Source organism: Lolium perenne, chromosome 4 (assembly GCF_019359855.2).
Source record: "Lolium perenne isolate Kyuss_39 chromosome 4, Kyuss_2.0, whole genome shotgun sequence".
NCBI lineage: Eukaryota > Viridiplantae > Streptophyta > Magnoliopsida > Poales > Poaceae > Lolium > Lolium perenne.
Genome location: NC_067247.2, coordinates 52,238,503 through 52,310,369, shown reverse-complemented (window position 1 = coordinate 52,310,369; position 71,867 = coordinate 52,238,503). Strand labels below are relative to the sequence as shown.

General features: G+C 45.5%; 3 protein-coding genes and 1 pseudogene across 18 annotated transcripts; 1 reads left to right on the top strand and 3 right to left on the bottom strand.

Moving 5' to 3' along the window:
- Nucleotides 1–5,657: 5,657 nt before the first annotated feature.
- LOC127346781 (F-box/FBD/LRR-repeat protein At3g52680-like) lies at nt 5,658–28,967 on the top strand. The gene is made up of 4 exons (XM_071828957.1): nt 5,658–6,019; nt 27,448–27,889; nt 28,073–28,237; nt 28,446–28,967. The coding sequence occupies exons 1-4, from the start codon at nt 5,658–5,660 to the stop codon at nt 28,965–28,967; spliced, it is 1,491 nt and encodes a 496-aa protein (XP_071685058.1).
- A 5,580-nt stretch (nt 28,968–34,547) lies between these two features.
- LOC127292522 (probable glutathione S-transferase GSTU1) lies at nt 34,548–35,480 on the bottom strand. Its single transcript, XM_051321940.2, has one exon. The coding sequence runs from the start codon at nt 35,424–35,426 to the stop codon at nt 34,749–34,751; it is 678 nt and encodes a 225-aa protein (XP_051177900.1). The 5' UTR covers nt 35,427–35,480; the 3' UTR covers nt 34,548–34,748.
- Nucleotides 35,481–57,501: 22,021 nt separating this feature from the next.
- LOC127292518 (uncharacterized) lies at nt 57,502–63,198 on the bottom strand. Of its 16 annotated transcripts, none has more exons than XM_071818608.1 (8): nt 62,750–63,198; nt 61,908–61,974; nt 61,632–61,699; nt 61,416–61,540; nt 61,256–61,317; nt 60,933–60,998; nt 60,601–60,860; nt 57,502–58,102 (listed from the first exon to the last, which is right to left on the bottom strand). In XM_071818608.1, the coding sequence occupies exons 1-4, from the start codon at nt 62,864–62,866 to the stop codon at nt 61,472–61,474; spliced, it is 321 nt and encodes a 106-aa protein (XP_071674709.1). In that variant the 5' UTR covers nt 62,867–63,198; the 3' UTR covers nt 57,502–58,102; nt 60,601–60,860; nt 60,933–60,998; nt 61,256–61,317; nt 61,416–61,471. The 16 variants fall into 16 exon arrangements, with proteins under 16 accessions (XP_071674709.1, XP_071674705.1, XP_071674701.1 ...); XM_071818604.1 differs by having other exon boundaries at nt 61,425–61,540; nt 62,750–63,197; XM_071818600.1 differs by adding an exon at nt 58,359–58,400 and having other exon boundaries at nt 60,933–61,540.
- A 142-nt stretch (nt 63,199–63,340) lies between these two features.
- On the bottom strand, nt 63,341–68,839 carry LOC127292517 (uncharacterized; annotated as a pseudogene).
- Nucleotides 68,840–71,867: the final 3,028 nt, after the last annotated feature.

The window sequence follows — 71,867 nt, the reverse complement described above, 5'->3', positions numbered from 1 at the left end:
TCTAGACAAGCTTCCTTTTGCATCACTATAGTCATGAAACTTTTTGCTCGTCTCCAACACCAATAAACTTATTTGAAATAACTCTCAGAGATGAAATACATTATGGACAAGAAAGCTAATCATACATAAATAAAAAATACTAACGATCTTTGAACAACATTCAAGTGAAAGAACAAGAGCTAAACATAGTACTAGAAAACTAGAGTGTTCTATGCAATTAAAACGGAGCGGGTCATTCTCCAAAATAAATGTGTCGGGATCCAACATATGCTACAACAAACAAAAAAATAAAGACACTCGAAAAACAACACATAGCGTATGAAGCAATAAAAATATAGCGCATAGAGAGATGATCTGTTGCTTTGTTGATGAAGAGGGGATGCCCAAGATTTGACGCTTGTACCTCTTGAATGTTTCTTGGGGTGCAGGGACATCCACAAGCTTGAGATTTTGTCCATTCTTCATCCCATCACATCATTCTTCTCTCCCTACATTTGAAAACTTCCTTCGTACAAAACTTCACACAATTCTCTATTAGCAGCATTAGTAAAATCAAAATAAAAAAATCCACTTGGATTCAGTGATAACATATATAAAAAACATATTAAAGCATTAGCTACTGTAGCAACATTTCAAAAAGCTCTTTTGTCAAAAGAACTCAAAAAGAAAGAGATTTAAGAAGCAAATGCAAATAGTGCAGAAATCTGTCAAAACAGAACAAGAGGTAAAGATCGATTTTTTTAGAAAATCTCATATCTAAAAGTGGTCAACTAACGAAAGTTAGATAATAACCTGGAGCATATTCATAAAAAATAACAGCTCAAAATTACGCTCTGGCTGTTTATACGAATTTTTATGGTAACAGGATAGAATCTGTTTTCAGGACAGGAACTTCCCCAAATCTTACATTCTTTCTATTAGAGGCTATTCTTAGAAAAAAAAGAAATAAAAATGATAAGAAGATATCATTACAGAGGTAATAACTTCTAAGACTTAAGAAAAAGAAAGACGGAAAATAAACATGGGTTATCTTCCAAGAGTGCTTTTCTTTAACGCTTTTCAGCTAGGCGCAGAAAAAGTGGTAGCATCAAGTATTATCAAGTGAAGAAGAATCAAGTAGCAAATTCAAAATACATTTAAGTATGACCCACTTCCCATGCATAGGAATCTTGTACACAATTAAATTCACAAAGAACAAAGTAACAAGCATAAGAAGATAAAACAAGAGTAACTTCAAAACTTTCAGCATATAGAGAGGTGTTTTACTACCATGAAAACTTCTACAACCATATTTTACTCTCTCATAATAACTTTCAGTAGCATCATGAATAAAATGAACAATATAACTATCACATAAAACATTCTTATCATGAGCCACATGAATAAAATAATTACTACTCTCCACATAAGCATAGTCATTCTTATTAATTGTAGTGGGAGTAAATTCAACAAAATAGCTATCATTATTATTCTCATCATCATAATCATCAGATATACGAGACATATTGTAATCATAATTAATTTTCTCCTCAATATTAGGTGGACTGAAAATATCATATTCATCATTGTAATCATCATAGCAAATTTTCTTCTCTAAAGCGGGGGAAGTAAAAAGATCATTTTCATGAAAACTATCTTCCCCAAACTTAGATTTTCCATAGCATTAGCGATAATGGTGTTCAAAGAATTCGTACTCATAAAATTTCTATTAGCATGCAAATAAAGTTCCATAGGTTTTTAAATTTTCTCGTCAAACACTTCATGTCCTAACTCAAGATAAATACTATAAAACTTTCTAATTTTTTGTTGTTTTCCATTAAGCCTAACTAGTGAAAATAAAAACAAGAAACATCAACATGGAAAGTTAGCATGGAATAAACTAAGCAAAAAAATCAAAGTAAAAATATTAGAGATGAGAGACTCCCTTTGCAGAAAATCCCCTTTCTCCCTGGCAACAACGCCAGGAAATCTTGATGGTACTCCGGTGATGGTGCCAGACAATCTTGGTGGCGGTTGTTGTGGAAGCGGTTAGTAAACCCCAATAGGAAGGTAGCACAACAACAAGTTTTCCCTTAGTACGAAACCAAGGTTTAATCGGCCAGTAGGAGAAAGGCGTGATTTCTGAATGTGTTGCTAGCTGAATAGTGGCAGGGCGCACTACCGGCGTCAGCAACAACGTGAAACCTGCACACAACACAACCAAAGTACTTTGCCCCAACTTACAGTGAGGTTGTCAATCTCACCGGTTTGCTGAACACAAAGAATTAGACATATCGAGTGGAAAGAGATATTTGCAGAAATTAAAGAGAACATGAATTGCAGTAAGTAAACAGAACAAGATTGTAGTGGTTGAATTTATGAGTGTAAAGGAAAGGACCGGGGTCCACAGTTCACTAGAGGTGTCTCTCCATAAAGATAAATAGCATGTTGGGTGAACAAATTACAGCTGGACAATTGACAAAATATCGACCACACATGACAAGATGATTACTATGAGATTTGTTTGGGCATTACAACATAATACATAGACCGTAATCCAACTGCATCTATGACTAATAATTTACCTTCCGGTTATCGTCCGAACCCCTTTGAGTATTAAGTTGCAAGCAACATATTATTGCATTAAGCAATGTGTGTAAATTAAATAATAGAATTATTCTCGGATAAAACATTGTTGTTCTCTCCCTAGTAGCAACAACACATCTACAATGTTAGAAGTTATTGTCACGCTTCCAGAAAAATAGAGGCACGAACCTACTACCGAGCATAAATACCCCCTCTTGAAGTCACAAGCATCTACTTGGTCAGATTATCTACTAACAACAGAGAGCATGCAAGATCACAAATAACATATGACATGAATATATAATCGACCTTAACATAGTATACAATATTCATCGGATCCCAACAAATACAACTTGGAGGATTACATAAGGATGATCTTGATCAACTAGGGCAACCCACAAGATCTATACATGAAGCACAAATTGGAGAAGACAACCATCTAGCTACTGCTATGGACCCGTAGTCCAGGGATAAACTACTCACGCATCACTTCAGAGGCGGGCATGACGATGTAGATGCCTCCGGCGATGATTTACCCCTCCGGTAAGGTGTCGGGAAGAGCTTCAGAACCCCCGAAATGGGTTCTGCGATGGCGGCCGCGACGGAACTTTTCATGGATGGAGGCTCAGGTATCCAGGGTTTTTTCGAGAAGATGTATAAATAGGTGGAGGATTTAGGTTGGTGGGGTACCTGGGGGGCCCACACCATGCCTTGGTGTGGGCCCAGGCCTTGACGCGCCAAGGGCAGGTGTGGCCGGCCTGTGGCGCCTCTTCGACCCCCCCCCTCCGGACTTCGCCTTCGCTTCGGTAAAATATTGACTTTGGTTTTTGTTTCGTCCAATTCCGAGAATATTTTCTATACAACTTTTCTGAAATACAAAAAACAACAGAAAACAGGGAATTGACACTTTGATATCTTGTTAATAGGTTAGTGCCGAAAATCATATAAAACTGCATCGAAGTGTAAACAAAACATATATAAATTGGTGTAAAACAAGCATGGATCATCAAAAATTGTAGATACGTTTGATACGTATCAGCCGTTAGCGAGAAAGCCCATGGTTAAAATATTATGTGTGTTCTAGAAATGGGCCATCGACTGGCCAACCACGTTAACAACGTTTATTTGAAATGTCATGTTGTAGAAATGTGTAGCATCCTCCTAACGGGACCTACAAGTCTACTAGAATCCTACGTGGACATAAGTCAAATAAAGTCAAGCCAAGACTAGTTAACAAGGACGCCCGGTCATGACATGGTCTACAAGTCAATGATCAAGACAAGATCAAAGATGAAGCACATGAAGCAAAAATCCCGTTAGGTGGAGACCTAATTGGGCTAGTCCACCATGGAGCATGGACCATATGACCTATCTCCTCTGGCCAGCGGACATAGGTCGTTAGGACTGAAATGCATGTGCTTGTAGGTTAGATTCTCGAGTTAGTACATGTGGATTCTAGATTTCCCAATTTAGGGAGTGCAAATGCCGGTATGTCAAATGATTGCACTACCAAAATTGGGGATTGGGAAATCATTGAAGTGCCATGAATTAGCAAGACAAATGCATAATCAAGATTGGTTCAAAACCATGCCATTGTCTTTTCACTGTATTGCCACTGCCAATGGCATGATCATGCCACTGTGTTGCCATTGGCAATGGCAATGGCATGATCATGCCACTGTGTTGCCAATGGCTATGCCATCTTCATTGCTCTAACACCCAGTTGCTTTTCTTCCCTCCACCCGGCTACCAGGACCACATCGTCTTGAACTGATGGACGAGGGCGCTGAAGCCGGACGTATCTGGGAGGGTGGAGGCTGTGCTGATGCCACCTCCCACCGTGGGTCGCCAGCCTAAGCTGGGGCACCTCACCAGGGCGATGATACCGCAAAGGTTCTATGTGCAGCTAAGCACTGACGACCTCCACATACTCGTCGTGCCACCATGGTTCCAGCACGCGCCGCGGGAGTGGATCTAGGTCCCACTACCACACAGTGTGGCCTTCTCTGCCTGCCACTTTTGTGATGAGTGGGCGCAAGTCACCAACTATGGTGGCCAGATGGTCTTTGGCAGAACTGGCCGCAATGGAGTACAAGTATGATCTACATCACGGCGACGTCGTGGAGTTCAAGCTCTAGGCCTTCGTCATGAAGATGATCATCTACAAGACCGACTCCTCCACCGCGAGGCTCTACACCTGCCCCGATCACGGCTAGGCGGCGGCCCTACTTAATTTCTATGCCTGTTAATGATATCCATATGTAGTTTTAGTGGAAATTGATCGTTCTGAACCTTTGGTGTTAAGATAGTGCTCGTGGCTTTTGATCAAGGGGTTCTACGGGCTTCTATGCCCCTGGAACGACCTTGCTTTTGAGTTTTGATCAAGGCGTTATAGCTTGCCCTGTTAATGCTGAATATGTGATGCAGTTAGCTTATGTCTGTTGTCACGTGTCCTTACTCTGTTATGTTGCGGCTATTTAGGGGTGAGACACCATTTAAAGGGGCGGGCGGGGGGGGGGGGGGGGGGGGGTGTAACTACATCGCTGGTTACCACAAAACCAAACAGCCCGATCCTTCCATCGTTAGCCATCATATCGGTGATTGTTGCCTACCAATTGATGGACCGAAACTGCACCATGAAACTTTGTCGGAATTCAAAGGTAGGGGATAAACAGGGCCAAGCTTCATTTCTCCTCGTGCAGCATAGAGCGAGTCAAAACCATAAATAGCAAAATTTCGCTAGCAACCAATCAGGCTTAAAGTTGGGAGAATTGAACGTGCCACAATCCATTGGTCACATCTCGTATGCCTGATGATCGCCTCTCTTTCGCGCGCCGATGTGTGGCCCGGCTCCTGCCACGCACCATCGTAATAATTAAGTAGACCAGGAGATTTACGACTTGTACATCAGTTTGTATTGGACTCGGAAGCCAGTCTTGGGACAAGACTCGGAGCTTGCTATAAATAAGCCCAGTTCAGGCGTCCACCATTGTGAGCTTGTGTTTTTGTTGGCCTGTCTGAGACCGGATCAACATGAAGGGCCGCTGCTGCCGTGATGTAAGTCGTCGCTGCTCTGCGTTTCCTTCTGGTTCATGTATCCCTCATCCACCACTTATCCCCGCCCCTCCGCGTCCTACCCGCAGTCACGGCAAGCAGCAACATGCAGCGGGGACGACAGACTAAGCCAGCTGCCCGACGACGCGCTGCTCAACATCCTAGAGCGGCTGGGCACGCTCGATGCCATCAGAACCTGCATACTCTCCAAGAAGATGCTCCAGCTACCCGACATGCTCTCGCAGATCTTCATTGACTTCTACTCCGCTTTGCATTCCGACGATATCGATATAACCCGTACGACTACAGGAGACGTGGCCCGGATCAACGGCGCGGTGGCCGACGTGACGGCCAGGTTCCTGAGCACGAGACCGTCACGAATCCCCGTTCGCAAACTGAAGCTCACACTGGTAGAAAAATGGCCTTCCGTCCAGCCCCATTAGTCGCCAAAATATAGGAACCGCGACTAATGGGGTCTTTTGTCGCGGTTCGGGTGGCGAACCGCGACTAAAGACCTGAGCCCAGCGCGCTCGCTGGCCAGCTGGTGGACGGTCCTCAGGCCTGGCCCGAAGGCCTTTAGTCGCGGTTGGCCAGGCCAACCGGGACTAAAGGCCCATCCCTATAAAAGGGCCTCAGCTCACAGCACTTAGCCATTTGGTGCCACTTCTCTTCACAAGCTTCACAAGGGGGTGTAGGTTTGCTTTTGGTTCCTCTTATGCACATAAGGTGTTTGATGAAATGCCCCAAGAGCATGAAACAAACATGATATGAAGTGTCGGAGCCACACTTGAGCTTCCTCATTTATTTTGTCCTCCTCGATCGCGGTTAGCAACTTGAACCTTTCATATGTGTCATTATTGATAAAATATGCATGTGTGTAGTTCATTGTTTAATTTCTATTGTTTATAGCTAGTTAGTTTAAAAAATGCATGATGGTTAATTATATATTTTATATTATAATAATGCATATGAATCGGCAATGGATGTACGGTAACCGACTCTCCGGCGAGTTCACTATGGGTTTGAAAGATTTCCTCGTAGTTGCTAATGCGAACAAGCAGAAGGGTTTTGTTATCTGTCCATGTGTTGACTGTAAGAATCAGAAGGGTTACTCTTCCTCAAGAGAAGTTCACCTGCACCTGCTTCGGCACGGTTTCATGCCAAGCTATAATAGTTGGACCAAGCATGGAGAAAGAGGGGTTATAATGGAAGAAGATGAAGAAGGGGATGATTTCATCGATGAAAACTATCTTGATCATTTCGGTGATACTTTCATGGAGGATGCTGAAGGTGAAGGGGAAGGTGAAGGGGAAGGTGAAGAAGAGACACGTGATGAGCCCGTTGATGATCTTGGTCGGACCATTGCTGATGCACGGAGACGCTGCGAAACTGAAAAGGAGAGGGAGAATTTGGATCGCATGTTAGAGGATCACAGAAAGTTGCTGTACCCCGGATGCGATAATGGTCTGAAAAAGCTGGGCTGCACACTGGATTTGCTGAAATGGAAGGCACAGGCAGGTGTAGCTGACTCGGCATTTGAAAACTTGCTGAAAATGTTGAAGAATATGTTTCCAAAGAATAACGAGTTGCCCGCCAGTACGTACGAAGCAAAGAAGGTTGTCTGCCCTCTAGGTTTAGAGGTTCTGAAGATACATGCATGCATCAACGACTGCATCCTCTACCGCGGTGAATACGAGAATTTGAATGAATGTCCGGTATGCACTGCATTGCGTTATAAGATCAGAGGCGATGACCCTGGTGACGATGTTGAGGGAGAGAAACCCAGGAAGAGGGTTCCCGCCAAGGTGATGTGGTATGCTCCTATAATACCACGGTTGAAACGTCTGTTCAGGAACAAAGAGCATGCCAAGTTGTTGCGATGGCACAAAGAGGACCGTAAGTCGGACGGGGAGTTGAGACACCCCGCAGATGGAACGCAATGGAGAAAGATCGACAGAGAGTTCAAAGATTTTGCAGCTGACGCAAGGAACATAAGATTTGGTCTAAGTACAGATGGCATGAATCCTTTTGGCGAGCAGAGCTCCAGCCATAGCACCTGGCCAGTGACTCTATGCATCTACAACCTTCCTCCTTGGTTGTGCATGAAGCGGAAGTTCATTATGACGCCAGTGCTCATCCAAGGTCCGAAGCAGCCCGGCAACGACATCGATGTGTACCTAAGGTCATTAGTTGATGAACTTTTACAGCTGTGGGGCAGACCTGGTGTCCGTGTGTGGGATGAGCACAAAGAAGAGGAATTTGACCTACGAGCGTTGCTTTTCGTAACCATCAACGATTGGCCTGCTCTTAGTAACCTTTCGGGACTGTCAAATAAGGGATACAATGCATGCACGCACTACTTACATGAGAGTGAAAGTGTACATTTGCCAAATTGTAAGAAGAACGTGTACCTTGGGCATCGTCAATTTCTTCTGAAATTCATCCAGTAAGAAAGAAAGGCAAGCATTACAACGGCAAGGCATATCACCGGCCGAAGCCTGCGGAATGCACTGGTGCTGAGGTATTTGATATGGTCAAGGATTTGAAAGTCATCTTTGGAAAGGGTCCTGGCGGACAATCAGCTCCGAAGGGAGCTGACGGGCACGCAGCCATGTGGAAGAAGAAATCTATATTCTGGGAGCTAGAATATTGGAAAGTCCTAGATGTCCGTTCTGCAATCGACGTGATGCATGTTACGAAGAATATTTGCGTGAACCTCCTAAGCTTCTTGGGCGTGTATGGGAAGACAAATGATACAAAGGAAGCACGGCAGGACCAGCAACGTTTGAAAGACCCTGATGACCGGCATCCGGAATGGTTTCAAGGTCGTGTCAGCTACGCTCTGACCAAAGAAGAGAAGGTCATCTTTTTTGAATGCCTGAGCAGTATGAAGGTCCCGTCTGGATTCTCGTCCAATATAAAGGGAATAATAAACATGGCGGATAAAAAGTTCCAAAACCTGAAGTCTCACGACTGCCACGTGATTATGACGCAACTGCTTCCGATTGCTTTGAGGGGGCTCCTGCCGGAAAATGTTCGAGTAGCCATTGTGAAGCTATGTGCATTCCTCAATGCAATCTCTCAGAAGGTAATCAATCCAGAAGTTCTACCACGGTTACAGAATGATGTGGTCCAATGTCTTGTCAGTTTCGAGTTGGTGTTCCCGCCATCCTTCTTCAATATTATGACGCACCTCCTGGTTCACCTAGTCGAAGAGATTTCCATTCTCGGCCCTATATTTCTACACAATATGTTCCCCTTCGAGAGGTTCATGGGAGTATTAAAGAAATATGTTCGTAACCGTGCTAGGCCAGAAGGAAGCATCGCCAAGGGCTATGGAAATGAGGAGGTAATTGAGTTTTGTGTTGACTTTGTTCCTGACATTAAGCCGATTGGTCTTCCTCGATCGCGGCACGAGGGGAGACTAAGTGGAAAAGGCACGATCGGAAGGAAATCAACGATATGTTTGGACGGCCATTCTATGACTGAAGCACACCACACAGTTCTGACCAATTCCAGCTTGGTGGCTCCGTACTTTGAGAAACACAAGAATATTTTACGCTTGGACAACCCGGGGAAGCCTGAATCTTGGATTAGGAAGGCCCACATGGAGACTTTTGGCAGTTGGTTGAGAAAACATTTAATGAATGACAATGATGTTGTAGATCAGCTGTACATGTTGGCCAAGACACCATTTTCGACTATAACGACTTTCCAAGGGTACGAGATAAATGGGAATACATTTTACACGATCGCCCAAGATAAAAAGAGCACCAACCAAAACAGTGGTGTCCGCTTTGATGCAGCAACCGAGAATGGGCAAAAGGTCACATATTATGGTTACATAGAGGAGATAAGGGAACTTGACTATGGACCCTCCTTTAAGATCCCTTTGTTACGGTGCAAATGGTTCAAGCTAACAGGAGGTGGGGTAAAGGTGGACCAGCAATACGGAATGACAATGGTGGATTTCAACAATCTTGGTTACCTTGACGAACCATTCATCCTAGCGAAAGATGTCGCTCAGGTTTTCTATGTGAAGGACATGAGTAGCAAACCGAGGAAACGGAAAGATAAGAAAACGATCAGTACATCATGCGATGATCCAAAGCGCCACATTGTTCTTTCAAGGAAAAGAAACATCGTGGGAGTGGAGGACAAGACAGACATGTCAGAAAATTATAATATGTTTGCTGAAATTCCGCCCTTCAAAGTGAACACCGACCCAAGCATTAAGTTAAATGATGAGGATGCTCCATGGATACGGCACAATCGTAAGCAAGCAGGGACACAAGGGAAGAAATGATGTGTAATAATTTATTGTACCAAACTTTGTTGAATGGATCATGTGAATTATATTACCCGTGATGTGTTTGGTGTCCATTTTCGAATGATTCGAGATACCACTGATGATACATGAAATTTGGATTGATTTAGTCATACTCCTGCCTAGGCGTATAATATGCATACTCGTAGTCTTCATAGCCGCCACCGTTGTACTGGTAGTCGTCGCCTTCTAAGTTGCCGCCGTCGTCGTCGCTGCTGTCGTCGCTGTCGTCGGGCGGCGCTCGTGGCTCGAACTGAGGGTAGCACAGGCGGGGGATATCGCCGGCCGTGATGTAGTCCATGACGATCTGCAGAGTCCGGCCGTACCACCATAGCCGACGGCCGGCCTCGTGGAAGTTCCCAGGAGGCAGACCGTCCTCCTCATACCTCGCGAGCGCCCTCTCGCGCCGATTGATGAAGAAGGCATCCCAAGTATGCTGGTTATCGGGATGCCAGCGGGGATTCATCCGCTGCTCCGGCGTGAGGTCGAGGTAGTAGTGGTTCGTGATGGCCGCCCGGCGTGCAGTACCCTGAGGGACGGGAGGGACCGACACGCCGCCGGTGCTTAGGCTCCAGCCGGCGGGGACGCGGTAGCCCGGTGGGCAAGGGTAGTTCGAGGCGCAAAGCTCCTCCACCTGCTGGTAGGTTAGAGTGGGTGCGGTGGAAGCCATGAGAGAGTGATGAGAGATTGTAGAGATGTGACAATGCTGGCCAAGCCGGGCTACATATATGTAGTGACAAATGGCGGGAAAAATGGGAGCGGGAAGACAGGAGGCGGGAAGAAAGAGGCGGGAAGAAAGTGGCGGGAAGAAAGTGGCGGGAAGAAAGAGGCGGGAAGAAAGAGGCGGGAAGACAGGGAAGAAATGGCGGGAAGAAGAGGAATCCAGAGCTGGTCATCTAATCTTTAGTCCCGGCTGGTGGGTGCAACCGGGACTAAAGGTGGTTTTTGTGTCATCTATGAAAACTGTCGGTGGGATAAGGATGTTTGGGTAAGCTTTAGTCCCGGCTGGAGGGTGCAACCATGACTAAAGCTGTCGGCAGGATAAGAACGCGTGGGTGGACGCACTGCTCGATGAGATAAAGCATGTAGCGCACGACACCCTGTCGGAGGAACAAGCCAAAGCCGAAGCGGCGCCGTGCCTATAAAAGGAGCATCGATACGCCTTGGCAAGCAGACCAACAAGCCAACCTAGCAGGTAGGGAGGGTTTCATCCCCATGGATGAAGTAAAGGGTTGGAAAATCTCCCGTGGCGCAGCTTCTCGAAGATGTCGTCGGTGCACACGCCCTACGACATCTTCGGAAGTTGCTCCTCGGGAAAATTTTCCTGCAAGCCCATGAAAGACTTCATCTCCTCTAACATTGTTGGGTAAAGGGTTGGAAAATCTCCCGTGGCGCAACTTCTCGAAGATGTCGTTGGTTTACACGCCCTACGACATCTTCGGAAGTGATACGTCCAATTTGCATCACTATTTTGTATCATAATTTGCTGTTATTCATTGATATATTTCATATTTGGTCATAATACTTATGTTATTTCATCTATTTTGCATGTTTCATCATTATTGGAGGATCGAGCACCGGAGCCAGGATTCTGCTGGAAAAAGCACCGTCAGAACGCAATATTTTGGAAGATCAACTGTGGAAGGAAATTATACCAAAAATCCTATTTTTCCAGATGACGAAGGAAGCCAGAAGGGGGAGCCAGCTGGACCCAAGGTGGGCCCAGACCATAGGGCGGCGCGGCCCATGGCCTGGCCGCGCCACCTGGTGGTGAGGGGGCCCCACAGCCCCTTTCGCCTCCTTTTCTTCGCGAAATCCTTCGTCCCGAAGACCTAAGCCACAGAGGGTACCTCACGAAGAGTTACAGCCGCCTCTGCGGGGCGGAGAACACCAGAGAGAAAAGAGCTCTCCGGCGGCTGAAATCCGCCGGGGAAATTCCCTCCCGGAGGGGGAAATCGACGCCATCGCCACCATCATCGAGCTGGACATCATCTCCATCACCATCATCATCATCTCCACCATCATCACCGCCGTCTCCACCGCTGGACATCGTCACCGCCGTAGCAATTTGGGTTTGATCTTGATTGTTTGATAGGGGAAACTCTCCCGGTATTGATTTCTACTTGTTATTGATGCTATTGAATGAAACCATTGGACCAAGGTTTATGTTCAGATTGTTATTCATCATCATATCACCTCTGATCATGCTCCATATGATGTCTCGTGAGTAGTTCGTTTAGTTCTTGAGGACATGGGTGAAGTCTAAATGCTAGTAGTGAACTATGGTTGAATAATATTCAATGTTATGATATTTAAGTTGTGGTGTTATTCTTCTAGTGGTGTCATGTGAACGTCGACTACATGACACTTCACCTTTATGGGCCTAGGGGAATGCATCTTGTACTCGTTTGCCGATTGCGGGGTTGCCGGAGTGAAAGAAACCTAAACCCCCGTTGGTATATCGATGCAGGAGGGATAGCAGGATCTCAGAGTTTAAGGCTGTGGTTAGATTTATCTTAATTACTTTCTTGTAGTTGCGGATGCTTGCAAGGGGTATAATCACAAGTATGTATTAGTCCTAGGAAGGGCGGTACATTAGCATAGGTTCACCCACACAACACTTATCAAAACAATGAAGATTAATTAGCCGTATGTAGCGAAAGCACTAGACTAAAATCCCGTGTGTCCTTGAGAACGTTTGGTCATTATAAGTAAACAACCCGGCTTGTCCTTTGTGCTAAAAAGGATTGGGCCACTCGCTGCAATTGTTACTCTCGCACTTTACTTACTCGTACTTTATTCATCTGTTACATCAAAACCCCCTGAATACTTGTCTGTGAGCATTTACAGTGAATCCTTCAGCGAAACTGCTTGTCAACACCTTCTGCTCCTCGTTGGGATCGACATTCTTACTTATCGAAAATACTACGATACACCCCCTATACTTGTGGGTCATCAAGACTATTTTCTGGCGCCGTTGCCGGGGAGTGAAGCGCTATTGGTAAGTGGAATTGGTAAGGAAAATATCTACTGTTTGTGCTGATTTTATTTCTGCCTGCTGCCATAATTCATTATGGAGAGATCTCCTTTAGAATGCTTATTTGGGAAATCCACTACTACTGCAAAGGTAGTGGATGAGGCGCCAGGTGAGGAAGAAATACCATACAAAATACCTATGAAAATTATTGAACGCGTAGTGAATAACCGTTATACAGGGGATGGAACTGTCCACCCTGGAGATCATTTATTGTTCTTGCATGAATTATGCGGTTTATTCAAGTGTGCAGGTATTGCTATGGATGAAGTGAGGAAGAAATTATTCTCTACATCGCTGTCTGGTAAAGCGGCGCATTGGTATAAATTACTGGATAATGGGGATTCTCTTGCATGGAACGATATTGTGCCCCGGTTTTATTCTAAGTTCTATCCTCCAAGTGAAATTCACAAGGATCGGAACCGCATATATAATTTTTGGCCTCATGATGGAGAGAGTATTGCCCAAGCTTGGGGGAGATTGAAGTCTTTAATGCTCAAATGCCCCATTCATGAGCTTCCTGGTAATGTTATTATTGATAATTTCTATGCAAGACTTTCTTTTGAAGACAAGACCTTGCTGGATACTTCTTGTTCTGGATCATTCACGCGCAATAAGGAAGAGTTTAAAAGGGACCTTCTTAATCGGATCCAGGAAAATACTGAAGGATGGGAGATCGACAAAGATAGAGAATCAGGTATAAATTATGATTACAAATGCATTGAAGCTTTTATGGATACTGATAAATTTCGTAATATGAGTGCTACATATGGTCTTGATTCTCAAGTTGCTGCAAATCTTTATAAAGCTTTTGCCTCTCATTATGAATTGCCTAAGAAGAATTTTGATAAGTATCATGAACCGTATAAAGATAAAATTGATCCATCTATTAATAAATGCGTTGTAGTTGAAACTGTTGATCATGTTATTCCTGAAGCTTATATTGAAAAAACTCCTTTCCATGCTAAAATCAAGGAGTACTCTGTTATAAATAGTGCGGTTCATAAAAGTGAAAAGAAACCTATAGAACCTGAAGAACAAATAAAAGTTGAACCTGCTGTTGCAATAGTTAAAGATCTTGTGACTGAAAATTTGGAGGAAGGTCATATTATTTTCTGTGAAGATGCTTCTAATATTGTTTCACATCCTAATAAACCCAAACAAGTTAGTGTTCCTATGCTATCTGTTAGAATTGGTGATCATTGCTGTTATGGTTTATGTGATATTGGTGCAAGTGTTAGTGCTATTCCTTATGAGCTTTACACGGAGATTATGCACGAAATTGATTCTTGTGAACTTGAAGATATTGATGTGGTTATTCAGCTGGCTAATAGAGAAACTATTTCTCCAATTGGTATTGTTCGAGATGTGGAAGTTCTATGTGGTAAGATTAAATATCCTGCTGACTTTTTGGTACTTGGTTCTGCTGCTAGTGATTATTGTCCTATCATTTTTGGTAGACCTTTTCTAAATACTTGTGGAGCTATTATAGATTGCAAGAAAGAGAAAATTTTGACTAAATTTGCTGGTGAATCTTATGAGTTTAACTTCTCTAAATTTACCAAAACTCCTTATAAAGCTGATTTCCCTAATGAAGATTTTAAAATGGAACAGTGTGCATCTATTGTTCTTGTTCCTAATAATCCTTTGCAGCAACATTTGGAGAATAGCGAGAGTGAAGTTTTTAGGAAAGAAAGAGATGAGCTTGAGGAAATTTTTCTTCGCCAACCTATTCTCAAGCATGATTTACCGGTGGAAGATCTGGGTACAACACCGCCACCAAAGGAAGATCCTGTCTTTGATTTAAAACCTTTGCCTGATAATCTTAAATATGCTCATATTGATGATAAGAAAATATATCCTGTTATTATTAGTTCTAAGCTTTCAGAGTTTGAAGAAGAAAGGCTATTGCAAATATTGAAGAAACACCGAGGTGCTATTGGCTACACTCTTGCTGACTTGAAGGGGATTTCTCCCTCTATTTGCCAACACGCCATTAATATGGAAGATGATGCGAAGCCTGTTGTTGAACCTCAACGTCGTCTAATTCCTAAGATGAAGGATGTGGTAAGAAATGAGGTATTACGACTTCTTGAAGCTGGTATTATATATCCTATTGCTGATAGTAGATGGGTTAGTCCTGTGCATTGTGTTCCTAAGAAAGGAGGAATGACTGTTGTGCCTAATGATAATGATGAGCTCATACCTCAAAGAGTAGTTGTAGGTTATAGAATGTGCATTGATTATCGAAAAGTTAATAAGGTTACTAAGAAAGATCATTACCCTTTGCCTTTTATTGATCAAATGTTAGAAAGGTTATCTAAAAATACTCATTTTTGTTTTCTTGATGGTTATTCTGGGTTTTCACAAATTGCTGTTAAAGCTAAGGATCAAGAGAAAACCACTTTCACTTGTCCCTATGGAACTTATGCTTATAGACGTATGCCTTTTGGTTTATGTAATGCTCCTGCTACTTTTCAAAGATGCATGTCTGCTATTTTTCATGGTTTTTCCGAGAGTATTGTAGAGGTATCCATGGATGATTTTTCTGTCTATGGGAATTCTTTTGATAATTGCTTGCGGAACCTTGATAAAGTTTTGCAGAGATGTGAAGAAACTAACCTTGTTCTTAATTGGGAGAAATGCCACTTTATGGTTAATGAAGGAATTGTATTGGGACATAAAATTTCCGAGAGAGGTATCGAAGTTGATAGAGCTAAAGTTGAAGCAATTGAGAAGATGCCCTATCCTAGGGATGTTAAAGGTATTCGTAGTGTTCTTGGTCATGCTGGGTTTTATAGGAGGTTTATTAAAGATTTCTCCAAGATTTTAAAGCCTCTTACTAATCTTCTTCAAAAAGATGTACCATTTGTTTTTGATGATGATTGTAAGGAAGCTTTTGAAACTCTAGAGAAAGCCTTAACAACTGCTCCTATAGTTGAACCTCCTGATTGGAATTTACCATTTGAATTTATGTGTGATGCTAGTGATTTTGCTGTGGGCGCTGTTCTTGGACAGCGAGTAGATAAAAAATTGAATGTTATTCATTATGCTAGTAAAACTCTTGATGCTGCTCAAAGAAATTATGCTACTACTGAAAAGGAATTGTTAGCTGTAGTCTTTGCTTGTGATAAGTTTAGATCTTATATTGTTGATTCAAAAGTTACTATACATACTGATCATGCTGCAATCAGATACCTTATGCAAAAGAAAGATGCTAAGCCAAGGCTTATTAGATGGGTACTTCTGTTGCAAGAATTTGATTTACATATTGTAGACAGGAAAGGTGCTGATAATCCTGTTGCTGATAATTTGTCTAGATTGGAAAATATTGCTTATGATCCTGTACCTGTTAATGATAGTTTTCCAAATGAACAATTGGCTGCAATAAAGGTGAGTTCGCGAGACAGTCCTTGGTATGCTGATTATGCTAACTTTATTGTTTCCAAGTACTTGCCTCCAACCTTTTCAGCTCAGCAAAGGAGGAAATTCTTTTATGACTTGAGGCATTATTTTTGGGATGACCCACACTTATATAAAGAAGGAGTTGATGGTATTATGCGAAGATGTGTTCCCGAATATGAACAACAAGAGATATTGAGTAAATGTCATGGTAGTGCTTATGGAGGACATCACGCCGGAGAAAGAACCGCACAAAAAGTTCTACAATCAGGTTTTTATTGGCCAACTCTCTTCAAAGATGCAAGAAAGTTTATTTTATCTTGTGATGAATGTCAAAGGGTTGGTAATATCTCCAGACGCAATGAAATGCCTATGAATTATACTCTTGTTATTGAACCGTTCGATTGTTGGGGATTTGACTTCATGGGACCTTTTCCCTCTTCAGAAGGTAACACTCATATACTTGTTGCTGTTGATTATGTTACTAAATGGGTGGAAGCCATACCTACAAAAAGTGCCGATGGTGAGACCTCTTTAAGAATGCTTTTAGATATTATTTTTCCTAGATTTGGAGTTCCTAGATATATTATAACTGATGGAGGTTCTCATTTTATTCATGGTGGTTTTAGAAAAACTCTTGCTAGATATGGTATTAATCATAGAATTGCTTCCGCATATCATCCTCAAACTAGTGGGCAAGTAGAATTATCAAATAGAGAGATTAAATCTATCTTGCAAAAGACTGTTAATAAAACTAGAAAGAATTGGGCTAGTAAATTGAAGGATGCACTATGGGCTTATAGAACTGCTTATAAAAATCCCATGGGAATGTCACCTTATAAAATGGTTTATGGGAAAGCTTGTCATTTACCTTTAGAGCTAGAGCACAAGGCTTATTGGGCAGTTAGAGAATTAAATAAAGATCCTAAACTTGCCGATAATAAGAGGTTGTTGCAACTGAGTTCTCTAGATGAATGGAGAAGTGAAGCTTATGAAAATGCTAAACTCTTTAAAGAGAAAGTTAAAAAATGGCATGATAGAAGGATTATCAAAAGATAATTTAATATTGGGGATAAAGTCCTATTGTATCGGTCTCGTCTCAGATTCTTTGCAGGGAAATTACTCTCGAAATGGGAAGGACCGTATGTTGTTGAGGAGGTGTATCGTTCAGGAGCAATTAAAATTAGCTCTCTCCAAGGCAATGCCACACAAGTGGTGAATGGACAAAGATTCAAGCATTATATCTCAGGTGATTCCTATAATGTTGATGTTGATATTATTCGAGTGGAAACACCGGAGGCTTTCATCAAAGAGCAAATTGACAGTCCGCCAGAACTCGACTTTGAATAGGTAACAGTACTGGTAATGAAAAGTTCGCAATTTACTTTCCGAACAATATTTTTGCTGTTTTTGGAAAATATGAGAAATTACGAGATCGAAACGGAGTGGAAAAGACGCACGAGGGCGTGCCACCATAGGTCGGCGCGGCCTGGCCTGGGCCCGCGCCGCCCTATGAGCTGGCCGCCTCATCGCCCCTTTCCGACTCTGGTTCGACCTGGTACTTTCCTCTTGTCGTGAATTTTTTTGCTATATAATCCCCCGGACCCCTGGAGGTCCGTATATCGTTTTCTCGACGTGTTTTGTTTCGAGCTGTTTCTGCCAGGATTTGCTTCGGATCTAGAGCCATCATGTCTTGGTCGGGAACTCCGAAGGACAGCTCTTGCAAGGATGTTGGCAACTTGTACATGGAGGAGCTGAGGATGTACCCAAAGGAGTTGATGCTCGTCGAGGGAGAACTGTAGATCAAGGATGTTTAGGGTCCTAAAGGAGAGGGAAGCTTGGAAGACAGGATGGAGAAGCTAGAACAAGAGGTCTTCAAATACAAGAAGATGGCTGAGCGTGAAGTGGACATCTTCCACAAGATTGTGTCTGAACTCATTGCTGAACACGAGAAGGAAACTGCAAAGCTATGGGGCGACATCCTCTCACTTCACGACACCACCAATAAACTCCAAGCACAACTCTATGACGTTCAGAATCAGAACTGTGAGTATGAAAACAGGTTTAAATACATAAGCCGCGTGCTGCTAGTTTCAGGATCCCCGAGACCAAGATGTCGTTTCTTGATGGAGAGCCTCTTCCTTGGAAGTTTGATGACGGGAGTTCATCACCACCATCGCCGAAGGAGTAATTCATCATCGGTATTGGCATCCCCTTGGTTTGTTCCAAGCTTGGGGGAGTGCCGCGGTATCACATCATCACTACCTTTTACTTTTTACTGTCAAGTAGTGTCATATCATGAGTAGGGAAGTTATCATATAAGATGGGTTGCAGTTTGGAAGTATCTCTCCTTTAGTTGGTTGTCTATGTATCCTTTGGTGTGAGTTATCGTTATGGAATATCAATGAGAAGTTTTATCATTTACATATTGCATATTTTATTTTAGTTTGCAATCTCTACTATATGATTTACCTTGTTGTTAGTATTGGTTTCACTTTGGGAGCATTGAATAAATCTATTTGGTTTTGGCAAACTTAGCATTGGTCAATAGCAACAACACTTTGAGGTTTAAGTAGAAAAGAGAAATACATGTGGTTGTTTCATTGTCTTTCTTTCTTGTTAGCTCATAGCTTATTATTCTGAAGTTAAAATTGTTTGTGCTTATAAGGAAGATGCATGATTGTTTCTATCACATGTATATTTGTTTGTTTCCTTCAACTCTTATGCTTGCTAATTAACCTTGCTAGCCAAAGACCTGTACTGAGAGGGAATACTTCTCGTGCATCCAAACCATAACCCAAACCTATGTCATTTGTGTCCACCATATCTACCTACTACATGGTATTTTCTGCCATTCCAAGTAAATACTTCGTGTGCTACCTTTAAACAATTCAAAATTTACTATCTCTTATTTGTGTCAATGTTTTATAGCTCATGAGGAAGTATGTGGTGTTTTATCTTCCAGTCTTGTTGGGCAACTTTCACCAATGGACTAGTGGCTTCATCCGCTTATCCAATAATTTTGCAAAAAGAGCTGGCAATGGGATTCCCAGTCCCAAACTAACTAAACTAAATAGACACTCCTCCATGGTATGTGATTGATGGACGGCACCCGAAGGATTCGGTTAGCCATGGCTTGTGTAAGCAAAGGTTGGGGGGAGTGTCATCATAATAAAACTAAGATAAAAAGGCACTCCTTCATGGTATGAGATTGTTGGCAGGCACCCGAGGATTCGGTTAGCCATGGTTTGTGAAAGAAAGGTTGGAAGGAGTGCCACACAAAATAAAAATAAAATGAGAGCCGCTCTTTGAAGGTTTGCCTGGCAAGGGGGTTAGAGTACCCGCTACCAGTCGTTGACAACAACAAACACCTCTCAAAATGTTATTTTTATTCTCTCTATATGATTTCAAAACTGAAAAAGCTCTAGCACATGATTTAATCCCTGCTTCCCTCTGTGAAGGGCCTGTCTTTTACTTTATGTTGAGTCAGTAAACCTATTTCCCTCCATCTCAAGCAAGCATTTGAGTAGTTGTGATCAAACCATTATATTGTGATTTGCTTCATCATGTCCTTATTTCTTCTTTGTTTAGTACAAGTTTTATCTGAATGAATATAGCTTTGCAAGTTATCAATGATTATGAGGAGACTATTATGATTGAGTATGCAAGTTGTGCAATATAAACTTTAACATGAGTGCATTGCTCGATAGATAAGTATAACCTGTTAATTGTTCTCTGACCAAGAACGAAGTTTGCCATCACCACTATGGTTTCTTATGCACCTTTACTTGTGATTACCTTATACTTGTTTCAAGTTGAGTTATATGAGGAAGTTGTTTACTAAAATGTCTTGTGTGAATGAATGTGATGCTTCTTGTCCGTATTTTATTTATCGACTCTTCACTCCATAAACATGTGGTCCTGTTTACTGAGTTCAGTTTCGCTTGGGGACAAGCGAAGTCTAAGCTTGGGGGGAGTTGATACGTCCAATTTGCATCACTATTTTGTATCATAATTTGCTGTTATTCATTGATATATTTCATATTTAGTCATAATACTTATGTTATTTCATCTATTTTGCATGTTTCATCATTATTGGAGGATCGAGCACCGGAGCCGGGATTCTGCTGGAAAAAGCACCGTCAGAACGCAATATTTCGGAAGATCAACTGTGGAAGGAAATTATACCAAAAATCCTATTTTTCCAGATGACGAAGGAAGCCAGAAGGGGGAGCCAGCTGGACCCAAGATGGGCCCAGACCATAGGGCGGCGCGGCCCATGGCCTGGCCGCGCCACGTGGTGGTGAGGGGGCCCCACAGCCCCTTTCGCCTCCTTTTCTTCGTGAAATCCTTCGTCCCGAAGACCTAAGCCACAGAGGGTACCTCACGAAGAGTTACAGCCGCCTCTGCGGGGCGGAGAACACCAGAGAGAAAAGAGCTCTCCGGCGGCTGAAATCCGCCGGGGAAATTCCCTCCCGGAGGGGGAAATCGACGCCATCGCCACCATCATCGAGCTGGACATCATCTCCATCACCATCATCATCATCTCCACCATCATCACCGCCGTCTCCACCGCTGGACATCGTCACCGCCGTAGCAATTTGGGTTTGATCTTGATTGTTTGATAGGGGAAACTCTCCCGGTATTGATTTCTACTTGTTATTGATGCTATTGAGTGAAACCATTGGACCAAGGTTTATGTTCAGATTGTTATTCATCATCATATCACCTCTGATCATGTTCCATATGATGTCTCGTGAGTAGTTCGTTTAGTTCTTGAGGACATGGGTGAAGTCTAAATGCTAGTAGTGAACTATGGTTGAATAATATTCAATGTTATGATATTTAAGTTGTGGTGTTATTCTTCTAGTGGTGTCATGTGAACGTCGACTACATGACACTTCACCTTTATGGGCCTAGGGGAATGCATCTTGTACTCGTTTGCCGATTGCGGGGTTGCCGGAGTGACAGAAACCTAAACCCCCGTTGGTATATCGATGCAGGAGGGATAGCAGGATCTCAGAGTTTAAGGCTGTGGTTAGATTTATCTTAATTACTTTCTTGTAGTTGCGGATGCTTGCAAGGGGTATAATCACAAGTATGTATTAGTCCTAGGAAGGGCGGTACATTAGCATAGGTTCACCCACACAACACTTATCAAAACAATGAAGATTAATTAGCCGTATGTAGCGAAAGCACTAGACTAAAATCCCGTGTGTCCTTGAGAACGTTTGGTCATTATAAGTAAACAACCCGGCTTGTCCTTTGTGCTAAAAAGGATTGGGCCACTCGCTGCAATTGTTACTCTCGCACTTTACTTACTCGTACTTTATTCATCTGTTACATCAAAACCCCCTGAATACTTGTCTCTGAGCATTTACAGTGAATCCTTCATCGAAACTGCTTGTCAACACCTTCTGCTCCTCGTTGGGATCGATATTCTTACTTATCGAAAATACTACGATACACCCCCTATACTTGTGGGTCATCAGGAAGTTGCGCCTCGGAATTTTTTTCCTGCAAGCCCATGAAAGACAGAGGCGGGAAGACAGAGGCGTGAAGAAATAGCGGGAAGACATAGGCGGGAAAGAACTGGCGGGAAGACAGGCCGGGGAGAACTTGTGGGAAGACAGAGGTGGCCGGGAAGAACTAGCGGGGAAGCGGGGGGCAGGAAGAAAGTTGAGGGAAGAAATTGGATTTTTCTGATTTTTTGATATATTATTTGTATTTTTAAGATTTTGAATTGAATTAGTTTTATTTTTCTGAATTTTTTGATATATTATTTGTATTTTTAAGATTTTGAATTGAATTAGTTTTCCCCCTTTAGTCGCGGTTGGGGTCCCCAACCGCGGCCAAAGGTCGCCCAGTATAAAACTCCGCGCCCGAACCGCCGCTGCCCCAGTCTCTTCTTCTCCGAACGATCCGCGCGCGAAGGAACTCTGCAGGGGACGCCGTTAGGCTGCGCGCTCGCTGACCGCCGCCCTCGCCGACTGCGCCGCCCTCGCCGACCGCCACCAGGGCCCTCGCCGACCGCCGCCCTCGCCGACTGCCGCCGCCGCGCACCGCCCCTCGACGCCGTCGCCACACACGCGCGCCGCCACCGTACGTACCGCTACGACGTCGCTCCCCGCCGGCGTGTACTGCTCGATCTTTTCCCCGTCGTCTTCCCCGCCGGCGCCGGCGCTGCCGCGCGCGCCACACACACGGGGGGAGGGAGGCCGGCGGCCGGCCGGGCGCGCGCCACACACACGCACACGTAGCTAGGGCAGCGCTCGGCGGCGCTCCGGCCCCTCCATCTCCCTTTTTTTTAATTAACAAAAAATTGAACTTAATTAACTTAACAAAAAACTTATAACAAAAATCTTAATTAACTTAACAAAAAAACTTATAACAAAATGAATTAGTTTTTTTGTTTTTAACTTAACACAACACAACAAATCGGAGAAAGCAACCCCGCGCGTATACGGAGGGGGGCAAGGGGGCGGCGCACCTCGCCGCCCGGGCCCCTCGCCGCGCCCCCCTCCGTATACGCGCGGGGTTTTTTTTTTGTTGTTTTTTGGCGACAGAGAGAGAGAAACGTGCGTACACCGACGCCGCGCGTATACGAGTGGGGTAGTCGGTGTTTCTCTCTGATCTCCTCTCTCTTGTCTTTTCGCCACCGCCCCTTTCGCCACCGCAGCCCCCCTTGCGCCACTGCCGCCCCCCGTTCGCCACCGCCCCCGCCCTTTCGCCACCGCCACCCCTCTTCTTCACTTAATTAATTAGTTTTTACTACATGTTTTCAGGACTGACATATGGCGGACGATAGAGCTGACCCGATTATGGACAACTATGATCCGGACGCTGAAGACCATATAATGGGCCTCATAAATGGCGATATTCTTTATGTGCCGACCGAACAAGAAGAAGAGGATATCTCTTCTTATCTGAACCTTGACGGTCAAGATGAAGGCCGTCAGCAAGATGATAACGAAGAAACGTCGATAAACGACGATCTTCAATTGGAAGTAGCAACCTCCTCCGGCGCCGAGGTATATATATACATTGAGCCTCTAGTGATACAAACTTACTGATTTAAATAAATATGTGTGTACTAACGCGCGCGACTCTCTTTCTTATTTTAGCCCTCGGCCGGATCATCGAAACAATCGAGTACGTCGTCAAAGCGTGGCGCAACCAAGACGCTGAAACAAGGAGAAACTTATACCATCGAGGTTGTCAGTGCAACCGGCAAGCCGCTGGAGCCCCACAAGAACGCCACCAAGTTTATCAACCAATGTGGAGCTGTTGTTAGAGACAACGTCTCGATCACCGTCCAGGAGTGGAATGAGCCAAAGAAGGCACGTCTTGGTTTCACTTTTGTCGATAAGAGAACAAAAAAAGATTGCTTGAAAAAGCTTATGCAACATTTCGTTCTACCTCCGGAATACAACAAATTCGATGAGGAGGGTAACAAGATTGAGGAAAACAAGGAGAGGAGGAGGCTAGTCAAACAATTCGCTCTTCATAAGATGGCCGACGCATTCCGGAAATTCAAGCAAAATCTAGCCCGTGACTATGTCAACGAGAACAAGACTCCGGATTTCAAAGGACAATATGAGAAACTGAAACATGATTGGCCAGAATTTGTGAAGCAAAAGAAATCGGAGCAGTTCATTCAAATATCAAAAAAAATAAGGAAAATGCGGCTAAGAAGGAGTACAATCATATTATGGGGCCAGGAGGGTATCGCCTTTGGGAGCCTAGGTGGGAAAAGATGGAGAACGAGCTGAGGGCGCGAGGAATCCGTCCAGGTACGGAGGGATGGGACCCAAGGGCCAAAAGCTGGTGGTACGGGCATGGGGGAACGCTACACCCGGAGACAGGGGAGTGTGTTTACCGGGGAAAAATGTTTAAACCCACCCAAGTCCTTATTAACGCAATGAGGGATGCTCAAGAGGGGAAGATCAAGTTCAACAGAGAGAACGACGCGCTGACAAAAGCCCTCGGGAATCCTGAACACGGAGGACGTGTACGAGGCATGGGGAACATTCCGTGGAAAATAGGGTTCTCCCAGAACGATGACCCGTACGGTTACAAAAGCCGTAAGAGAAAGATGGATCGGGATACAGATGTTGTGGCGCGGTTGGCATCGGAAATGGATGAGATGAAGAAAACCGTGAATGTACTAGTACAAGAAAGAGATGCAGCTCGGGCGCAGCATGAAGATCATCCAGCAGATCTCGGAAGCCAGCAGCGGAGAAGCAGCGTGGCTTCCACGGAGGCCCCACCGGCTGGTGCACATGCACCGACGATCGAAATTACTGCACCGGAGCCTCCGGCGATCGAAATTACTGCACCGGAGCCTCCTCGCTACCCCGTGGACGATGTAAAGGAGATGAAAGAATGTCATCTGTATTATCCAATCGGGAACATGTCCATGAAGGTAGCCATCGGCAGTGCTTTACCATGTTTACCTAGAGCACTCCACCACAACAACCCCATTCAAGATGGCTATGCTCGTGTCACGGTGGAGGACATAGTCCAAGGGTTTGAGGATCTGGAGATTGACATTCCTACACCTGAAGGGGCGAGAAGACTTGGAGATGTCAAGCGCCAGTTCATTCTATGGCAAAAGAAGTTTATCAAGTTTCCAGGCGAGGCGCCAAGGCCAACAAGTCCACCCCCCTACGGTGGTGGTGGCGGTGGCGGTGGTGGTGGTGGTGCTTCACCTACACCTCCTTCACGTCAGCCGACGCCGCCCCCCAATTCACCTCCGGCGGGTAAGCAGCCGCCGCCCCCTAGTCCGCCCCGGGCGGGTAAGCAGACGCCGCCCCCAATCCACCTCCGGCGAAGAAGCAGAAGCAGTCCTGGAGTATTAACTCGGACCCTTATGTACCTAAGATAACAAAGGTACCGGAGCCATCACTGAAGCCTCTCCCCACGAGGCCTTGGGAACGTAGTGCCGAGGAAGTCGACGCGGCCGCGACTGCTGATTATGAGAAATGGAAGGCGGACTGCAAGAAGAAAAGAGAGCCCGAGCCCAAGCCAATATTTTCTGATGAGCAAAAGAAGTGGGCTAAGTCATTTTTGAGCACACCGTCCCAAGCCGCGAAGAATCTGCCTGACGACTATGCACGTGAACTTCGTAGGCAGGCACTCATGTTCAAGGAGAAGAAAGAGCGGGCGGAGAAGCAGGAGAAGAAAGCCTTGGAGGAGGCCGAGAAAGAATTAGAAAGTAAAAAAAGCGAGAAACGAGTTGCCCAGCTCGGGGAACAAAGTAAACAATCGATTGCCCCGCTCATAGTGAAAGCCGCCGATCCGGATGCCCCCGATATCATAGAAGCTGCGGCAGCACAAGGATTGACTGTAACGAGTGCCAGAGAACAAGCGGCCAACTTAGGTATGACTCTTCGTGAACTGTTAGGCCTTGATGAGGTGCCAGTGAAGGAGGTAGTAATTACATATGTGCCGAATGGGCCTCTCGTCGAGCCTGCGTAGGAAGAGGATCTACCTCCACAAATGACAAGTCTGCTGAAATGGTACAAGGGTTACATAAAAAATAAAAACGCCAAAGAATATATTTATGCAGAAGTTAGATATGAGCATCACTTCAAACATTACTATGTACAAATTCATCTGAGTGAATTATTCCAGCTTTTCAATCTGCGCGAGCTCGACAAATCTATCATCAGTTGCTACGTTCTGTAAGTGATTTATTTCTACCCCATCTCGTTCATATTGCCTGCACTATACATATGTCCTAACTATATTGTTGTGTACGCTATTATATATGCAGAATGAAGATTAAGGAATGCAGAGTAAGGAACATCCTTGATGTTGGGTTCATTGACCCACACATCGTTAATGGATATGTGTTAGAGCATCACCCCGCCGACGTGGAGGAAGACCTGTGGCAGTTTCTTACAAAGCAGGAACTCAAAAGTGATATTCTATTTCCTTACCATTTTGGGTGAGTGTTTCTGTCTTGAGCACATTCTCTTTTGTTTACTCCATGCATGGTATGTGGCCGGCTAATCGATGAGTTATGCATGACTGTGCATGTATCGTATCCGCAGGTTCCACTGGATTCTGCTAGTAATTAAATTTGACACCTCAGAATGTCTCGTCCACGACTCTCTGACTCTGGATTCAAAGCTTTGGGGCGACATGAGAAGAATGCTGCAGAAGTAATTATTTTCATTCATTTGCGCTCTATATCGATCGGCCTATTTCGTTCATTTCCTAATATCAAGTAACTAATAACTCTCTTGTTTATTTAATTTTCTTTGTCTCGTAGGGTTTGGAGACGGTTCTCAGATGAAAGGGTCGGTGATTTCAAAAAAGAGCTACATTTCATGGGGTCAATGGCTAAGAATGGTGGCGATATTCAGCCAGCGGAGACCAATCTATGTGGATACTATGTCTGTGAGATGATCCAGAGATACAACTCTGAGCGGGTTCCGAGTGATAACAATGAGAAGAGGAATAACCTCCGGAAGATGCTTAGTCCAGAAGCTCGCTTCCGACCACTTCAAGAGGAACTAGCTGGATGGTTTACGAGGGAAGTCCTCCATCCTAAAGGAGAACACTATTACGAGGACGTAGAACTTCATATGCATTAAATTATGTATGGAAACTTGTTCAAAATTGTATATGGTCATCCGATGATATTGAATATATATTGTATATTCCTCTTGAATTCTTTTCGGTTCTAATTTCAAATTTGTTTGAAATTGTACATTCATATGCATGTATGTAGTACCGTAGAATATGTGAAACTCCTTCAAAATTAAAATAAAGCATAAAAGAAATAAAACAATACAAATTAAAAAGAAAACAGGTTTAGGGGGGGCTAAAACCCTAAACCTGCGGCGGCCTTTAGTCGCGGTTGTCCAGAAGAACCGCGACTAAAGGTCCTCCGCCCCGACGGTCGCCTGGCGCCCATGTGGACGGGCCTTTAGTCGCGGTTCGTAAGCAACCGCGACTAAAGGGGGGGGCCTTTAGTCGCGCTTATTTGGTCGCGGTTGCGCAACCGCGACTAATGGCAGTTGCGAACCGCGACCAAAGGCCCTTTTTCCACCAGTGTCAGGTTCGTCCTGCTACGTTACGACTGCATCTCCATCGGAAAATCTGTTGCCCGCGCCATGGCGGCACGGAGGCTGGACGGAACCGTGGAGTTCGAAATACTGACGGAGTGCAAGTTCGAGCACTGCTTCGAGGGCGGTCTCCTCCACTTCGGGACGCAGTTGAATACTTTCCTCGGTGACTGCCCGGATGCGTTCGCCTGCCTCACGCGGGTGCGGCTGCATAATCTGAGGTTCGGTGGCGAGTCGGACATCCCCAACGTCCTCAGCGTCTGCGAGCGGCTGGAGTCTCTGCGTCTCCATAATTGTGACGCGGGGAACAGTTCGGTGCTGAGAGTTGAGCATCCGAGACTCGTCGAGCTCGAGATCTTCTATGGGGAGTTTCTGACGGTGGAGCTCGTCTGTCTACCCAAGCTCCAGCGGATGAATTACACTAACCGGGTCCGACAAGAGCAATGCTACAACTACGGACGGAATGTTACAAAATCTCCTTACAGAATGACGTGTAGCAAATCAAAACAGTTGCAGCCCCTTGAATCACGGGAGAAGATTAGATTTGCACCAACCAACAACTTCCACCTAATCCCGTAAGTTTCATTCCGTAGAAACAGTCCGTACGTTCAGCATTTCCGCTACGACAAAGATCCCTTGTATTTGGGCGACGTCCCACAGCTTTCGAAGCTAAGCCTAACAAAGACTTGTTATTGGGGCCAGACCATGGAACTAAGTCAGCTGCTTGCCAATGCCCCCACCGTAGCCGATCTGCATCTGGATTTTCAAAGTGAAAAGGTAATCATCCACGTTCTCTCTGTCTCATGACGCAATCGACTCATCAGATTGTTGTTATTATATCATTTTATTGACAAAAAAAGTCTAAAAATAGGTTTTACTTGCATGTATGTAACAATATAGTGTAACTGAGACTTCATTGCCACCTCTTGAGGATGTAGTTTATGTGCATTCTACAATCGCTAATCCATTGTTTCGTTTGTCCTAGATATGGGTTCGACCAGAGAGCCCGAGACTGCTTGCTCCTGTGCTTGACAAACTGCACCATCTGAATATGGACTTCCTTCCTGAAGGATGTGACATCGCCTGGACAATGTTCTTCCTTGAAGCCGCACCATCCCTGGGCGAGCTCTGTCTCACGGTGTGGGATCATTGGTGTGGCACAGAGAAACTAAGCATTCGCAGAAAGAAAGCGGATGTGAAGTGGCAGCTACCTGCTCCCGATTTCAAGCACAAGAGTTTAACCAAGCTAACCATCTACGGCTTCCAGTCAGACGGCAACTTCACGAGATTTGTTAGGCGTGTCATGAAAGCTGCGGCAAACGTTGAAGAGATATCTTTGTATGATAGGAAGGTGTGCAAGTTCTGCACCAAAGAATTTGAGGATTATGAGACCGAGGTATTTCCATCAACATATCCAAGGACGAGCCAGGAGAAGGATTCTTTGAGGGAAAAGATTACCGGCGGGCTGATAATGGCTTCCCCCGATGTGATTCGCTTCAGGTCCTAGAAGCCTTTGGAAATCACTGCAAATATCATTCATGGAATCACAATGATCTATCTTTTGTGGTTTGAAGGAGCTACTAAACTCTAGAATAAAGTTGCTACTCTGTTTGTACTCTTTGATTTCATTTGAATTGAAGCCTGTATTGTTGCCTAACGGACTTCCTCATATGAAATGCAGCCCCTACTACCATTATTCGAATAACACTCTATTTTGTTATAATTAAACAGATAAATAAACACTTTTGTGTAAAAAAGAATGACTAATATTAGGTTCAGGGAGGATTTCCATTTAGTTGATGAGAAAGTAACCTCTAATGGTGATGACTAGCTTGTTCAAATGGGAATTAGCTTCATTCTGTTGGATAATTAGACAAAAGTTCCATGATTAATTTCAGAATATGAAACATGACGACATCAAGTACTAACATGTGAAATTCAAACATACTAGATTCATTAATCAACATGAATAGTAGCAAGGCAAACAACACAACATCATTCGCTAAACAGATCGAGATATGCCGCACGTACCGATCCGGTGGAGGTGGCGATGGAGGTGTGGTAGATGATGTCGTAGCAGTCACGTTGTTGATGACAACGTTGTTGACGACGGGTCGAAGTAGACGGCGATGAAGACGACGGTAGGCAGCACCGCTCAATCTAAGTTGTACCTATGTAATTGAAAAAATTCTCACTTGCCAAAGTTGCAATGCCATGCGAATCATGATTGGAAATTCTGAAGTTGAAAAATGAGCTGTAACTTAATTCTTACAACAATAATTAGCAAAACCATAAATAAATTTGTGTTGGATATTTAGATTTAGTTAAAGTGATCCATTTCCACAAGTCGGGACAGCGGAGTGAGCTGTACACGTGGTTGGCTGGTAGGACCAAAACCAGTCCACCTGGACCATCTGGCCGCCCTCCTTCTCGAAACATCCCGACTTGTCTCCTCCATATAGCGCCATCCTTGTGGAAATCAGTGTGCATCATGGGGCCGGGGCTGCTTCCCGTCAGTCTTCAGCCAGCCGCCTGCGGGGCACACGCAGGGGTAGGTGTTTGTTCAGAAACAGTTCGACGTGTTACGCACGTGATTATATCATGAAAAAACCCTACGCCACTACAGGAATGGGGCTATATGCCGAGGGCTGGGAACCCTCGGCGTAGCATGCTTTGGCCCTCGGCGTAGGCTATGCCGAGGGCCGCCCTCGGCATAGCTCCTCGGCGTGTAAGTCCCTCGGCAAAGGCACTATCGCCGTCGGCGTAGCCCGGCCCTCGGCGTAGCACGCTACGCCGACGGCAAAACCCTCGGCATAGACTTTTAAAAAAATTCAAATTTCCCGTTTCCAAAAAAATTCAAAAAAAAAAAAAATTCGAAAAAAAAATATTTTTTTCTATATGCCGACGGCAAAACCCTAGGCATAGACTTTTAAAATTTTTAAAATTTTAATTTCTTTTACACAATTTTTTCCTTTTTTCCTTTTTTTTCTTTTTTTTACTTTTTTATCTTTCACCCAATACACTTTTAACTCTAACTACACTTAATCTTATGTCAAATTACAATCATGGTTAAACTTCCCAGTCGGTCACCCATCCTCACACTACTCCAGCCTCAGCACGCTTAACTTCTTGGTTCCATTCGGATGAGCTTCCATTATAGAATTGACACCTCTTGCTGATAATAATAGCATATCAACCCTATTAACCCTTGAACCGTGATGCACACTTCTTTATTTTTGAATCCCAAACAATTACTTAAGTAGACAACAATGAATATATATAAGTAATAATAATATTGAATTTAAATAAAAATAAAATGATTTTATTTTTTGGTCTTTTTTCTATTTAATATTGAATAATTAATATCTTTAAATCGGAAAATCAAAATTCCACAAATAATATGTCTAAATCGATCAGAAAAATGAGAGGAATCTAAATATAACATACATATCATCATTTGAACCTAAAAATTAGAGGAATCCAAATATGACGCCCAATTTGCCATGTGGCCAAAACAGCCCCCTCGCGAGATGCGAAATGGCCGTATCGGGCGGGCTGGTGCACCGTTCGCCAACACGCTAAACGGACAAAAATTAGCACATAAAGTGATGTGTTATAGACATAAAAACATTTTTTGCGGAATTTATTGAGCGACGGAAAGTGTACCCCTAGTTCAAATCCGGTCAGTTTCCAGCGGATTCGGCGGGACACCACAGGAAGCCGCATGGATTCCCAGATAGCTAGCGCGCACATATGACATGTGATATGTGGTGCGAAGGCGGTGTCCTACCACTACGCGGAGATCTCGCGCAATACTAAAATGCGCCCCATGTAGTTGCTTCACAAAATAAACCCGTTTTGGCACCCCGAAAATGAAAAAACCATCGCCCATCGGTCGGATTGGAAATCCGCTCCCGGGGCCTTGCTTCCCATCCCAGGGACCACGCACATGCCAAATATGGCCTCGTTCCGACAAACTATGCGGTGTCACGGGCCGTTTCCTACTCATTTGCCCTAAAAGCCATAGAACTCCGGACGTGATAGCCCTGTTTGTGAAGGGTTTTCCAAAATAATTGCCGTATCCTAATTCCGACTTTTGGAGTGGTTACTAGAACACATAAAATGACGCCATGCGGCTCCGCGGGATTTTCTGACTTTGTTTAAATTGTCATTTGGCCAAAACGGCCCCCACGGAGATGCGGTATGTCCGTACCGGGCGCGCTGGTGCACCCGTTTACCATCGCGCTAAACGGACAAAAATTGGCACATAAATTGATATGTCATAGACCTAAAAACATTTTTTGCGGAATTTATTGAGCGACGGAAAGTGTAGCCCTAGTTCAAATCCGGTCACTTTCCAATGATTCGCGGACACCGCAGGAAGCCGCATGGATTCCCAGATAGCTAGCGCGCACATATGGCATGTGATATGTGGTGCGAAGGCGGTGTCCTACCACTACGCAGAGGTCTCGCGCAATACTAAAATGCGACTTATGTAGTTCCTTCACAAAAAAAACCCGTTTTGGCACCCCGAAAATGAAAAAACCATCGTCCATGGGTCGGATTGGAAATCCGCTCCCGGGGCCTTGCTTCCCATCCCAGGGACCACGCACGTGCCAAATATGGCCTCGTTCCGACAAACTATGCGGTGTCACGGGCCGTTTCCTACTCATTTGACCTAAAAGCCATAGAACTCCGGACGTGATAGCCCTGTTTGTGAAGGCTTTTCCAAAATAATTGCCGTATCCTAATTCCGACTTTTGGAGTGGTTACTAGGACACATAAAATGACGCCATGCGGCTCCGCGGGATTTTCTGACTTTGTTTAAATTGTCATTTGGCCAAAAAGGGCCCCCACGGAGATGCGGTATGGCCGTACCGGGCGCGCTGGTGCACCCGTTTACCATCGCGCTAAACGGACAAAAATTAGCACATAAACTGATATGTCATAGACCTAAAAACAATTTTTGCGGAATTTATTGAGCGACGGAAAGTGTAGCCCTAGTTCAAATCCGGTCACTTTCCAGCGGATTCGGCGGGACACCGCAGGAAGCCGCATGGATTCCTAGATAGCTAGCGCGCACATATGGCATGTGATATGGGGTGCGAAGGCGGTGTCCTACCACTACGCAGAGGTCTCGCGCAATACTAAAATGCGCCCCATGTAGTTCCTTCACAAAAAAACCTGTTTTGGCACCCCGAAAATAAAAAAACCATCGCCCATGGGTCGGATTGGAAATGCGCTCCCGGGGCATTGCTTCCCATCCCAGGGACCACGCACGTGCCAAATATGGTCTCGTTCCGACAAACTATGCGGTGTCACGGGCCGTTTCCTACTCATTGCCCTAAAAGCCATAGAAATCCGGACTTGATAGCCCTGTTCGTGAAGGGTTTTCCAAAATAATTGTCGTATCCCAATTCCATCTTTTGGAGTGGTTACTAGGACACATAAAATGATGTCATGCGGCTCCGCGAGATTTTCTGAGTTCGTTTAAATTGCCATCTGGCTAAAACGGGAACCTGAGAACATATAAGAAAGTGATTGAATTGTTTCTATGTTAACATGTTATTCTACATGATTTAAATATGCATGATTTTGACATAAACGGATAGAGGATGTTTTTCTGAACATTTTGATACCTCATACGCATTTTTCTGACATCATATGAATTAGTTATGATTTTTACAAAATTAGACAAATTTGAAAAATAGCCTACGCCGAGGGTGGCCGTCGGCGTAGCCCTGTCTACGCCTAGGGCCAAAGATATGCCGAGGGCTGCCCTCGGCGTAGAGGTCGCTACGCCGACGGCCACGTTTCGCCGAGTGTTGAAAGGGCAGGCTGGCCTGGCCGGGCCATACGCCGACGGCCCCGACTTTTGGCCGTCGGCGTATAGCCTGGCCCTCGGCATAGCCTCCCATTCCTGTAGTGCGCGATTTTGAATTGAAAATTCAGCTTAACAGCGTAGCCAGTGTCCGCATATGCACGTGGCCGTGTTTACATGCTTCGCTGACGCGATGCTGGATATCTTTTCCAAATACATCGATTAAAAAAAGGCCGAGATAAAAGAAAAGGAAAATTATCCAAACCTTTTGATTGGAACAAGCCTAGGAAATTTATACCTAGAACATGTTGGGAATCATATATCTAGGTGCAAAGCCAAGTTGCCCACCCTATGGTTGGGAGGGCAATTCTTGTTCTGACGTTGTCACGCAATTCTTGTTTTGACATTGCCACGCAACAACTTGTCATGAGGTCGCACCCTAAATCGACACTAATATTTGGCAACAATCCAGAGCAGTACCCAATAAAAGTTGTGGCAGTGCTAAAATTGCATAATTGCCATCCGGCCATTGAGTGAAATTGGTTGCTTTAAAATAACAGTCGACTGCTAATGAGTCGTGTCTAATATACTCTTTAGATGCTATACTTCCCCCTACTCTAAATAGGTTGCGCATAAAGTTGAAATATAATTTTAGATAATATGCATTTAGTATAGTAGATCTTTATATTATTATCTATTTATTATTTCTTAAAGTTTGCAAAATCTGATTTGCACGAGAAGTTACTCACAACATAGTGGGCAGCAGAAGGGAATAAGTTGTAAAAGGAAAATGCAGCACCACAAACACTCATCAATTGTTGCACTAAGACGAGAGGCTTGCTTCGGTCTCCCCCTCACCAAAACTTGAATGAGTAAGTTTTCCTTGGTGCTTCTTTTCTTGGTCCACAAAAACCCATATCAAGCTTCATATTCTCTCGTACAGATATATTAGGCGTATTCAATGTTCCTACCAGCCGTTGTGATCGACGGAATATTTTATCCACACGTTTCTGTTTTCAGCGTACGTTATCTACGCGTCTTACTACTGAATAATATAGACTTAAACAGATTATATGGGCTCGTCTAGGCTTGTATTTATGTGTTTATACGGGCTCCTCTAGGCTTGTATTTATGTCTTTATATTCACTTTTAGTCAGTGCGCCCCTAGTTACGAAGAGGTATAAAAAAAGATTTTGGCCGTTCATGTGTTTCAGTTCTGAATGTGTTTCGGTTCACCAAAGTTTAAATGCGGAGGAGACCGATGCATAAATCCTAAAACGACGACCAGCTTTTATTTTGTTCCACACAAAGGAATCAACCCGCTTTGACGCACACACGTATACAACACGCACCCACACATGGCGATCAAACAAGGACAAGTACCAACCGCATACTACGCGAACAAATCCAGCAAACGTATGGCACGCACTGAGCCGCCCATCGCTCGCTACCAGAAGATTGCCGAACCTACTCGATGCCGTACTTCTTCTTGAGGACGCCGATGAAGTCGTAGACCTTGTCCGGCGAGTAGAGGCTCTTGGCCACGCTCTCCCTCTTGCCGACCCTGTCCGCCCACGCCGCAATCTTGGGCGCAACCTCAGCGACCTTGAACTCGCCGAGCTTCTCGTAGCTCTGGAACCACGACGTGAAGGGCGCGAAGGCGGCGTCGACGAACCCGAACCCATGCTCCCCGCCGAAGAACTCCTTGTCCCCGAGCTCCGTCTCCAGGGTCTTGAGGATCTCCAGCATCTCCGCCCTAGCCTGCGCCTGCGGCTCGCCCTTGAGCTTCCAGAGGCGGGCGCCGCAGTCGTAGACCTTCTTGTCGACGTAGTCGGCCCAGAAGCGGGCCTGCGCGCGCGCGTAGGGGTCGGCGGGGAGGAGGGAGGGGGTGTCCGGGAAGGCCTCGTCGAGGTACTGCACGATGATGAGGGACTCGTTCACGGGCTTGCCGCCGTGGAGGAGCACCGGGGTTTTCTTGTGGACTGGGTTGGACTGCAGGAGCCGGTCGCTCTTGCCGGCGAGGTCTTCTTCGACGTACTCGTAGGGGAGGCTCTTCTCGGCCAGCGCGATGCGGACGCGCTGCCCGAAGGGCGAGACCCAGAAGTCCAGGAGGACGAGGTCGGAGCTGTTCTTCTCGGGCGCCATTGTTGGTGTTTGTGGGTTCTGAGTGTTGTGCAGATGAGTAACTGATCAGGATGTGGGTGAGCATTTATAGGGGCCGTCCGGCCGGGAAGATGAGCGGGTGCCCGTGCGGCTTCCGGAATGGTGTAGCACGTTTTGACTCGAGAGATGGCATGGCAAAATCGAATTGGTGGTTCGCGGGCGTCACCCAAATCTTCCAAGGTTTCCGTCTGGTTGTGTGTAGAGTGGGACGGACGAGCGGGTGACACTGGATGACTGGAGGACTGTGCGCAGAGGATCGGTGATGAGGGTAGACATGATATGTGCTGTGACGCCATCGAAGGATTTTCTTGTAGATTGGACAGGACAGGCACCACCTCATGCGTTTTTTTGCTCTTGTTCTCGGATGGTAATGCGGTGGCAATCGCCAGAAAAAGGTTGGACATATATTTGGTGCACATGAGCACCTCACTTCAAAAAATAAATAAAAATCATATTTCTAAGCTTCATAAAAATCTGAAAATAAATCATGACGTAGTCGGTATTGTATCCCATAATCGTGTAAATTTTCAACTGAAAATAATGTGTATTTTAGACTCCACAAAAATAACAAATGCACAGATTTGAGTATAGTGATTCAAATCTACAAAAAGAAAACAGATTTTGTCATTTTTGTATAGGTCAAAAAACAAAACATTTGAAATTAAGATTTTGTAGGTTAGTGGGGTACATCATTAGGTAATTTTCGAATTTTGTTACATAATTTTTTTAAACATATAAATATAATTTTCGAATTTTTTAATACGATAAGAGCACTGGTGCCCATGATCCAATATGACTTTTCGTTGAAGACACTAGAATACTTGTTTCGTCGGGCGTTTCTGGTAGAGTCTTTAAATTCTTATTTGTAATTACTTTCTTGTGTGAGCTAATTACACATTTCCTCCAACAACTTGTATAACAATGATGATTTGGTTCTAGAACTTGCGAAATGTTAAACAGCCGTCCTAGAACTTATATAACATGTGATGATTTGGTCCTCAAAATCACATTCTACCACAGTGGAGTCCGAATTGGTCGCCACGTGATTTCTGCATGGTTATTTTGCAAAGAAGCCACTCGTAAACATGCCTCTCGTTTTACTCTCCTCCCGCTGGCTGGCTCGTTGGCAAAAGGCAGTTCTTTTTCTTAACCAAAATTAGTGGTGCAGTCGTCCTGTTATTCCTCGCACACACGCAGCTGCTCCTGGCACTGCTCCCACCGCTGCACGCGATGAACTTGCCGAAGATTCGCGAGAGGCTCTAGAAGGATGATTCGCATGTCTACGGTACGGCTCGCTGTCCTCATTTCTTTCTTCTCCCTCTATTTTTGCTCCTTCTCGACATGGATAGGAAATCCGTTCTTGGTGAGTGTTCGATTGAAATCATGATCTTCAAGTTTTTGCGCTGAAACAACGCATAATCAATGACAATGTCGACCGTGTCCACGAGTCTTCATCGTAGTTGGCTATTTTGTACATGGTAGAGATGTCCTGTTTCGCGAAAAAAGCGGAGACTATTCTAGTTGAATCGGAGAATCGATAGTTTTTTGTGATAATCTAGTGGTATATATGTTAGTTTGAGTCTTGTCATCCCATAAAACCAAAATTTGCAAATTTTAAGCATGTTTGGAGAAGTGTTAAATCTGAATTTTGGTGTTACTGCAATTTCAGTTCTGAGTTATAGAAAAATTCAGAGTTTTTCCAAGAACATTAAAAGATTACATTATTCTCATATAACATTAGCAAACAAAGGTACAATGCAGGCCATTGGTATCTAGTAGTAACACATGAACTGCTAGGAATTATAGAAACTAGTCTTAAAATTACTCATTATGTGGCTAACAACTGATGGCCACCTTCTTTGCAAACCCTTGGATGTCTTTTTTGATCTTCCAGAGCATGACACCATCTATCATTGATTCCTCTTTTTAGGTGCATAGTATGGTTGAAAAGACACACACTACATGGTTGCAGCTACACACACTACTGCTTCCTTAATTTGTTCCTCACCCTAACCAACCATATCTTCATAGCCCTCTTGATCTTGCATAGTACAGTTGAAGCAACCACTTCTTTATCTATTTCTGGAGGTATCAATGCATGCAGGTGTTGTCCTTCAAGGGCCCTCTCGAAGTGTTATAAGGGAGGGTACTCACAAATTTGTTGATTCCTTGTCTTCCTAGGATGTAGTCCATCCACTCTTCTTGGCAGCTCAGCCATGGATGAGATACTAGGTCGACATGCCATTCTAATGTGAGGTGGAGCATTTGGAGCAGGCAGTACCATGAAAGTGATTCTCACAAGACATTAACCTAGTTGCTCCAAACCACTCACATCTTCTTGCTCCCTGAATGCTATGTTCCTCTCATCTTCCAACTCCCTCTCTCTTGCACTTCTTTGTGGTGCACTAGGGGATGAGTAGGAGCAGGTTCTTGTGTCCTAGAACCACTGGACCTATGACTATACTCCACGACTTCTATTTGCAAACAACAATGCAGTAGCTGCTATTTATCTGAAAAAGACAACTACACAATGATGGCCTGCAATAATACATGGTCATTCGTTCATATTTTTGTGGAAGTATTATTTACGGTTTTTATATCGTGTCCCAACAAGGAGTGTAGGAGGATGTTTATCTGCGGTGATTTTGTCACACTCAAGTTGTCACAAGTCTTAGGTGAATTGACTCCAATAATTGAAATGGAAAATGTTGAATGTAAATGATAAGATTTTGGAGTATTGGTAATAAAATAAAGTAAAGTTCAGAAAAGTAAATAGCTAATAATAAATAAATTGGTTTCTGCAGATGAAAAAGTAGGCACGGGGTGATTCAGTTCATAGTGATAGTGAATGTGTAGAGTGAAATAAATATGATAAGTGAAATGATTCTTCCTATTTATATATCCGAGAAAGCAACTACATGCCTCTTATTTTATTACTCCTATTAATTTATGTGTACTAGCTACTATGACACAAAGGAGTAAGTAAAATTACTTGTACATGCAGCAACTCATATACCAATAGCTAGAGCTCATGAGCTACTGCCAGAAAGTGAATTTGTTGTTAATGCCAGGAAATGACTACTGCAACTACTAGAGGTAGAGGAAGAGCAAGAGAAAATTCAAAGAGAGGAAGAAACAAAGCAACAACAAACACAACTACATATTCAGCCAGAGGAAGAGAAAGGGAAAAATCAACTAGAAGAAGTGGCAACAAAAGAACTAGAGATGCCAACACAAGTGGAACTGCAACCCAACATCATGATGCACATGTTGGCAAAAAAAAGAACTGGATATGTTACCACAAGTGCAACCGCAGCAGAACATGATGATGCACCTGCTATCAGAGAGAGGTGCAAATAGACCCACAAGTATATGGGGTGTATCGTAGTATTTTCGATAAATAAGAGTATTGAATTCAACGAGGAGCAGAAGGTATTGACGAGCAATTTTGATCAAGGATTCACTGTAAACACTAGCAAACAGGTTTGCAGGGGTATTTGGTATTGCATATAAGTAAAGTATGAGTAAATAAAAGACAGTAATAGTAATTGCAATGAGTGACTCAATCCTTTTTAGAGCAAAGGACAAGCCGGTTGTTTTACTTATGATGACAAAATGTTCCTGAGGACACACGGGAATTTCGTCAAGTGCTTTCGCTTCACATAGCTGAATAATCTCCATTGGTTTGGTAAGTGTTGTGTGGGTGAACCTATGATAATGCACTACCCCATACTTGGACTAATGCATACTTGTGATTATACCTCTTGCAAGCATCCGCAACTACAAGAAAGTAATTAAGATAAATCTAACCACAACCTTAAATTTTGAGATCCTACACTCCCTCGTGCACCGGTTTCCTAACGGGAGTTTGGGTTTCTGTCGCTCCCGCAACCCCATAATTAGTAGCCAAATACACGATGCATTCCCCTAGGCCCATAAAGGTGAAGTATCATGTAGTCAACGTTCACATGACAACACTATAAGAATAGCACCACAACTTAAATATCATACCATTAAATAATATTCAACATAGCTCCACTACTAACATCATGACTTCTCCACTGTCCTCAAGAACTAAACGAACTACTCACGAGACATCATATGGATCATGATTAGAGGTGATATAATGATGAACAACAATTTGGACATAAACCTTAATTCAATGGTTCCACCCAATAACATCAACTACAATAGGTAATCAACACCGGGAAAGTTTCCCCTATGTACTAGACAAGTATCAAACCCAAATTGATGCAGCGGGATGGAGTGGAGACTACGGTGATGATGGTGCTGGTGGTGGAGATGATGATGAGGATGATCCCGATGAAATCCAGCTTGATGACGGTGACGATGGCGACGATCTCCCCTCTCTGGGTATGTTGGGGGGATTACCCCCGGTATGCCAAAGGCATGCCAAACCGGATGGTTTGAGACATCGAGATACCGGTTTAATATTCTTACCGGAACACAAAGGTAAGAGTTTGGGCTAAGTGAAGCTAAGCCGGTATCCCCAAGGGGGTATGCCGGAACCCGGTAAAGAAGATACCGGAGAGAAGGGCCTGTCGGCGGGACTGGTCAAAGATTCTCTTCAGAGCAAGAAGACAAGGATGAGCTAAGCAAAGCGGCTTTAATCAGAGCCCTGGCGCCAAAGAGAGAGATGACGCTGAAAGAAGCCGGAGGACGTCAGCATCCCTGATTAAAGAAGACTCCGGCGTCATCTATGATTAAAGTAGCTTTGTAAAGTAGTTTGTCCAGTCAAAGATGCCATTAGGGTTTCTTGTTACTCAGAAGCCACCCTCTCCCCTATATAAGGAGAGGGGGTACTGCCTCATACAGGCGCGTGTCCACAGAGGAGATTAGACGATAGAACTTGTATCCAAGCACTTGTAATCATGTTGAGATCAATGAAGCAAGCGATCTAGTAAAGAGTTCTTCCTCTTGTCTCTCTTCTTGCATACCGGCCTTTGGTTGTGTTCTTGAGGAAAGCATCCGGAAGTTCATCCCATCTAGTCGCAAACCCTCCCCCGAATCCTCTAGCGTCCATTCGGCCCCAATCTAAGCCATCCTATGGCATCTGTCTGTTCACCACGACGACAGTTGGCGCCCACCGTGGGGCATGAAGTGGCGCTTGCAGGAGTTCACATTCGGGCGGGCATCCTCGAGGTCGCCGGCGAGCGTACGATGTTCGCGCTCGTGCAGCGCATCTACGACATGGACTTCATCAACGACAACGCGCGCTGCTTCGCCAACGGCGGCATCTTCCCCAAGAACGGCCGCACCATCGAGTTCGGCAGTCACCGCGTCTACTTCGGCACCGTCCCTGTGCGCCAGCGCCTCTCGCCGGTGCTGGTGGCACCGGACCCGCCAAGGTGGCTCTGTGCTGGCCGCGCCGCCGGCAGCGTCGAGGTAATGATGACTGGCGTGGTTGGTGCAGGAAAAGAAGCTGTGGATGAAAGTGCTGGTCGTGCGGCTTCGACCCGTGCGGCCAAGCCACCGCTGGAGCGCGATGCTGGCGCTGCGGGAGCGTCTTCCGCACCACCGGCAACGCCACTCCAAGCGGCGATGAACGTGCTGGCAACGCCCATCGCGCAGAACATCGACCCGGCAGCGGCTCAGGCGGAGCTGGAGGCACAACGCCAGAAGCTGCTCGCCAACGGCGCCGACATCGTCCGGGCGCAGCGCGAGCTGAACCTAACCCTACGTGAGTATAACGCTGCCCATGGCTTTGCTTCTGTTAGCGCTCATGCTGCTAGGATACCGGAGAACCGGCTAAAAGCTCGCAACCTAGATCAGGATTTGCGCAAAGAAATTCTTGCCGGCAAAAGTACCTCTGCATCTTAGCATCGTGGGAAAACCTAAGTACAGTAGCCCGGATAAAACTATAAAAGCTGCTAAAGCTGCAGTAGAGCTATGTGAATCGCTTTCCGGAGATGCTTTGGCAAAACAGCAAGAGCGTGTTAGAGAGCTGCTGGAAACTATTGAGCAGCAGAATGCTGAGCAACTGGCTAAGCTGAACAAGGCCACGGCCTCAAAATCTGTGCGTTCAACAAAGAATGCCGGAAGTAAGTCCCATGGGCAGGCATCGTCCCCCCATCCGGACAGAAGAAGAGAAAAAGAGATGAACGCACAGCAGATGACTGTGTACGATCCGGTTCTTGCCGGAAAACAACAAGCCGGGCAACACGATGCCGGTAGAAAAAGCCAAGGGGCAGGTCGAGGCTACGCCAGAGGAGGCTATGTCGGAAACAATCATGCCGGTAAATATGAAACCGGGCAAAATTATCGAGCTGCAAGGGCAGCGAATGAGGAGATGCCACCACCAAGGTACCGGCAGGCAAGAGCCGCGGAACCGGAAAGATACGGAGAGGGAGATTCCGAAGTAGAACGAACAAGAGTCTACCGGAACCCCTTGGGGGATCGCCTGGGGGAGAGATGTTTGCCAGACCAGGATGCGAGGCACAGGCTGGACAGAGTACATCTTTCTGAAATGATCGAATCTGAGGGTCCTCCTGGCCCAAAATGTTTTGGCCCACGGATCATGGGAGAAGAGCCACCGGTACGCAATTTCCAGCTGCCCCGAGACACAAAAACGTATGATGGCACGACCAAGCCGGAAGATTGGCTGGCGGACTATGTCACAGCTGTTTTTGTAGCTGGTGGTGGAGTGAACCGGCGTTGGGCGGTGAGAATCATACCGTCCTACCTGGTAGGCCCTGCACGGATTTGGCTTAACAACTTGCCGGCAGGAAGCATTAACGGATGGCTGGACTTTGAGGAAGCCTTCGTGAACAACTTCAGTAGCACTTACAAGAGGCCAAACCGGCCCCAGCAGCTCGCTTTATGCCAGCAACGTGCCGGTGAGACAGACAGGGATTATCTTACCTGATGGAACTCAACAAGAAACACGTGTGAAGGAGTGATTGAAGCACAAGCAATTGCTTGGTTCAGTCAAGGATGCCGGAGAGGATCACCGCTGTGGCAAAAGCTGCAGAGAAGCATGCCAGCAGCCTTGGCAGAGATGATACGTGTGGCGGATAGCTATGCATTGGGAGACCCATTGCAACCAGCAGTACAAGCTGAGCCGGAGCAGCGACAGGAACAATACCGGGATAACCGGAACAACAAGAGAAGGGAAGATTTCCCGGATCGAAGGTACGCTCCGTAGCACGTTGCTGTCGTGCAAGAAAATTATGATGCCGGCGGCAGCCAAAGGCAAAAAACCGGATCGCAGCCATGGGCGGGTCCAAAAAAGCAGTGGGTCGAAAAGAAACCCTGGGGCCAGAAAAAGAATTGGCAGGAACCCGCAAAATACACCATGGAAGCCGCCATGGATCAACCTTGCCGGTGGCACACGCCAAACCCGGATCACCCGTCAAATCACCTGACGAAGGATTGTTCTTGTACCAAGTACTTGATGCAAAAGGGAGCGGTAAAGGACGCGCAAGCACAAGGGTGCTCAACAGTGTTGCTACCTTCGCAAGATATGCTGCGTCAGCAACAACTACCACCACCGCCACCACTCACCGGAGCAAATGCTTTACCGGTACAGCATCAGCCAAATAGGCAACAATACCAGCAAGTTAACCAGGTGGAGCAAAACGATGATCAACCACCTCCACCGGCACCTTTAGGCCGGAATGTTTACGAGGGCCCGCATCTGTGCTGTGTTGTCTTTGTCACTGAGCCGACAGACAGGCAGAGTGTGCATCGCCGCTCCATGGAGGTAAACGCCGTGATGCCGGCGGTTCCCAGATACATGCTGTGGTCAGATCAGGAAATTACCTGGTCATTTAAGGATCACCCCAAAATCATGCCGAATCCGGGTGGATACGCTCTTGTTGTGGACCCAATCATGAAAGGGCCGCAAACCCGAGTAAAATTCAGCAAGGTGCTGATAGACAACGGCAGCAGCATAAACATCATGTACAAGCATACCATGCATACACTGGGCATAACAGAAAACATGCTTCAGCCAACGCGTACGACTTTCCACGGAATCGTTTCGGGCTTGTCCTGTGCTCCGGTAGGAAAAGTTCGGGTGGACGTAGCGTTTGGAGGACGTGACAATTGCCGGGTTGAAAATGTTGAGTTTGAGGTGGTGGACCTAGACAGTCCTTACCATGCGTTGCTGGGAAGACCAGCGTTGGCAGCTTTCATGGCTACGACTCATACAGCTTACCTCAAAATGAAGATGCCGGCACCTCGTGGACCCTTAACTGTGGTGGGGAACTATAAGGTCTCACTGGAAACTGCATCTGCCGGATCAAACCTAGCGGAATCGCTGGTGATCGCGGAGGAAAAAAGAAGAATGCAAACCGCGGTTGCGCTGGCTCAGTCCTCACAGTTGAGTTTAGCGGCAATGAGTGGAAGCTTGGGCTCACCGGCATTCAAGCCGACAAATGAAACAAAGGACATTGTGCTGGATCCGGCTTACCCAGAGCGCACCGTTCGCATCGGTGCCGGACTCGATCAAGCATAGGAAAACGCGCTCGTCAGTTTCCTCCGTGAGAATCGGAATATCTTTGCCTGGTCAACTGACGACTTGGTGGGTGTTCCGAGGGAGCTGGCTGAGCACTCTTTAAATGTCCGGAAAGACGCCAAGCCGGTGCGGCAACCTTTGCGCCGGTTCGCTGAAGATAGGAGGAAGATTATTGGAGAAGAAGTGACTAAATTGCTCGTTGCCGGATTCATTGTGGAGGTCACGCACACAGAGTGGCTGGCCAATCCGGTAATGGTCGAAAAGAAAAAAGATGAGAACCTGGAGGCAAAAGCTCCAAAGGTGTGGCGCATGTGCATCGACTACACCAACCTAAACAAGGCTTGCCCAAGAGATCCTTTCCCTTTGCCACGGATCGATCAAGTGATTGATTCAACTGCTGGGTGTGAGTTGTTGTCCTTCCTGGATGCGTATTCCGGTTTCCACCAAATTCCCTTGAAAAAGGAAGATCAAATAAAAACTGCGTTCATTACCCCGCATGGGGCTTACTGCTATGTCACTATGCCCTTTGGTTTGCGCAACGCTGGTGCAACGTACCAGCGCTGTATGCAAAAATGCTTGTTTGATCAAATCGGAAAGAATGTGCAAGTCTATGTAGACGACATTGTGATAAAAACTAAGGTAAAGAACACCTTAATCAGTGACATTCGGCAAACATTCGATAACCTAAGACGGTTCCGGATGAAACTTAATCCGGCAAAATGCACTTTCGGTGTCCCTGCCGGCAAGCTGCTCGGTTTCCTTGTGTCAAGCCGGGGCATTGAAGTCAATCCGGTAAAAATCCGGGCAATAGAAAGAATGACTATCCCACGAGAACTAAAAGACGTGCAAAAGTTTACCGGTAGCTTGGCATCGCTAAGCCGGTTCATAAGCAGGTTGGGAGAAAAAGCTCTGCCACTCTATGCTCTCATGAAAAAATCTGACACGTTCGTCTGGACCCCTCAGGCAGACGCAGCGTTTAAAGAACTGAAAACAATGTTGGCCACAACACCTATACTGGCTTCACCTCTAGAAAGAGAGCCGATGCTATTATACATAGCAGCAACACACCGGGTTGTGAGCGTAGTGGTTGTGGTTGAAAGAGAAGAGGAAGGAAAAACCGTGCAGAGGCCGGTGTACTACCTGAGCGAAGTGCTCTCCTCCTCGAAGCAAAACTACCCGCACTTCCAAAAGATGACTTATGGCGTGTTCATGGCCGCCACGAAGCTCAAGCACTACTTTGAGGAGCACCCCATGAAGGTGGTGAGTGAGGCACCCATCTCCGATATCATGTGCAATAAAGACGCCAGCGGCCGGATTGCAAAATGGGCAATCCAGTTGTCACCGTATGTGCCAGTATATGAAAGAAGGGATGCCATAAAATCACAAGCTTTAGCTGATTTCTTGGTTGATTGGGTGGAAATGCAATACAAGCCCTCAGACCAAAGGGTACAGTACTGGAAAATGCACTTTGATGGATCCAAACTCAAAGAGGGTCTAGGTGCTGGTGTGGTGCTTACCTCGCCAAAAGGAGATCACCTCCGGTATGTTTTGCAAGTACATTTCAGGGCATGGAGATAGATGCACCGGTGTTTTTGGTTCGAGAGACAACGTCGTGGGTTAAACCTATTAAGGAATTTCTGATCAACGGCACCTTGCCGGATGACGAAAATGAATCAAGGAGAATCCAAAGAAGGTCCAAAGCATATACATTCATCAATGGTGAGGTGTACAAGAGAAGCGTTACCGGTGTCCTTCAAAGATGTGTGGAACCGGAAGAAGGGAAAGAAATGCTTGAGGAGATTCACCAAGGAGAATGTGGGCATCATGCCTCATCAAGGGCGCTGGTAGCAAAAGTATTCCGGCATGGGTTTTATTGGCCCACTGCGTTGGAAAACGCTGAGGATTTAGTAAGAAAATGCAACGGGTGCCAGAGGTACGCCAAGCAAAATCATACCCCAGCGTCCGGTTTAAAAACAATACCATTAACATGGCCGTTTGCCGTTTGGTGCCTCGATATGGTCGGCCCATTCAAAACTGCAAGGAGCAGCATGACTCACATCTTGGTTATGGTGGATAAATTCACCAAATGGCTAGAAGTGAAACCTATCGCAAAATGTGATGGGCATACAGCGGTGAAGTTCTTAAAAGATGTCATTTTACGGTATGGATACCCGCACAGCATCATCACTGACTATGGAACCAACTTTGCTCAAGGTGAGTTCAAAAGGTTTTGTGAGGACAACAACATCCGGTTGGATTTGTGCTCAGTGGCACACCCACAAGGCAATGGCCAAGTGGAAAGAATGAATGCTTTGGTACTTTCCGGTATCAAACCAAGGCTCGTTGAGGCGGTAGAAAAGTTACCGGGGCGTTGGCTTGATGAGCTACCATCAGTGTTGTGGAGCATAAGAACAACTCCAAACCGGTCCACTGGGTACACTCCATTCTTCATGGTATACGGAGCAGAAGCAGTTATACCAACTGACATCATTCATGATTCGCCAATGGTACAGCTCTATACTGAGCAAGAGGTCAAAGAGGCCAGAGAAAATGATGTGGACTTGCTAGAAGAAGCAAGAGAGCTGGCTTTGGCAAGAACAGCCATTTACCAGCAAAATCTCAGACGCTATCATAGCCGGAAGGTTAACCCGAGAGTTTTCCGGGAAGGAGATCTGGTGCTACGCCTAGTGCAGCGCACTGAAGGCGGCATAAGCTCTCACCACCATGGGAAGGTCCCTTCATTGTAAGCAAAGTGCTTCACAATGATGCATACTACTTGATCGATGCACATGAGTGGAAAAAAGGAAAGGCGGACAGGTCCGGAGAGGAGAGCAAGCGTCCATGGAACGTAGCTCTGTTGCGTCCTTTATACTCTTGAAGTTGTGGAGTAAGAAGTTCCTTTTTGTACCTTACATGCTATGAATAAAAGATGTCTGAACCTCAAATGAATCTCGGGGACTACCCCAACCTAAGTTGCATGCAACATGTTTATTTTTTCAGTTCACCGATTGCTTGGTGAACATTTTTTGTTTTCGGTTTAGTAGCGTGCTAAAACTACCGGAGTCTTCGACTCTGCTGTTGTCCGCAAACCGGCTTCATGGCAAGCAAGATAAACCGGTAGCAACTAAGCACGCGAACCGCGAAGAGAGAGAGTGGGAACAAATAATCCGGAAAAATTTAACTAACCCCGGTTAAACCGGTTTTTTGCAAAATTTCGAAGTTATTTCTGAGTTCAAGAAAATGCTTGTTTGGTGAAAGAACCTTGCGCTCATATGCCAAAGAACGCCCAGAGAAGGCAGGCAGAGCCAAGGCAAAAGAACCAAGTGTGCATCGAATTGGATGCGGAAACAATTTGGAAATCTTTGCAGTGCAGGATAAAAGCAAAACCAAAAGCAAATATGCTAAGGCAAACTTAAGATAATTAACTACCGGTATAACTTACCGGCATAAACTGTTGTACGGCAACTAAAAGCGAACTTAGAGTTTTACATCATAAACCCCGGCATACCGGGGTAGAATTTAACGGGACATTGTTTTGAGATAAGCAGGACCAAAGAGCATAACACAGGTAAATTTTCAAGCAAGTGGATGATCAGGCAGCGGGGGCTTCAGGAGGGGCATCGCCAGCACCGGCATCGCCCAGAGGCTCCTCCTCGGATTCATCCTCCTCCTCGTTGAGATAATCTTGGACGTCAGGAGGGGGAGGGATGAAGGTGCGCATGTCAGCGTACTCCGCGATGTGGTACGCGCGATCCTGCCGCTTAGCGGTAAGAATCGGGTCCAGATCGGTTTCCGCGCCTTCGCGCACTCCGGTGAGGGCATCCAAGTTCAGCTCCGGATACCATGAGCAAGCAACGCGGAGGGCAGAGTCTGCTCCAGCGCGGGCAGCAGAGCACTGCCACTCGCGGATCCTCTTGCCGGCGCCCTTAAGGCGGTCGCTGATCAGTGAGAAAGTATCCGGCACCTACTCGCCAGGCCACAGAGTCCTGAAGAGCTGGGTAGCTACATCAGGAATGTCAGACAGGTTGCGATCTATGGCGCGCATATGAGACACCCGCGCGCTCAGCGCGACCAGATGGTCATAGGGGGTCCATGGCACGCCAAGATTCTCTTGGCCCTGGGCAGTGCAGTGCTCGTCAACCTTCTTGACAGCAAACCTCTGAGAGTCCGGGAAGAGGCCTGTGCAAAGAAAGAAAAAGGCTAAGGAAAGGAATCCGGAAGAAAATGCAACCGGAAGGAAAGATAACGAAAAGAAAATGCGATCGGAAGAAAAAAGGCTTGTGGGCAGTAATCGGAAAGTGCAAAAGGAAAAGACTTACGGTAGGCATGTGCGTCAGTTTGCATGACCAGCCGGTTGTACTCCTTCTGCTCCGCCTCCAGCCGTGCAGCTTTTTCCTCGGTAGCCTTCCGGGCTTTGGCCAGCTCCTCCAGCTCAGCTTGCAACACCATGTTGGCGTTGCCGGCATCTTCAAGAGCCTCATCCATCTTGGCCGCTACATCAGCTTCAGCAGCTTTGAAAGCCTTAGCATGATCAAGCCCAAGCTGGATGAACTGGGACTTGAGCTCCTGATAGCTGGTCTTTTGGGCGCTCAGCTCCTCCTGATGCTGCCGGATGAGCTGGTCCTTCTCCCCTGAAACCCGGAAAAGAAGGTGTTAACAAAATTGTGCTGGTTAAGATGAAAAGAAAACCAAGCTAAACAGGAAAGAGGGAAAATTGTACGTTGGGCAGCGGCGAGCTGCTCCTTGAGAGCCTCAATGGAAGCTTCCGGGATCACTGTTAAGCAAAAATTATAAATGTTAGGAGGAAAAAAGGTTTCCGGTAAGAAGATGCCGGTGGTACAAAAACTTACCTTGGCACTTATCATGTGCCTCAGCGAGGTCCCGATGTTCCCATAGAAGCTCCTCAAAGAGGACCTTCCGAGCGTCAGCCGTGAGCTGTTCAAGAAAAAGAGATTAGATAAGTTTTGCGCTAAGAACAAGGTTCTTAACCCGAAACTCGGGGACTGGCAGTGCTAGTTTCGCGCGTTTTAAGCTAAGTTTTGCGCTAAGAACAAGGTTCTTAACGCGAAGCTCGGGGACTGGCAGTGCTAGTTTTGCGCATTTTTAAGCTAAGTTTTGCGCTAAGAACAAGGTTCTTAACCCGAAACTCGGGGACTGGCAGTGCTAGTTTTGCGCGTTTTTAAGTTAAGTCTCGCGCTAAGAACAAAGTTCTTAACCCAAAACTCGGGGACTGGCAGTACCGGTTTCACGCTAAGTTTTTAAGTTAAAGTTTTGTGCTAAAAGCTGCGCTCTCACCACAAAACTCGGGGACTGGGAAGATAGACAAGAGAGGAACCGGCATGAAACTAAAGAAAAGATAGAAAAAATCCGGAAGCAAGGAAACCGGTAAAAGTTGAAAAGAGTTAGTAAAGCATACCATCAAGTTGTTCGTGGCATCATACCACGCGCTGTCGAGCTCCTTCACGGCGCAGCGAAGCCGCATGAAGTGCTCCTCGGAAGACCGGTCCCCAACAGGGTCAGGTGCCGGCAGCCTGTCCTTGCCCATACCGCGGGTCGCCGGAGTCATATCTGCGGCGTTCCACTTCTGGGCGTAGGGCAGCAGATGCCCCAGCTCCCGGCCCCTGCGCTGGAACTCAGTGATACGGCCAAGCAGGCCGGTGGCCTTCTTGCTAGCAGCACTGGCGGCCTTGGAGACGTGCAGCACCAGGGGCTGCTGGCCGCCAGAAGGGGCGTTGGAGGCCGTCGCCTTCCCCTTGACAAGCTTGGAGATCTTGGGCGGCGGCGCAGTTGGAGCAGCCCCGGAGGGCTTGATGCGAGGGGCACCTGGCGGTGGCATTAGAGCAGTTCGTGGAGAAGGGGGAGCGCTAGGCGCGTCACCCAGGTTGGAACTTTCCGGCGCGGAAGTTCCCGGCGTGGAAGTTGTCTTCTTTTCAAGGACGGGAGGAGCCGAAGGCTCCGCCCGCCCGGCAGCTTCTTCCTCGGCGCCGATGTTGCTGGCGCCGGTATCCTGGTTCTCTGGAAGGAAGGAAAGATCCTCCTCCGTGCGGTGTTCTGGCGGTGTAGGGGCCGCACGCCCCAAACTTGTTGTGCCCCCCAGAGGGGAGGCAGAGGTGTTGCCGGCACCAGATGGTGCCGGGCTTGAGCGAGGAGGAGGGGTTGAGGTCCTTGCGGAACCTTCAGAGCCCGCTGGCCTTGAGCCAAGCTTGAGTGCAGGGCTGAGAAAAAGAAAGAAAAACAGTTGGAGAAAAGCAACCGGAAAAAGAACTTGGCAAAAAGAGGCAAGCAAGAAAACAAGAAACTTACCCGGAGGCAGTCGGCATCTGCTTGCGCCTGTAGCGACGCATGCCCACTTCCTTCTCCCCCAAGGGCTCAGCCCGGAAGCGCTTGGAGGGAGGGGCCTGACTGGAACCGGCGTCAGATGCCGGCATCTTGTTCTTTTGGCCCTGGGCCATGAGTTTGTCCACAAACTCGGAGCCGGCCTCGGTGCGCAAGGGCGGCACGTGCTCGTGGACCTATGAGTTAAAAATGGCTAACAAGCGATTCGCAAAAAAGCAACAATGAAAAAAGAAGAAGAAACCGGAAAAGAAAAATACCTCAAGCATGGTCAGATCATCCGAAGAACCGGTTGGCTTCGGCGGAGACCTGCCAAGGCGCGAGGCTGGGGTCTTGCCCATCTTCAGATCTTTCCAAAAAATATAGGGATCTGGGTCGACGGAGTCAAGGGCGCGCTTCACGCAGATCCCACGCCGCTCTGCTTGAATGAGGGGGAAGCGGTCCTTGGCCTGAAACACGAAAAAAGAGGGTTAACAAGAGCAAAAAAGTTACCGGCAAAACCGACCCTAATTGCGTAGTCTCTTACTTCTTGGGTCGGAGGGTTAGTAGTGCTGAGGGGAAGGAGGCCCCATTCCCAGTCAAACGGCATGGCAGTTTGGCAGATCTGCCTAGCCTTGCGAACGACGTCCTTCTTGCTAAGGGGACGGCCTGTGATCTTGGTCATCCTATGCATCCGGCGCTTGAGAGGAAGCACCCGGCGCGAAATGAAAGTGCGGATGATATCATCTGAGCAGATGTTGGTCTCTTTCTTCAAAGTGGCCATGAAGCGTACCACCCGGTTGGTTTCGGTATGATCCGTCTTCGGGTTATAGCTCCAGTTGGCTCTACTGGGAGGCCCCACTTTGAACGGCGGAAGATCAATGAGATTTGCGCGGCCGTTGTTCTTCACGTAGAAGAAAGTTCCTTGCCAGGCGCGACAGGACTCGAGGCCGGTGAACTTAAAGAAAGGACTCCCCTGGCGGGATCCAACGATGCAGGACCCGCACTCCACAGGCGGCTTGGGCTTAGGAATTTCCTTGCCCTGAACGGAATTAATCCGCAGAGAAAAGAAGCGAGCAAACATCTCACGAGTGGGACGAATGCCGATGTAGGCCTCCATGAAGGTGGCATAGCAGGAAAGGTAAAAGATGGCATTGCCAGGAAGGTGGTGAGGTTGGAGTTCATAGAAATCTAAGAACTCCCGGAAAAAAGGCGAGGCAGGAAGGCCGAAGCCACGCTCAAAATGAGCAAGGAAAACAACATGTTCACCGGGCTGGGGCTCCGGTTCAATTTCGTCACCGGGAAGCCGGCAGGTTACTCCTTCCGGAATCCTGCGGGACCGGTATAGCCAATCGATCTCGTATTCGGTAACATTGGAGCCCATCCAGGCTCCACGAGTGATGGGGGAAGGCTCTCCGCCGGATGCTTGGCTAGAGCTACTGGATTCTAGGTGGCTACCGGATGCTTGGCTAGAGCTACCGGATTCTAGATGGCTACCAGATTCTTGGCGGCTACCGGATCCCTGCTGGTTGCCGGAATCGGTATCCATCGGATCTGAAGCCGTAGATCCACCGGAAGATTGTCTACGCCGGCTACCGGAGGAGGAAGAAGAAGAAGCAGAGGAAGATTCCTCGCTAGACATAGGTTTGGAGGCGAAAAAACAGAAATCCCACAGTTGAACCCCGCGCGAAGATCTACGAGTAAGAAGAAAATCAAAGAAAAAGAGGAAATAAGAACACTATCGACCCAAGATCTAGAAAACAAGCAAATGGCAAGCAAAGTGAGATTGGCACTAACCTCGAGCGGCGCAGTCACTGGGGAAGACGTTCGCCGGCGAAGGAGCGGACCTACTGTCGCCGACGAGCACCGTCGACGGTGAAGCGGAGAAGGACGCGAAGAAGCAAGAATGCTGCGGGCGCGACGGAGGTGCTGCGGAAGATTTCCGCACGGCGAGGTCCGGCGGAAACGCGGCGTGAGTTCGCCGGGCGACAGAGCTCAAGCGAACGACGGCGGACGAAGAGCGGCGAAGGCATAGAGGCGAGGAGTACTGTGCGCGAAGGTTGGGGAATGCGAGAAGAGGAAGAAGAAAGGGCAATTCTCCTTATAAAGAAGAGAGAAGATGGGCCGAAAACCGCCGGGCCGCGGCGGTTCGCCTCGCGGCCCGTGACGGTTCGCACCACGGGCCGCCACGTGGCGAGGAAATACACGCGAAAAAATAAGAAGCCACACGGAGGCACACACAAGATCCGAAGTGGCTAGTGGGATCCGCAGTGGTGCATTTAATGAACGCGCGGGAGTCGAAGCGAAGTGACAACTGACACTGGCGCGCCAGTTAACAGTGCGCATGTCACTGACAGGCGCGGGGCCCGAAATATTCTCGACTTCGCCGAGGAAAGAGTAAATGCGAATGATACCGGAGAAAAGAGATGCCGGGGGATGCCTTGCAAAGAGAGAAAAGACAAATAAGGGCAAAGATGCCAGATCCAGTTCGAAGCCGGAGAGATTAAACCGGTATCCTAAAAGGATAAAAACCGGGCATGGTCTGTAGGATAGAATCCGCCAGACTATACCAGCTTCGGGGACTAATGTTGGGGGGATTACCCCCGGTATGCCAAAGGCATGCCAAACCGGATGGTTTGAGACATCGAGATACCGGTTTAATATTCTTACCGGAACACAAAGGTAAGAGTTTGGGCTAAATGAAGCTAAGCCGGTATCCCCAAGGGGGTATGCCGGAACCCGGTAAAGAAGATACCGGAGAGAAGGGCCTGTCGGCGGGACTGGTCAAAGATTCTCTTCAGAGCAAGAAGACAAGGATGAGCTAAGCAAAGCGGCTTTAATCAGAGCCCTGGCGCCAAAGAGAGAGATGACGCTGAAAGAAGCCGGAGGACGTCAGCATCCCTGATTAAAGAAGACTCCGGCGTCATCTATGATTAAAGTAGCTTTGTAAAGTAGTTTGTCCAGTCAAAGATGCCATTAGGGTTTCTTGTTCTGTAAGCCACCCTCTCCCCTATATAAGGAGAGGGGGTACTGCCTCATACAGGCGCGTGTCCACAGAGGAGATTAGACGATAGAACTTGTATCCAAGCACTTGTAATCATGTTGAGATCAATGAAGCAAGCGATCTAGTAAAGAGTTCTTCCTCTTGTCTCTCTTCTTGCATACCGGCCTTTGGTTGTGTTCTTGAGGAAAGCATCCGGAAGTTCATCCCATCTAGTCGCAAACCCTCCCCCGAATCCTCTAGCGTCCATTCGGCCCCAATCTAAGCCATCCTATGGCATCTGTCTGTTCACCACGACGACAGGGTAGGAATTTCCCCAGCAGATTCATGCCTGCCGAACAGATTTTGGTTTTCCACCCCGTAGCTGTGGCGAAATATTTCTCTAGTCGCTCCCCCGATGTTAGGGTTCTCGGGGGATGAAATACGCGTGGGGGCGATATCAGAGGGGGCCCAGGGTGCCCAGACCATGCCTAGGCACGACCAGGGGTGGGCCCGCGCCTAGGGGTGGTCTGGCGCACTCCTGGCCCATCTCTGCCTCCCATTCTGGCTTCCTTCGTCATCTGGCGAAATAGGATTTTCTGTATATTTTCTGGAAATTATTGTTCTTTTTCCAGCAGAATACTGGCTCCGACAGTTAATTTTCCAATAATCGTCAAACATGCAAAAATAGATGGAATAACATAAGTATAATCTCTAAATATGAAATATATCAATGAATAACAGTAAATTATGATATAAAATAGTGATGCAAATTAGACGTATCAACTGACAATGTCTTGTTTCATGCGTTTTGGAGATGACAACCAACAACAACATGGTTTCCTAGATTTAAATGAATACTACATTCCAGAGTTGAATGTACAAGGAATGCAACTAAGTCAGAATGCACCATCATTAGATGATATATAGATGAGATTCATAGTGTAATCATCTTGTGTGACAATTTCGACAGTGCAAAGCATAATCTTATGTAACTTATGTAATTTGGATTGTGTGAACCTACTTGGATTGTGTGAACCTACTTGTGAATTTATGCTATGCTTTACCACACATTTATTCTGAGAGTACAATTTTATTTCACCAATAACAAGTACAATGATACATGGATGGCTCACACAAACCCCGTGATCATCAAAGCACAAACACAATATGGATCAAACAACATGATACAATGGTCAACACTAAAATCTATGTACAATCTCTACTTCTAATCGGCTGCTGATTTTCTTCACATGTCTCTGAAATTCATGCTTCTAATGTTGTGCACACCTTCAATCACGACTTCATCCAGTTTTTCTTGCGAATTTGAAAAACAATTTTTTATTCAAAATCGGCTAAAATACAGCCTACGGAGATACGAGAGAACAGGGGAAACAACGGGGAAGAAGCAATTACCGTAGATCCTGGGGCAGCAACTCTCACCGGCGTCCTCAACGGCGCCCTCAATGACGCACTGTATTACACGACCGATGTCTCCTTCCACTCCTCCAATGCCCATGTGCTTCCTCCACCACCACCATTCCTCGGCCCTCTTACCGTCGACACCATTGGAGGACGAGCCCAACGAAAGCCTCAGCCTTACCACAACTCGCTGCTCCACTCTCGCCGAGCAGCTCCCCGACCCTCTCTCGCCATGCAACCGCTCAACCTCGCCGTCGGGCAACGCCGCGGGAGTTTTGCTCTTTTTTCCAACGGGAAATAATTGACGGGATTCAACCACAAAAAAGAACAATGCCATGGGGTTATTAGTAAGAACGACATCGACCACGGCCCAAAAACTATTAGCATGGATGCCAAGTGGCTACTCCTGATTTGCTAGGACAATTAATAAACCCGATTTACAAGTTCTAGGATGGTTGTTTCACGGTTTGCATGTTCTAGGACCAAATCATCACATGCTATACAAGTTCAAGGATTAAAATTTGTAATTAGTTCTTCTTATGTTTGTGTGACCGAACCTAAGATCCAGGCATCAGTTGTCAGTTTGACTGTTTTGCTAAAAGCTGGAAAGAAAATTAGGTTGGCTGCCTGGCTCGCCTGCTCTTGATCAGTTGTCAGTTGACATGTTTCTTTGTAGCAACCGCTTTGGTTTGACACAACAAGGAAAAAAATTGCTCCGTTTGCGGTATGTACGTCAGCACCTACGCACCCGGTGAGGAGGACGTACGAGTGCTCACGACTACAGCAGACAGCGGTCTACGTCGATGTGTATTCATAAGGAAAACCCCTATAACTTTTTTTCTGAAATAATTAGAACCCATTTAACTGCCGGAGCCATCTCAGCAACACAGAATACAAACTTTTCACAAAAGATAATGTAACCGCAAAACCAAACAACTATTACTAGAGTACTAGTAAAATGCCCGTGCGTTGCCACGGGAAAACAAAACATAAAAAGGATGTGGTTTCATTTTGCTGCGCCATAAAAGTACTATGATTTGCTGATACTAAATTGACTCCTAAAAGTGCAACAATATTAGACAATAATACAAAATGAAAAAGGAAATAAAAAAATGTATAGTGTCTCTCTTTTGTACACTTTGTGCTTTTTTGATAAGTATTGTATAGTAACTATATTGACAATTTATAATTTTTTGCAATGCATACAACCGTTTATTATAAATTGTTTCTATCCTCTAGTAAGTAGCCATTACATGCCTCTCACTGGAAAAGGCTAGCGATACAACTCTAGATAAGGGCATCTCCAACCGAGCGACCCAAACGGACGCGCTGGGCCGTCTGTTTTGGACCGTTTGGGTGGCCGCGCGGACACCCGGACAGCGGCCCGCGTCCGCGTGTCCGTTTGAGTCGCACGCTGCGCCCAACGCGCGGACTCAGCGCATAATCGAAGAAAAAGAAAAACAAAAGAAAAAATGCAAATTTAAACGAAATTTGATTAAACATATGCCCTATTTTGGGCAAATTTGTACATAGCCCTATTTTGGGCAAATAACTAACAAAAGAAGCCCTCTATATGGGCTTTAAAATTTAAACTAAAAACCCTCTATTAGGGTTTGGTCGACGGCGCGCTGGCCGCCGGTGCGCCGCCTAGCCCCTGTGGGCGTCGGCGGCGTCGTCGGCGGCGGCGTCGTCGTCGTCGTCGGCGTCGACGACGTCCCCGGAGGGCGAGGCACTGTTGTGGCTCGAGCGCGCCGGGAACTCCGGCCACGGAGACCACACGGCCTCCTCCCAGGCCAAGTGGGGGTCCGGAGCCACCCGAGGAAGCGGCGGCGCACGGAGCAGCGCCTCCTCCCTGAGGCGCTGCTCCCTCTCCTGCGAGGCGCGGCGCCTGGCCTTCTGGCGTCGATCCTCCTCCGCGTGGCGCCTTGCCTCCTGCCGCCACTGCTCCTCCGCGCGGCGCCTGACCTCCTACCGCCGCGCGGCTTCCTCCTCCTCCCGTCGCGCCCGGCGGGCCTGGGCGTACAGCTCCCAGGCCTCGGCTTCCTCCACCTCCCGCCGGGACGCTTCCTCCATCTCGGAGGTGCGAATGGCCACATGGAGGTGCGGCCATTTCGCATCCTCCTCCGCCGCCGAGATGAGCAGCGCGGCGCTGAGGTCGGGGTCCTCTTCCGAGGACTCGGGCTTGGGCTCGAGCAGCAGCGGTGGCGGTTGCGGCAATGCCGCGCCGCCGCGGGCGGCCTCTCCGATGTGGAGGCCACCTCGGTTTCCTCCGGATGGCCGCAGCACCGGCGGAGGACGGCGGTTGCTGCTCGCCTCGTCGTCGTTGGCTCCGGGAGCGAACCGTCGCTTCATGACGATGGTTTCGCTCGGGGAGTGGAGTGGGGACTGGAGTGGAGGGACAGATCCCCTCCAGTCCCCATTTAATAGCCTCCCCAGTCACCGACAGGTGGGCCCAAGGGAGACGAGGCGACAAGCGCCCGGACGCGAGTGGACGCTGCGTGCCATCCGCGGCCACGCAAACCTAGCCCAGATTTGGGCCGGGTTTGCGTCATTCCGGACGCCGCGGCCGTCCGCTTTTGCGGTGCATCCCCGCGTTGGGCCGCTTTTTTGTCCGGCTCGACCCATCCGGACGCGCGGGCGCGGGATGGGTCGCCCCGTTGGAGATGCCCTAAGATGAGTCTTACATTCATTCTTAGGCATCAGCAAGGAGTTTAGGTTTAACAAACTAAAAAAATAGCCCATTGAAATGTGTCTCCCGAGAATGTGAAAATAGCATAAGTACTAAACACTAAGAAATCATATCTGAACATTTTAGTTAACATTGCCATACTAACTTGGAAAAAATACAACAATATGCTCAAAAATTGGACAACACAGGACATGAGTACGTTAAATATGCCCAAACTCAATTACAAAATAGGGGATAACATCAATATTTTAAGCAACTTCCACCAAACTATAAAATAAGTAGCAAGAAATAGTTGGACTATGGACAATGCAGAAGTGCCTCCTAGCATGACGACACCCAATATGTGTTCTCCCCTTTCTTAGTATAAGTAATATATCACCTTCCTTTCTATTAGAAAACTTCCATACGATGGCACAGCCCTTGACTGGGCAAGGGGGACCTAAAAAAAGTTAGCCCGGTATGTTTAAAATATGTGAAGGAAGAATCTTTAAATCTCAGATGTTTTTTTATTTATCTCACATGTGAACATATAATAAGATTCTAATATTTAAATGAATATATCGTCCAACCGAGGGAAATATCATATTTTGGGTTACTTATCTGTACTATATATTTTCTGTCACTGATACACGCACAGAAAAATCAGATAACTGCAAAGCAATGACAATGATGCATTTATCACCCCTTCCTCACCAGCCCATCAGCTTCACCACTTTCACCATGCATATTGTGCCGCCATTGTGCTTCGTGATCCATAAAAATACCACAATTCTTCCCTTCAAGCATAACCAAATATTAATAAATCAATACAAATACAAATAATTCCCAAGAAAAATGATGCACCCCAAAATTTAAATAAGAACATAGTTGACATCCTAGAAGCTTACACAGATAGAAAATCTGTGGTACAGAAAAAATAAGTTAACTGAGCCATCTGTTATCTCTAAACATTCAGTGTTCTTTAATATACGATGTACAAAGTCTAGTGAATCCATCTAAGAATAACTGAAGGACACATCTACACGATCATACCTGCAATGTAATTGACAATGATGAGTAGAAAAAAAGCCAACTCTGACCCAAAAAAGATAATGTTTCATCAGAATTTTATGGAGAGGCTCGAGTCGGGAACGCTCAATTGATGAAATATATTGAGTTATCGAGAAAAAGTCATGTGTATCTCTCTGTAAAAGCAATAACAAACAAAAGTTCATACTGAAGTGGTATAAAACACTTCCAGTGCCTGCTAACAAATAAGATCACCTTATTTCCGCATACATGAGAGATTTCCATGATTTTAAATTATAATATACCAACTCATTCACATTTATACAGCTACTCTTTTCAAGATTTTAAAGTACAACTTCTTTAAGGTCTAGCATGGCAAATATTAATACTCTTGTTCAAAAAATAAATTCTTTCGGTACTCATTCCTTTCATGGTACCAGATACATTTATTTAAACTACTATGCAGCACCATTTACCAGACCACAACTAAAACTAACAATATGCAAATATGCATAAATAAGATGAGGTGAAGTTTACGAGGCTGACAAAGTAAAGTATCTTCTAGCGCAATCAATGTCAATGCAATTCCTATTCATGAATCAAACACAGGATGCACATCTACACAAAACTAATTTCTTTATTTTTGCATAGATGTGAGATTTCCATGCTTTCAAATTATCCTAAACTAACTTATTATTCTAAGGGAACGAGCACCACTAAAAACTATTTTGTATCAAATCTGATGCTCTATTCACATGAATATAGCTACTCTTTCTAGATCTTAAAGTACAGTTTCTTTAAGGTCCAGTATTTGCAAGTATTAAGTGGGTAACTATTCCTTTCATGGTACCAGGTACATTTATTTGAGCTACTATGAAAATGGTATCTACCTAGTATTCTCGAAAAAAAAATATGTATATATATTTGTAGAGTACAATAGGAGCATAGTAAATGTCTTGTGATGTATATTCATAGATTACACTTGTAAAACTTGTAAAAGGTGTTCCTCCCCATCTAGGCCAGAAAGGCTGCTATGTAATATTGTAACTACATATCTTCTTTAAGACATAAAGCAGTAGGAGACTCCTGCAGTGAAGTTGTCAAAAAATAGATGCATCTATCATTTGTATTTTAAAATAATCCACATACATGGAGTACTATTTTACATGACTAAACTCAGAATTTGCGGATAACCCAGGCTTCTCTTAGTTAGCCGGCGGAGGAGGTGGTGTGTCCTGCCAATCAAGAACTTAACTTGTTCCTGTTGGACATTTGCATAAAGAGATAGAGTTAAATAACAGGTGCATCCTGTTCTTAGGAAAAGAGAGGAAGCAACTGATGAAGATTTCCCTAATGCTACACTGGTATGTCACCAACCTGCTAAAATATCTCATCAATCTCATTGTCAAGTATTTCCACACCTATGCTTGATAGTAGTGGGAGCCAAACTAAAATACATAGACATGTTATCAAATGTCTTCTATACCGGATCTAGAAGTTAGAACACAGTGGATTTTTTTAATAATAGAAATACTGTAGCACTAATCATAACCATTGAATTATTTAGGCCTTCTAATGGATGAAAACCTAGGAAAACATCAGCCAAAGACGACCAAAAAGCTCCAGTAAATCATTAGCAGTGCATCTTTCTGCACCGTGCAAAGGAAAATGATGAGTCTTTCTTGTCGTTATCCTTGGCTTATTTTAAAAACTACATGCTTGGAGATCTGTTCTGTAGGCTCATCGATGGCCCAAATTTTACATGTGAATAAAATAGTGCCTGATGGGTAAAAAAATAGAAGGGCCGAGAGAATTCTCAACGAAGCAAAGTAATTCCAGTATCATGTTCATTACTTTAGTTCGTTTCTTTGTTCGCTGAATTCTGTGTTTCCACAGACTCCTCCCCGACGCGGTCGTCGTCGTTCCGATCCCCCCTCCCCAAGCAGCAAGGATAGTCGCTTCACATCCCTATTCCCATTCCCACTGACTCGTGTCATCCCCATGCACCTGTCCCTCCACGATTCGCAGCACTACACGCACATTGACACGCTCTCGCGACATGGATGTCCGTGAGGGGGTTCTGAAAGGGAGGTAGACACCATCCACACTACCCGCAAAAAAAAAGACATGGCCATCCACACTAAATTTTCATCTCAGAAATTAAGCCCATATTTTGCATGTCCTCATTGTACCAACATTGAAGGGAGAAAAACTAACTAACCAGGCACCCATAACATAGATGTGTATCAGCAAAAGATGGAAATACCTATCATATCAACAATAGAGGAGCTGATGAGTCTCCTCTCCAAAGAATATCCCCAACCAGCAACAAAGCACACTCATGGACACAATCATTAATGCTTTCCATCTTGTTTTCTCCACGCCATGCTAAATCGCTCAAGTAGACGCATCAAGCAGCTATTGCTGTCAATATAACATGCAGTCGTGGAAGAGTTCCCGACGCAAAAGCTTCTAGCATCTTCCTCTGTTCGCAGGAACTGAATCAGATGCCGATGTGAAGACACGCTGACAAAATAAACTGATAAGAATACGAAACTAAAATGCCCAAGATTGCAGTTATCTAAATGATGTAACTACCTATTTTCTTCAATCCATTAAGCAGTAGGAGACTCCTGCAGTGAAGTTATCGAAAATAGATGCATCCTACAGCTAGTATTTCAAAATCACACATATGCATGGAACACTAATTTTCATGGAACACATATAATGTTAGTACTTGCAACCTCTAGAAGAGGGCAATAAGAAAAAAAAAGATGCATATAGCTGTTCAACGCTTAATATGACATAATATTGTCGAGCCGCTCGGTACCTATCGGACTGACAAGATTCAAGAACAGATTCAGAAACATCGCTTAACACTCAAGTGCAGCCGGCTTGTCAGTAATTTTATTGTAGCCTACCTTCTGAATGAGCTTCAGTGAAGACAACACATTTGCAATGTCATACAATCTCCTGACTTTAGCTGTATCACCCATAGAAGAAACAAAATTAGCTTTCTTTTTTATTAGTATCAGTACTCATATAGCTGCAGAACTAAATAGTGGAAATATGGGTATCAACTTCTCATACTCGACTCCTCATGGCCTTCTCTGAAGATGAAGCAAAGTAAGATCACGTCAACCTGCTCCATGAATCTTGAAAAGAAAAGTAAGGAAATACAACACGTCAACCTGCTCCATGTCAACCTGCTCCATGTACAGATGTCATACCAATCAACCACAGTTCCACACACCATGAATCTAGAAAAGAAAAGTAAGGAAATACAAAATTTCCCACCTCCATGGTGAGGAACAGCTTCACAAATATTTGCATGAGCAACCCAAGAGACCTCTCCATCATTTGATCTAAAAATAAAAAAGAAAGCTCAAAACCTGAAGGTTTTGATTGGATGTATCTGGAACAGAAAGAAGATTAACCACAGTTGTTTCATTTTTCTATACCACATGGCAATGCCTAATGTTATTTGCTAATGATAGTAGTGTCAACCGTATGCAAGAAAGAGGACACTTCCAAGAGACACTAACTCTATAAATGGTTGAGCAACAATATAACCTGAAAAGTCTGCAGACAAATGAACTTGACATGATTTGACCAGCCTATGAATGGTTACCCCAAGTGCCTGGAATTGTAAAAATGAAAAAAAAAAGAATATTTAATACTTCAGCCATATATACACTTGGATGACTCTCTTCAGAAAACATAGGAGATGAGTCATCTAATTTTAACAAATACATAACAAAGATTTAACATATCAGTACTTCACACCAGTCTATAATTTTAATAGTAGCAAGTTTATGTTAAAGAGGAGACATAAGTATTACGACACAGAAGAGAGTAGTTGCATCTGCTAAGCCAACAACTGCATCATAATAAACGTCAACTCCAGTTGATGTGTACAAAATAAAAATGAAGAGCAAGTATTAGGCAACACTCACTTCATTAAAAAAATGTAATCATTGTGGCATCCATATATATGCTGCATGATATATATATATGTCCAGCAGGCCATGGCAAATTAAATTGGCATCGAAAGAATAGATGGCAATGTTGATTCAACTTCATTTGATTGAGCATGACACATCCATAATTATATGAAGAAGGTGCGTGAAGCATTTTTCTTGCATTTAGTTTGTAATCGGAAGTAGCCAAAAATGACTATATTTTCATTGACTACATGACTACCAAAGCCACCGAAAACTTGACCACATTGTTCAATTCTCTGATTGTCTTAAAAGAACTACAACACGAACTACAGCATATGTTCAGGATTGTCTTCATAAGATTATGTTTTTTTTTTTTGCAGGGATTCATATTTTTTGCAGGGATTCATAAAACCGATTCAATTACTCAGTAAGGTAGGGGAAAGGGAGGCATGTGACATGATGGTGATTTACCGGTGCGGTGCAGGCCGAGGAAGGTGAGTGGCTGGTGGGAGCAGAGCATAGCGCCGGGAAGAGCGTCGGCCCTGTGGCTCCCGTCCACCACCGCGGCCTGCCGACCGTCATCGCCATGGGGTGTCCTTAGGGACGATGCCGAGTCGTGGGGCTCCCTGAAGGGGCTGCTGGCGGCCGCCAACAAGAGGCAGATCTTGGAAAGCATGGGGCTCCGGGGCGGCGGCGGCGTCACGTCGCGGAGGCGGCATCTGGCGTTCCCAAGGACAGGGAACGACGGGAGGAGGTTGGCGCAGGAGAGGTCGCCATCGAGGGCTGGAGAAGAGGGGCTCCACTCTCCAAGACTCCAAGCGGCGGCGGCGCAGGACGCGCGAGGGAGGAGGGAGGGTTGCGCCCTGGGGTTGGGAAAATGAAGGGAGGTTGAAGTGCTGGACGATTTTTCAAGTCATTACTCATTAGGGGCTAAAGTGCAAAATGTGCAGCGAGGGGTGGATGAAACCGATGTACCGCGTGACAACGAAACTTCTTGACGTATTATTGGTGGTGGGCAGAATAAGGAACCACTTTAGTCTTTTTAAGTAGTAGAGATACACAATGTAAAAAAAGAACCATCAAATTAAAAACAATAATTTTATTCCTTCCCTCGCACCTTCTCACTCACTCGATGCCCAACTTCTTCCTGAGCCCGCCGATGAAGTCGTACACCTTCTCCGGCGAGTAGAGGCTCTTGGCAACGCTCTCCCTCTCCCCACAGCGTGCCGCCCACGCCGCTAGCCTTGGCGCCACCTCTGCGACGCTGAACTCCCCGTAACTCTCGAACGTGTAGAACCAAGCCGTTGCCGGCGCGAACGCGGCGTCGACAAACCTGAACCCGTGCTCTCCACCGAAGAACTCCTTCTCGCCGAGCTCCGCCTCCAGAGTCTTCAAGATCTCCAGCATCTCCGCCCGCGCCTGCATCAATGGCTCGCCCTTGAGCTTCCAGATCCTGGTGCCGCACTCGAACACCTTCTTGTCGATGTAGTCAGCCCAGAACCTGGCGTGCGCGCGCGTGGGGGTCGGCGGGGAGCAAAGACGGGGTCTCCGGGAACGCCTCGTCGAGGTACTGTAGGATGACGAGGGACTCGTTGACGGGCTTGCCGTCGTGGAGGAGGACAGGGATCTTCTTGTGGACGGGGTTGGAGCGCAGGAGAAGGTCGCTCTTGCCGCCAAAGAGGTCTTCTTCCACGTGCTTGTACGGGGGGAAATGGGGGATTTGGATTTGCCGATGAGAGAGCGGCCCCTTTATACTGTGGCGAAAGTTCAAGCGCAGTGACCGAATTCATGGCGCCGAGATTTGGCCGTCCCGCGCGAGTTCCTGCCATCTCCCGCGGTGGCTCTGCGAGGACGCCGCGTTCTCCACTTCTGCGGAAACGGGGGTGGCTTGCTAGAAAGGGCCGAACCGGCGTTCCTCCAGGACCTAGTCCGAGGGTGCTTTGAGAATCGATTCCTGTAAGAACACGACGTCGACAAGATAACGAAACAGGCCGAACAAAGCTAGGCCGATGCGTGCCAAAGGACATGCAGCCTACCAAACGCGCCGCATGTTTCTTTGTAGCAACAGCTTTGGTTCGACACCTCAAGGGAAAAATTGCTCCGTTTGCGGTATGTACGTCAGCACCTACGCATCCGGTGAGGAGGACGTACGAGTGCTCACGACTACAGCGCACAGCGGTCTACGTCGATGTGTGTTTATAAGGAAAACCCCTATAACTTTTTTTGTGAAATAATTAGAACCCATTTAACTGCCGAGCCATCTCAGCAACACGGAATACAAACTTTTCACACAAGACGATGTAACCGTAAAACCAAACAACGTACTATATTACTAGCACTAGTGGAAAACGGGCCTGTAATCCTGGTTCGTTTGAGCCTTTAGTCCCGGTTTCCAAACCGGGACCAATTAGGCGGGACTAAAGGTCCCCCCTTTAGTCCTGGTTGTAAAACAAACCGGGACTAATGGTCTCGCCACGTGAGCTGTTGGCGCGCGTCGAGGAAAATAACCTTTAGTCCCGGTTTGTAACACGAACCGGGACTAAAGGTTATTTCGTTATTTTTTTAATCCATTTGGTTATGTCCAATTATTTTTCGCTCCTCTTTTTTTTTCTATTTTTTCAGAATTTCTAGTATTTCACTTATTTGACTAGTTTAGTTTCTAACTACACTTAATCTCTAACTACGCTTAATCAATAGTCAAATTACTTACCTGTGGTCCAACTTTCCGCTCGGTCACCCATCATCCCACTACTCCAGCACTAGCATGCTTAACTTCCAAGTTCCTTTCCCATTTCGCTTCCAAGTGCTTCGCGCGCATGTTGTGATACTAGTATCATATCAATTCTATTAACATGTTGGTCGATGTCACACTTATTTATTATTCGAATTCCAAATAATTATTGTAATAAACAAAACTAAGCACTTAATAACATGTTGTGGTAATGGTATTATAATTATAATTTTTTAATTTGTATTATAATAGTTTTTAATTTATTATTTTTTAATATTTTTTTGCCAAACTTGAAAATTTGAAAGTCTAAAAATTGGCTAACTTTATGGTTAACGAATAGTAATCTTTATGCATGATGTAATTATTATTTTAAAAAATTTAAAAATATAAAATTCCGAATTTCTGGCAAAAACTAAAATCTTCCTGCTTTCATATTTTCATTTGGAATTTTGAGAATCTAAAAATTGGCTAACCGGGTAAACCCCGGTGAATTCGGATGTAACTTTTTTCCACGATGATTTTGATATATTACACGTTTATTTCGACGTTGTATGCAAAAGTTAATGCGGTTTTACCATTTTTCAAACCTTTTTTGGAAAAAAAATGAAAACTCAAATTTGTTAATTTTCCCTAATAGTAGGTTGCATAACATACAAGAATCTGAAAAGATTTTATTTTTTGAATTTTCTATCATTTTCTTTTATATTTTACAGTGTTAAAAAAGGCGATCCAGGGGGGGGGGGGTGGAGGTGCATGGGGAGGCAAAAAACCCTTTAGTCCCCCTTCGTATTACGAACCGGGACTAAAGGGTAGACCTTTAGTCCCGGTTCGTAATACGAAGGGGGACTAAAGGGTTTTGCCCCATAGACCACCCTTTAGTCCCGGTTCGTAATACGAAGGGGGACTAAAGGGTCCAAACGAACCGGGACTAAAGGGTTTTCGTGATGAACCGGGACCAATGCCCCCATTGGTCCCGGTTTGGTTCAAAACGGGGACTAAAGCTTGGGACGAAAGGCCTCTTTTCCACTAGTGTAGAGTACACAATGTAAAAAAAAAACCTCAAATTCAAAACAATAATTTTAATCCTTCCCTCTCGCTCCTTCTCACTCGACGCCCAACTTCTTCCTAATCCCGCCGATGAAGTCATACACCTTGTCCGGCGAGTAGAGGCTCCTGACAACGCTCTCCCTCTCCCCGCAGCGCGACGCCCATGCCGCTAGCCTTGGCGCCACCTCCGCCACGCTGAATTCCCCATAACTCTCAAAGGTCTGGAACCAAGCCGTTGCCGGTGCGAACGCAGCGTCGACAAACCCAAACCCGTGCTCTCCGCCAAAGAACTCCTTCTCGCCGAGCTCCGCCTCCAGAGTCTTCAAGATCTCCAGCATCTCCGCCCGCGCCTGCATCGATGGCTCGCCCTTGAGCTTCCAGATCCTGGTGCCGCACTCGAACACCTTCTTGTCGATGTAGTCGGCCCAGAACCTGGCGTGCGCGCGCGCGTGGGGGTCGGCGGGGAGCAAAGACGGGGTCTCCGGGAACGCCTCGTCGAGGTACTGGAGGATGAGGAGGGACTCGTTGACGGGCTTGCCGTCGTGGACACTACACCACGGTATAGATATAGGGGCACTTGTCCTAGTGGCACTTGTCAAAGTGCCCCTAATAGTAGCCAATTAGCGTGGCACTTTTCCGAAGTGCCCCTAATTGTATACCTATATGGGCACTTTTCAAATGCCCCAATATGTGTATACCTACTAGGGCACTTTTTGAAGTGCCCCAATAGATGCATACCTTTTGGGGCACTTTTAAATGCCACAATTGATCATTTGGGGCACTTTTTCAAATGCCCCAATATGTGTATACCTACTAGGGCACTTTTTGAAGTGCCCCAATAGATGTATACCTTTTGGGGCACTTTTAAATGCCACAATTGATCATTTGGGGCACTTTTTCAAATGCCCCAATATGTGTATACCTACCAAGGCACTTTTTGAAGTGCCCCAATAGATGTATACCTTTTGGGGCACTTTTAAATGCCACAATTGATCATTTCTGGGATAAAACAATGCTATAGCTAGCATATAGTTAACAGGGATAGAAACATAACATTAGCATATACAAACATCCTATATCAGCCACCAGTAGCGTTGGTAATCCTATACTTAACAGGGATTGTCAACTATATACTAACATTGCAGTTCATTCAGACTTCAAAGCTGATAGAAAGAGGAAAAGCTGCACATGGAAGCAACATTCCATACATATATATACTAACATTGCATAGTAGCAGTATTTAACAGTAGCATAGACACATAGCAGTTCATTTCTAATAGTCCATACTTAGCAGTACTTAACAGTCACTTAACAGTCGGTACTTAGCAGTCCATTACTTAACAGTCCATTACTTAACAGTCCATATTTTAACTAGATTACTGAAGTCCAACATTTCAAACTAGCACAACAGTGCTATGAGAAATGCTACCACCAAACCAAAATGTTACCACTGGCACCGTTGGCACCGTCTTCATGCTTCCAGGGGGTCGATGAGAAGCCAAGGGTAATGGCCCTTCTTATCGACAGAGAAGCAGAAGATGTAGACGCAACCTTCTTCTAAGCCGAACCTCCTTACAGCCTTCGCCCAGCCACTTGTCAGCATTGCCCTCTTTAGATCTATTCCTAGCCTCATCTTGACACTGTAGTACTTTTTATATCCCGCACATTGGACTGGTAGCTCAATTGCATCACTGAGGAACTTCTTGAGGTACCTCTCTGTGAACTTTGCGGAAAATTCCTTGCAAAATAGAAACATTTGAGAATCATTAGGAAAGAATATTTGTATTCTTCCTAAAGTACTAGTATATTTGTCTGCTTCTTTACATCAGGAGAAGAGGCACAACTAAAATTACACAATTTGAAGAAAAAACAAGATTATATAAATACAGATTGTCTGTCATATATAAACTACTAGAACAATGTCACCTAAGAAAACAACAGATAACAAGTAGCACATGATCACCTAAGGAAACAAAACAGATCAACAAGTAGCACATGATCACCTAAGGAAACAACAACACTAACAAACCCTACAAAAGCTGAGTGTAAAGCGGCAGTTATAACTACTGGTAGTAAATTAGTAATTAGTAAGTGATGATTAAACATGCAGAAGGCAAATATAGATTTAATCGATATTGGATTTGTAAAATCTATATTTAAGAAAGATGACATACTAACACAGGAATAACAGTACCAATGTCTGCTTCCAACAAGAAAAGTAAATCTCCAACTGCATGCCCAATATAAACATTTTTGAAGCAAAAAGCTTTATACAGAGTGGGGGCATGAATTAGATCAAAGCACCACAAAGTAGCAAACTAGCAGTACCTAGTATTTTTTTTTAGAAATTATGCAAGGAGTTAAAATTAGTACACACCATTTTGCAGTTCTTTTGAATGACAGAAGATTTGCTCATCCTGTACACATAGTACTTGATTGGTTTTCCTGGGAACTGACGAACCATCTTTGTGAGGGCCTTGCATTGGTCTTCATTGAGTACGAGATTGTTTCCCCAAACACAGTGCTTATCAAACTCCTCGTTGCCAGTTATACGCGGTCCTGCAGATAATAGTTGTACATATTTGTGTGAGAGACATATCTGTTTATCTCGTAATCGACATATTTGTAGGCATGTGAAGACACATACCCCTATGAACCACCACAGGCTGCTGCACCGGGACGTCCATGTCCGAATCACTCATGTCCGAATCACTTTCCATCTGCATCTCCTCTTCACCATCAGAGAGCACGATAGGATTTAACATCGTGCTCCCCACCTCCATCTCTGAAATGTAGCAAGGTATTAAATAAAACAATGTTGAATTGATTTTTAATAATATATTAACATACATGGTTTTGTACATATTGTGCAAGGTGTAAAAAAATGAGCTCTACAATTTTAAAGATGCACAGTCCAAAAGCAAAGCTTGATTGAAATGAGGACATAGAGTAGAAGAAAGAGATGGAGTAAAACATCAAGTCACCATTGTTACTCACTGGGTGACTTCTTCTCTTCTGATTATTGATAAAACAACATGTTACTCACACATAAACAAACTTGATTTTGAGATGGACTAAAACATCATGTTTATGGTTCTAGGCACAGTAGATGACTATATAGACTTTTGGTTCTAGTCAAGCAAAAAAGGTAATACACACAAACAAAAAGAAAAAATAACCAATGAGTAGTATAAAGGTCAGAGCAATAATGCTCCACAAGAAATAAGATGAACAAATTATCTTGATTTCCATGTGTTGCGACAGATGCACATTCATCCTTTTTATGACACACAAGTGAGTGCAATCTTTGGTTACAGTACAAGAACTGATGCCTGTAAACAAGCATCTGCTGGTAGGACATGTACATACTGAGAGCCAGCCAAGCATTACGTGCAAGGCGACATCAATGAAATAAATAGCTATATGAGATAAAATGTGGCTGAGATTATTAGTGATGCTCTGCCAAAAAAATGAGTTGGTTTGGCATAAATATCTACACTCAGGAGATCCCTGCTGTGCCAAGAAGCACATCATGGTCATAGATTGTATCTGTACAAGCTATGAGCATAAGGCTTTAAGACAATCTCTTTCTCTGCCTATGTTTAGTTGATTTAAATTTAACAGTTAACCATGCAGCAGCTTAAGATCACACACACATACACACTAGTAGTTCGTCCACGCAGATGCGTAAATATGGCATTCAAACAGGTACACACATATATGCAGCAACTTGGCCAAGCACCTATAGCAGCAACAGTGGTATAAGTAATTTGGACATGAACCATTGTTATAAGTAATATGGTATTTCATAAGATGCAGTCATCAGGACATGAACCATTGCCAAGAACATATCAAGTAATTTTGAAGTCACTTGGTCCGGACTAACTATTTGCTTATTGACATTTACTTTGGATGGTTATGTGTTTTTTAATGTGATTGCCGTGAACAAAGATAGGACTTCGTCGGATGATTATGTGTTTTTTTTAATTTATGCTATTTCTCGCAACCTTTTTAAGATTATGTACCCCATGATTTCGCTAGTAATACCATGCACCCATCTCCTTTTTTGTTACTGCTAGGTAGCACATTGCTCATATCCTATTTCTTTGTCTATTATTAGTTTAGTGATAGTAGATATTGTAGATAAGCCTCAGCAAAACTTGTATTGCACAGGTTCCTTTAGTTCGATTCAATTATAGATCTGTTACAACTGAAAGATTCAGAGTTCACCAGCCTAAGATCACTCAAAGTGCCAAAGAATGTACTGATTGGAAACAACCAAATCTGCCAGAGAATGGGGATGAGCAGCCAACCAAATCTAGAATGCATTAGCCCAAATCTAGAATGCATGAGCATAGGATGGGGATGAGAAGCTAACCTGAGCCGCGTGGTGGTACCCGCTCCTCACCCTCCCCGGTGGAGATCGCTCGATGTCGCAGTGGCGCCTTCTCCTCTTCGCCTTCTCCCCTTCGCCGGACAGAACGAAGAACCCTAGTAATGAAGAGACGAAAGGGGATAAGAGACTGCGAGGAGGCATATATATTTTCGTTCTTGCAAAACAAACCCTCAGGTATTTCTGTATCAAAACTAGACAAACCCTCCACGAAACCCTCAGGTATTTTCCTTATTGTTTCTGGGTTTCATTGCAAAATTCGCCACCTTCCCAATTTCCCAATTTCCGACCGCACCTCCGCGACCAGAAATTCCCAATTTCCGACCACCGGAATCCATGGCGCCACCTCCGCGACGGTTCCACCCGTACCTATGTGCTCCATGGAATCCTCCGCGCCTTAAGTCACCGCCGACGCAGGGCCTCCCCCAGCCGCAGCTTCAGCCACCGAGGCGGCCCGAGCCACCAGCGTGGCCACCTGCGTAGCATCCGCCTCCGGCGCGGCCTCAGCAACCTACGCCTCCTCCACCGGTGAGGCATCCGCCACCGACGCGTCGTCAGCCACCCGCGCAGCCTCCTCCACCACCGCATGGGTCTTCCACTCCAGCTCCGAGATCTTCACCATCCTTTACGCTGTAAGCATACTCTCCATAACCCCTTCATGCTCAATTCTTAATTAATTGATTTTTGGGGCACAAACTAATTAAGAAACAGATTAAAAGTGGTGCAATGCAGCAAGTTGTACAAAAATTAAGGATCACCTTTTGCATTACTGTAAAGCTACATCTGGATCACTGTTCTTTGTCGCTCACCCATGCACTTTTAGGAAATATATTGTAGTATGATTTTATAACCAAAGTCAGTACGTGGAGGGCATGATCATTAGTGTGCAACCAAGAAGCCCTTACATGTCTCAGATCTCTTAAGATGTTTTTTTCCTCAGAAGATATATCGAAATGATTATGCAGACGTATATATGCATATATCTCATGAGCTAGCAGCTGACATGACAATGAAAAATGCAGATGACATGCAAGTATCTCACTATGTACACTCTGTCAACATGATCACTATGTTTCCTATTCAGACACCTTCACAATTTGATCAGCATCACCTTCAGTTGATCCCAGTCTTCATTATTGTAACTTGAAAGAAGTAGTACTTCAATTCAGCAAACAGAGACGAAAAAACAGCATGCCTTTTTCATGTATGTATTACAACAAGTAAACATAGCTAGGAGATGTGCTAACAGTATCAGCAGGTTGCTAACAGTATAAGCAGATGGGCTGGATGAATATTGTACTAAAAACTAAGAACCATTTATCTGGGCCCATTCAGAAAGCATATTCTCCTATGACATGCATTCAGCACTTGGGCTGATTTAGAAACAAATTTAAGGCATAACTTTCTATTCAGCAGCA

Bases quoted from the DNA above. Each gene is read 5' to 3' on its own strand.
- LOC127346781 (XM_071828957.1), top strand. From the start codon at position 5,658: ATGTATCCCTCATCCACCACTTATCCCCGCCCCTCCGCGTCCTACCCG. The intron at 6,020-27,447 runs GCTCACACTGGT...TTTTTCCACCAG, and splicing joins ATCCCCGTTCGCAAACTGAA to TGTCAGGTTCGTCCTGCTAC. The intron at 28,238-28,445 runs GTAATCATCCAC...CGTTTGTCCTAG, and splicing joins TGGATTTTCAAAGTGAAAAG to ATATGGGTTCGACCAGAGAG.
- LOC127292522 (XM_051321940.2), bottom strand. From the start codon at position 35,426: ATGGCGCCCGAGAAGAACAGCTCCGACCTCGTCCTCCTGGACTTCTGG.
- LOC127292518 (XM_071818600.1), bottom strand. From the start codon at position 62,866: ATGGCGATGACGGTCGGCAGGCCGCGGTGGTGGACGGGAGCCACAGGG. The intron at 61,700-61,907 runs GTTATATTGTTG...TTTTATTTTTAG, and splicing joins TTTGTCTGCAGACTTTTCAG to ATCAAATGATGGAGAGGTCT. The intron at 61,541-61,631 runs GTGGGAAATTTT...TACATGGAGCAG, and splicing joins AGCTGTTCCTCACCATGGAG to GTTGACATGGAGCAGGTTGA.